This window comes from Cupressus sempervirens, chromosome 3 (genome assembly GCF_028749045.1).
Source record: "Cupressus sempervirens isolate cs-2001-9-10 chromosome 3, ASM2874904v1, whole genome shotgun sequence".
Classification (NCBI taxonomy): Eukaryota; Viridiplantae; Streptophyta; class Pinopsida; order Cupressales; family Cupressaceae; genus Cupressus; species Cupressus sempervirens.
The window spans coordinates 961,864,403-961,936,491 of NC_143120.1; the positions used below are offsets into that span (position 1 = coordinate 961,864,403).

The 72,089-nt window shown below is 36.7% G+C and overlaps 1 protein-coding gene across 2 annotated transcripts; it reads right to left on the reverse strand.

The window, feature by feature from the left end:
• Positions 1-9,879: 9,879 nt before the first annotated feature.
• LOC149569927 (YTH domain-containing protein ECT4-like) lies at positions 9,880-15,770 on the reverse strand. Of its 2 annotated transcripts, none has more exons than XM_089822611.1 (9): positions 15,258-15,770; positions 13,209-13,285; positions 12,952-13,099; positions 12,808-12,848; positions 12,125-12,676; positions 11,410-12,000; positions 11,097-11,309; positions 10,828-10,980; positions 9,880-10,751 (listed from the first exon to the last, which is right to left on the reverse strand). In XM_089822611.1, the coding sequence occupies exons 1-9, from the start codon at positions 15,307-15,309 to the stop codon at positions 10,419-10,421; spliced, it is 2,160 nt and encodes a 719-aa protein (XP_089678737.1). In that variant the 5' UTR covers positions 15,310-15,770; the 3' UTR covers positions 9,880-10,418. The 2 variants fall into 2 exon arrangements, with proteins under 2 accessions (XP_089678737.1, XP_089678736.1); XM_089822610.1 differs by having other exon boundaries at positions 12,775-12,848.
• Between the last annotated feature and the right edge of the window lie 56,319 nt (positions 15,771-72,089).

A 72,089-nucleotide genomic window follows, 5' to 3' on the forward strand; every position in this document is an offset into this window, starting at 1 on the left:
ATCTAATTTTATTGTAGTTATTGCTAAGTATGAATCTCCAAAATATACTTACTTTTTTATATGGTAAATCAAATTTATTTATTTTTTGTTTAAAATTTTACACTAATTTACCATTTTATTATCATTTAGTATAAAAGCCTTTTGGTTTAAGTCTTTCTTGAACGTTTTTTTATCATTATTGACTTCATAAATTTTTCTAAGCAGTTGAGTTATAATTCATGTGCAAATTTCAAGAAACTCATTACACCAATTACGAATTGTGAAAATTAAAGATATAAATATGTTGAGAGAAAAATATCAATAGAAAGTAATTACTAAGGAAAGTAGTCCCAAGGGGATATGATAAATATTGCAAACTGAAATAAAGACTATAATTCTTCACATAACTAGGAAGAAGACTCATCTGTCCAAATTATTTTTCCTTAACACAAAAATAAATTTTAAAAAGAAGAAAAGATTATTGCCACCTCAGATATGAATAGCTTAAGTAATGACTAGAGATGATGACAAGTTAAAATTTTCTACTGAAATAAAAGTTACAACTTCAACAAGAAAAGAAGGATGAATATTGAATTACGATGTTAAAAATAAATAAACATTTTGAACATCCATCTATAGAGAGCTTAAATAATAACTAAAGATGATGTCAATAGTCAATAAGTTCAATTTTTACATTAAGAAATAAAAGTTTAGCAAGTTACAATATTTTTATACAAAAATCCATTGTGAACACTTATATATAAAAATAAGAGAGGATGAATGGTTGCCTCCTAAAATGAAGAGGGTTGGGAATAAAGACTTATTTTACATAAATTGTTTGTTTTTCATTAATGTTGGCAACTTATATTTTTTTAGTTGAGAATAAAGGTTGTGAACAAATAAATATATAAATGCATTTATTAAACAAATTTGATGAATTATTTTGATGTCTAGTACTACTATTGATTGCTTATAAACTTTGGACAATACTCCATAAAATTGCATGCACCTCCCAACACTATTGCAAAAAGGGCTAACACATGTTTGTTGGTTGGGGTCACAAACTTGTGTTGGTAGGGTTAAAAAGGGATTATTTAAAATTATTGTTATGATAGAAAATTCCCTCCCTATAAGGGGGGAGAATAGCAAACCCAAGGAATTTCTCAATGTACCCATTTTTTTCATATTATAAAAAGGTTAATATTAAGGGATAATGTGGAGTAGAGCAGTAGAGTGTTCTTCTTAGCAAGAATTATTGCAGTAGGATAATGGGTCGGAGAATAAAGCATTATGGATTCAAGATTTCCAAAATTCAGCCAAGGCTTGGCCCAGGACCCAACTACTAGTCATATTTGGTTTGGTATTGCTACTACACATAAATTTGAGAGTCCAAATGATATGACTAAAGAGTGCCTTTGTCAAAAGATGTTACTTCATTTTGGACAATTAGCTATAATATTTCTATGGACCTTTGGTAATTTATTTTTGATTAAGGAAAACAAGTTTTGAAGGGTGCCTGAAACCCTTTACACAAAAAAAAAATTCAATGGAGCCCAAACAAAAGATACAATAGACCAAAGGTGAAACAAGCCACCAACCAAAAAAAAGGTGACTAGGGTAGCCTAACAAATAACATAGAACACTTCTGCCACCAAATAAAACTCAAAAAATCCAATTAAGACCCCCTACTCCCAAAAGAATGAGATCTAAGAAGATGATCAAAGGATTGTTGGGAATGTTTGTATTTTTTTACCTTTAACCTTTGTCCAACCTTCCTCCACCCAAGAAGCCTCCTTCTCCCAAACCAAAGCTTCGCCCTTTGACCCAACTAGATAACCAAGCAAGATCACACCCGAAACTTTGTCCACTAGAACTCGACCCGCAAAGGGAGGGGCAACCATGGTAGCCATATCTAGCAACGGATCAAAATTTGGTTCAAATAGTGCAGAGCTAATGGCACCATCAGCAATCACAAATGAGGGGGGAACTGTAAGAGCAACATCTTTAAGGATAGAGTAATGCTAAACCAAAGCCCCAGACCACCAAAAAATTATTTTCTTTGATTTTTGTACTTCCACAAGATAGCGTGCAGCAACATGTCCAGTCCCTGAGCAAACCCTACAACGAAAAGGAATTCCTTCATAGTCAAGAGTTTGAGTCCAGGAACCATTAGGGACCTCAAGTTTGATGTTCTCAGGTAGGCCCTTCGACGTATCAACCACCACTAGGATACAAGCATAAGCAGTATGTAAGATATCAAATGATTTAGAATCCACCATTTGGAAGTCACCAATGGCATCTCCCATGGCTTCAAGGACCGAATCCAGCCACAAGTGAAGGGGAAGATTTGGGAGCCTAACCCAAAGAGGCATATGAGAAAAAGATTTTGATGTAGGATCTAAACCCTCGTGCCAAGGTTTGGCCAATAGAGTCCTCCCAGTTGAAGCGACTACACAAAATAGCCCTCTTGTCATCATCAACATCAAATTTTACTATGAAAAAACCCCTAGCCATAGGGTAAATCTAGACAGATTCAAAAATCAATGGGTCTCAATGCTTAGATATCCAAGCATGAAGAGCCTATAAGGAAGGCCAGAAGCCACGAAATCTAAAAATAGTGACCCTCCTAGAGAAGTCCTCAATTGTATGAGCAATTTCTTCAGCTATAACGTACTCCAAAACCAACCAGATAGGATTGCTAACCGAGACAGGATTCATAATTGAGGAAAATTTTGGACAATCCACAGATGAAATCCCCAATCCATGGACATCAGCTTCGAAAGCTGACACATCCACAAAGGAGGCAGCTTTGCTGCCAACAACAGAAGCAAAAAACCTAAACCTCGAACAACCACCAGAAGAAGCAGGCTGAGCAGACGCAACCCCAACAGCCACAGGGTCCACCGAGGAAGCAATGCAGGAAGGAGCCATGGCTAGAGTGTAGAGTGCAAAGCGGGAACGGAGATCACAGAGTGAGAACCCTAAACGATTTGGGAGCCAATTCCAAAGTTTGTTCTATACATATGACTACCAATGAGAAACACAAATGTAATAGGCAAATGATATCAATTAGCCACAAACTTTGAGTTTGTTGATAGAATCCCCCGAGAAGAGTTAGAATAGCAGTTCTCACTCCTTTAGTGGTACTAAATAAGTGCATGTTGGAATTGGGATTTTGAGGATAAAGATTCATTGAGTTTTAAAAAGTGGTTCCAACCCTTGGGGATGTGGTACTACATCTAAACAATTATCCCACCTGCTCTCCTCTTGATTTAGGAATAGCCATATGAACTAAATGCCTTGTCCAAGCCAAAGAACAAACTCCGAAGAGCCCTAATATATGATTATTGGGACAAGATTCAACATTTTTAAAACATGAAACACATGGTTCCATTGATGTTATAAATGTAACCAACCCACTATTAAAAAGACCTTTGGTAATTTGTGGCTAATTGATATCATTTGGCTATTACGTTTGTGTTTATCATTGCTAGTCATATGTATAGAAAAACTTTGGAATTGGACACGACATAAAAGATATTTTAGAAGCACATGTTCCTACGAGAGGCTTATTAGGACGCAAGCATAAGGGTCTTTGCAACACAATCAGTAACTCTTTTCACTTTCGATTAGTTCTTTCTCTAGCTTCTTTGGGAGTTATTACTTCTGTAATAACTCAACACATGTATTATTTGCCTACCTATGCATTCATAGCACAAGATTTTACTACTCAAGCTACTCTGTAAACTTGTCATCAGTACGTTGTCAAATTCATTATGACAAGGGTGTTTTCTCATGGAGCTATATTTTTCATTAGAGATTATATTCCAAAACAAAATAAGGATATTGTATTGCAAGAATGTTGGAACATAAGGAAGCCATAATATCTCATCTGAGTTGGGTTAGTTCATTCCTAGGTCTTCATACATTAGGACTTTATGTTCATACATTTTATGCTTTTGGTACTAATAGAAAAGAAAATCTTAATTGAGCATGTATTTACTCAATGGAGACAATCTGCTCATGGTAAGACCTTAGATGGACTTGATGTGCTATTTATCTTCACTAAATGATCTAGCATTCAATATTTGCAAAAGCTCATATGGTTACCCAATAGGTTGAATGCTATTATAATAATAAAAATTCACTCTTCTTAACAATTGGTTTTTGGAGAATTTTTTGTTCATCATGCTATTACTCTAGGTTTCCATGCAACTACATTGATTTTAGTAAAAGTTTCTTTAGACATGCGCAATTCTAAGCTAATCCCTAAACAGAAAGATTTTTGTTATAGTTTTCCCTCTGATGGTCTATGCCAGGGCAATACTTGCCATATTTCGGCTTGGGATGCTTTTTATGTAGCAATTTTACGGATATTGAATATCACTAGATGGCTAACTTTCTATTGGTATTGGAAGGATATCACCTTATGGTATAGAAATGAAAGTCAATTTAATGAGTTTTTTACTTATTTAATAGGGTGGTTAAGAGATTATCTTTGGTTAAATTATTCACAACTAATTAATGGATACATCTCCTTTGGTATGAAAAGTTCATCTATTTGAGAATTGATGTCCTTATTTGGACATCTTGTTTGTGCTACTGGATTTATGTTTCTTATTCTTGGCACGAACATCAACAAGAACTTATTGGAACTCTTGCAATGGCTTGTGAACAAATACCTCTAGCTAATTTAGTATAATGGAGAGATAAGTTGGTAACTCTTTCCATCATTCAAGCATGATTAGTTAGATTAGCTCACTTTTATGTAGACGATACATTCATCTATGCAACTTTCTAAATCACCTCTACATTAGGCAAATTCAATTAATTCTTTTGCATTTCTTTATTTTCAGTGTAATCTCTATGCATGAAAAGGAGTAATCCACGTAATACCTCTCTGTCTCACATTTAATTTATATTATTTATATAAAGCAATTGAGTCATTATGGCAAGAAGTCTCATTCAAAGAGACAAAAAGAAACAAAGATTGCATAGGAAATATAATTTGCTTCTCAAATCTTTGAAAAAAAAGTTGAGAGAAGTCTCATCACTAGACTCAAAATTGGAAATCTCCCATAATAATGCACCTACACATCTTCAGCAGAGTTGTTTGAAAGACTAGAAGACCCAATTATCGAGAAATATAATCCATGAAAGGGTTCACTCGTGTTTGTTGTTTTGGGTAACAAAATTGATTGGTAGGATAAAATAAAAAGATTCTTTAAAGTTATTGTTATAGTAGAAAAGTCCCTCCCTATTTACGAGGGAGGGAGAATAACATACCCAAGGGATTGCTCAATGTACCCCATTTTTGGGTCTTTGCAGGGCAACTAGTCCTGCATATGATTTGAAATGATCCATTTATTAGAACAGAAAAAAATTATAGTGAAAAATTGCACAATTCAACACAAATAAAAAATATAAATTCTATTTTATTTTAATTATTCTAGATAAAATTGTTCAAAAATACTATATCAATTAACTCTTTCATTTTTTTATTTTCAATTATTCTCTCTTTGTAAAAAGGAAATAATCCACATAATACTTCTCCATCTCAAATTTGATCTATATTATTTTGTAAAGTAGTTGACTCATTATGACAAGAAAAGGTCTCATGTAAAGAAAGAATAAGAAACAAAGATTGGAGAGAAAATGTAATTTACATCACAAATCTTTTCAAAAGGAGATGAGCAATCTCGCCACTAGATGCAAAATTCAAAATTTATAATTAAAAAATTGCAATTTTTTTCAAAAGGAGATGACCAATCTCGCCACTAGATGCAAAATTGGAAATTTATAAAAAACAAATTCCAATCTCTCTTGTAATAGTGCACCTACACATCTTCCCCCTCTAGAAAAACCCAAAGCCAAATATAAATACTTTGAATTATCAGAGGTAACAAAATCAAGGTGGAAGGGGTCAAAAGATTTTTAAAAATTGTTATGATAGAAAAATCCCTCACCATATGGAAGGAGAATAGCATAGTGGAGGGATTTGCTTGAAGTGTTGGCTGATCTCCAAACAAAATGCACCAAAGACAAAAATATATATATATATCAAACAAGATTCTTTTTCAGATTTACAAAAACACAGCGAAATTTTGTAAAAAAAATGTTGTTTTCAATCACAAAATATATACATCAAATGTTGAAAATTTCAAGAAAATCATTGTCATTATTTATTTATTTTTTGATGAATAGTCCTTTTCCATTAAAAAATATACTAAGATTACAATTCAAAAAAAAGGGGCCAAGGGATACAAGATCACCCCGCGAATGAGTTCACACGACCGAAGCCGAACTAAAAACATGGCCATAGGAACATCATATAAAGCAACTTCAAGCTGCCAATGCAGTGCCAGCCGAGGGTGGTGGATCATCTTTATCAGGAAAACCTCAATCATCTCTGAGATTGGGGGATGCATTGGGAACAGTCCAGCGATCATCAGCAACAGCAGTAACCAGAGGATCAGTGGCAGCCTCTGCATCTTTAACCTCTGGCCGCAGAGGAGAGATTGCCAAGTCCAGGCGAGGCCACTTCCCAAAATGTGCCCAACGAGTACTAGGAGTCGTCATGGACCAACCAGAGCCACCATGGGGTGGGGAAGCTGAGCGGCATTTCCATCCACCATCACCACCACTGGGAGAGCGATGGCGAGAAGCCTAGGAGCGCAGAGTGTGCGAGTGGCGCCCTGAAGAATGGCGTCGAGGATGCCAGCCATGAGGCGTCGAGGTATCCGCTGAAGCATCAGGAGGAACTCTGGCAATAGTGCAAGGAGCATTGCCCCAATGGTTCAGCAACTCCTGCAGGTGAGCTACCTCAAGGGCAACTTTGTTAGCTTGCACCTCAATCTGCATAATTACATTATTACAAATGCATGCCTTAGTGTACATAGCAATGTTAACATCCAAAAAACTATGTGAAAAAAATAGCATTCCTATCTTTCCTTAGAGAAAACAAAATTTCCATCCTGAAGGTATGCGAAATCTAGTTGAACTTCCAAGGAATTCTGAGGGAGTCACTCAGCAAGATCATGTGCCAAGAAAAAAGTTCAAGCCTAAATGTCTTGAAAAAATCATATAAATCCAATGCTCAAAAATCATGAATCCAATTCTCAAAATTTCCATCCTGAAAGTATGCCAAATCTGGTTGAACTTCTAAGGAATTATAGGGGAGTCACCCAACAAGATCATGTGCCAATAAAAGAGTTCAACCCTGAATGTCTTGAAAAAATCATGAATCCAATGCCAATAATTTTGAGCATGCTTACAAAACCAAAAAATATGCAAAAAAAACTGGTTGTCCACAAAAAGGGCACCTGGAATCAAAAACCCAATGTGTTTGAGCCGAGGCCCCAAGGTAAGGCCTTGGCAAGCCAAGCACCAAGCAAAATAAGCAATCTTGGGTTCACTTATAGCATTCCAAATAGTCTCAAAGCATCATCATTTTTATGAATTTTAATCGATGGTGCAATTTGTCGGAAGGACAGCCACGTCCTTTCTTAATGTACCCATTTTTTTGGTATTATAAAAAAGATTATATAAAGGATTGGTAGCTCGACATCTGGCCCGCAAATGATCCTGGAAAACCCAAATTAGATCGTTTCAATTATCTTCATGTTCCTCATCAAACAAAATGATCCATACATCAAAATTGAAAATATTTATGGTAAAAAAAATTGTACGAATCGACACGAATAAAAAAATACAACTTAGATTTTTCTATTGAGTACTCTGGATAAAAACTGTTCGAAAATTACGTATCAATTTCTCCAATGATACATAATCCTCATCAATCGAAATGATCCATTCATCTGAATAAGAAATACTTATGGTGAAAAAGCGCAGGATTCATCGAGCATAAATATTTCTGAATTTGGTTGTATGTATTTATTTATTTTTTGGCATACATAAACATAGATTTATGGATTGTGAAAATCTGATAAGATTAAAAGAAGAAATCCTACAAACAATCGTAGAGGAAAAAAAAAACACATATAAGAACAAAGCCAAGCAAAATGATAACTAAAAAAGCGCTTGGTAATAATAGTTTAGTTTTTCATTCATTCAGAATTATTGTTATCTTAAACACATTTGAAGTGCACACCACCTGACCTTTTACCTTAAGCCTACATGACGTAGTCTCTCACGTCAGGATTATAGACCACTACAATTTATAAATAAATTAATCCTTTGCATAACTTCCGAAACCCTGCCTGCAGTGCACCATGTCACGTTCAGGATACAGCAATTCAATTTTGTGAATTTCATACGCACGTTTATACAGCTTCAAAATCTCAGTCGATATGTTACTATTATCTGCTTATCATATATTTGCTCTCTATTATTCTCTACAAACCTTTAGTTTCTTGTCAACCTGACTCTCCAAGTTGACATATTACTTGAAGGTTTAGGATTCCTCTGATTCCGTACCTTAGCATGAGGCTATAATTAACTTCAGCTTATCCTGTGTGCTGTCGTATATAATGGAACTTTCAAGAACGTAACTCTCTTTGTTTTTTTGGTTGTTTTATGTAGAATCGTTACCGTGGCCACACCTGTAGTTTAGAGCTCTCTTTTTCAAGTATCTTTTCTGAGCTTCATAGGGTAAAATGACTTGTGAACTCCTGAAGCAGCGCATGAACAGATTGCTCGCCCCATCTACAAGAGTACCACATTAATTTCACCTCCGAAATAACCGAATTTGACCTATACTTGCCTGCTTTCACATCATTTTCCCCTGCGCACTACATGTTCCCAGGATATGTTCAATTTTGCTGACATGTCCAACCCAGTGATGAAGAATCCTCCATTAGCACTCGGACAAATAAAAATTGTAAGATCTAATGTTGATTTATTGATATGAGATCAGTCATTCAGTGCTCACGACATTTGACTCTTGATTTCAAATTTCGGAATACCATCCCATCTCTCCGTAAATGAAATTACCTCGTCCTCCTTGTAAGGTTAATTTCTTACATAATATTTTCCGTGTAAAGCACGCAAAGTAACTAAGAATATGCATTCATACATTTTCCTATTCTAACTTATTCTTTTTCGATTAGTGTATAATCAAAATACATTACAGCTTAAAATTATTTTTAAAACGGTTGCCATCCAACACTTCTAATTTAGCATACATATATCAATTAGTACAATTCTTTCTTCACATTGCAAATGTCTTACATCTTATTCCAATCATACCCTGGGCAATAGCATGCCTCCTCCAAACAAGGACTTAATTATATACATTCAGCATACCGAAGATTCACTACCACTTCACTTGCAGCATACATATCTTCTTCATATTTCACACCTGTCATTTGATTGCTATTTTAGTCTATACTCGCTGCTATTTTGTCTCTTGTAAATCAAAATTCATCTTACCAATGTGTTCAATAGAAAATAGGAATTTTTAAGCAACATATTGGCATATAGAACAATAGTTTAAAGAAATCCGAGTAACAACATTCCAAAGTTTGCTTCAGTTGGAACAGCAAAATTTAGTAAACACAATCAAGAGCACAGTACAAAGGATAGCCCACCACAACGGACAATAACCTTTAGAAGACATAATATTTCTTATCATTTCTCAGCAACTAATAAAAAGACTTCACTCACTTTATCAGCATATTATGTCATTACTGTTTCAAAATAAAAATTTAATAAACACAATAAAGTGCAAAGTACAAAGGATGGCCCATCACAACGGGCGATAACCTTCAATAGACATCATATTACTAGGATGTGTGCATACTTGATAATCAGAACTAAACTGATTGCTCAACAGCTAAAATCACATCACAGTACGAATTGAAGAATTTTCCATGATGTTATCCAAAAGATAATCACATGGCATATAGAGGGGTACCCATGGATAGACAATGACCTCGCAAAAGCACAAATAGGATTCTTCTCTTATTGATCCATGCGTTTAGATGAACTTTTTACAAAAACTTGACAGCGCAAGCTGAGCACATGGGAAGTGCAAGCTATCCTCAAAAAACCGAACTTACCATGCCAAAATAACCCTATTAAAGAAAATTTACAAAAAAAAGTAATAATCTAAAAGATAACCTATCTGGTAAAGACAGACTGTTAGACCTAAATCTACTGCTTGGAGTCAGAAACATGGAATGAGTGATGAGGATTAATCCTAACTATTAGAACCCACAGGTTCCAGGAGATAACTGAGGCCAAGGATATAGTTCTGCCCAAACTTCAAAAGGTTCACCAGTCCACCAACGCTTGACATTGTTGGCTGAGATTCTCACAACTGTTGTATGGCAAATATCTATCAGATCTAATGCTGTACAGATTGCTATCAGTAAATCCACCAAACCCTTGCCAGATATTCAGATTCTACACCTTACACTATGTTCATGTAACAACAATCTGCATCCATATTCAGTGTGCAAGGATATAAGGCTTGCATACTAAGAACCATTTGCATGCACTAACTTATCAATGGCATCTCCATTGGGCTCCCTCTTAGCTATAGTTATGGTTGTTTTTGACCCCTTCCACGCTTCTCCTGGAGCAGAAGGAACTGCCCTTTCCTCCAAGGACAAACTACCTTCTTGATTATTCTGTAACTTCTGTTCGTCATGATGTTTGTCATTTGCAGACACAGCAACCGAAGGTAAATCAGATGACTGATGTGATCTTGATGGAGAATCTTTATCTTCGACAATTGCATCTTCTGTCTGAGCTTTCAATGCTGAATCTTCAGAGTTCAGCTGATCAACAACTTCACTTCCAGAGCGGAACTGGGAACAAAAGAAGTCAGTAAAAAAAAGAAACAAAAACTATAGTTCAATGAAAACTTAAGACTAAGGTGCTTACTTGTTTTTGTTGTTGCTGAATTTGCTGCCTTGCCCTTTTTTCTTGCATTGCCTTCTGACGATTCTCATAGAAAAGAAAGTCATCAAGAATAGATGTCTTGGAAATGTAATCTTTAAATATCTTTAGCATTTCTATACCCTTATCAAGCTTTACCTGCAGAGACAATACACACAAAAAAGCTTAAAACTAAAGCAAATAATACACAAAACAAAATAAGAAAGAAATTTGCAGTCAGAGAAATTTAATTGCCAGTAAATAATCGAGCTAACCTCCTGGGTGTCCCTACTGTTTGTCACTGGCTTATTGTCATTGTTTTCCAATGTGATGTGGCGTAACTGATTGTTAGGGACATCCTTAACAATGTGCCATTTCACAGGGAATCGACCACTCCACTTGTCTTGCTGCCAATAATCTACACTCTGATTAAAATCCACAGAACCCATCATCTCAGCAACACCACAAAATTGGCCACTAGCATTAACCTGGAAGGCATAAAATCATCAGTTTATTATCTATTGTCACATTGTAGTTGTTTTGATTAAAAAACAAGAAAAATATCAATCATCTATTGAACCAGCTTACTGAGAAGAAGAGGAAAACAGGACATGGCCCAGCCTTCTCTTGAGCATCCTTGTAAGCTAAGTCCAATTTTTTGTTCCCATTAGGAGTGCTAGCCCAAACATTATATTTTATGCTTTTGTGAATATCATCTTCACTGTAAGATTTGATTATGAAAAATTTAGCATCAAGCGGCTTGGCTACAAACTCAGGCCTGTTGTATTGATCTCTGTTGGGAACAACATTGGCATCCTCGCTGCTTACATTCACATTTGGAGTCTGCACCTTCACTGTCCATGGTGCACCCGGAACTTGTCGTTGATTTCTAAATCTTGCAGTTCGCGGTCCCCGATTCTGCTCATTTAGTATATCCAAATTTTCATTATTATTCATGGACCCATTACCTCTGCCTTTTGGTTTACCCCTGTCAGAAGCATTCCAACCTCGTCCATTTGGCCGGGATTCAAATCCATTTGTTACAAAACCAGGACTTGATCGACCAGAAGCATTGTTGTGAGAATACATCCTGTTCGTCGGATACAGTCTGTTCATGAAGCCAGGACCAGGTCCCATTCCAGAAGCTGGCCTTGGGTGTGGTACACCCTGCATATGTGGCTAGAGAAAGCACGAAATACAGAAAAAAAAAATCAAGAAGAAATAATAGCCCTAAACAGAAACAGAAAGAAAACCCACCAAGATTGATTATTACCCAAATAAAATAATTATAGAAGACCCATACCATAACATGTGGCAGAGGACGAATATTCTGCCCAAGCGGCCCAGGAGATGTTGTTTGAGGCACCATTGAAGGTACAGCATTAGCTGCCGGAGGCCTCAACTGCCCCTCAGAAGCCACTGGCCCATCAAGCCAAGGACCAACTGATCTGATTCCCTCATGGTTTACTGGCAATATACCCCTGCCATATGAACCATTAGATGGCAATATTGGCATTGGATATGTAGGTCTGGGGCCCAAGGTCACACCATTATTGCTTCCATTAATGCTATTACCATTTGTGTTATCTACAGTCATCTGATCTGCACCACCCACAGATGTTGGTACATCTGTCTGTGTTAAAGGAGGAGTTTGTGAAGGTGTGTAATGTCCACCAGGAGGAACAGGTTGCTGATAATAAGGACCAGTATACTGGAATTGCTGATGCCCATATAGCTGACCATCTGCTCCCATAGTTGGGACAGGGGTACCAGCTGGAGAATAGGGACTATAAGGTACTTGAGGATAGCCATAACCAGGATGGTAGACAAGTGAACTATTGTCACCATACATCCCCTGCAAGAAAGCATTTTAGAGGATTGCACCATGTTATAACAACAAAAAACACTGCTCCCACAACTATAAATGCATTTTGTTCGAAGGAATAGCCTTACAGGGGCAGTGATATCCACTCCATCAGCACTTACATATCTATACTCCTCCCATTCGCCAACTGGACCATCATAACCTGATGAAAACAAGCTAAATTCTCAAAACAAACAAATTTTACTGGTTTCTAGCACCATATCAAAAACCTTTTGACAAAAGCACAGAAAACAAAGGAAGGTTACCTCCATAATAATAAGCCTGCTGAGGGTACCCATTGGGAACATAGAACATGGTTGGATCCATCAGCGTGTCTTGTAAAACAGGAGTGTTAGTCCTACCCGTGGAAGGTCCAGTTCCAGCCACTTCATTAGTAGCGTTTGCATCAGGAGACTAAGGAAAACATGTTGAACATTAAAAAGAGGAAATCCATAGTACTACATGGTTCATAAAATGGCACTTTGACACCAAAAAGCCCAAAATTTTCAAAACTATATAGTACCTGTTTAGTGGCCTCTGTGACATCTGCAGGCTTTGCCTGAGGTTCCAGAGTCAAATTTTGAAGCAGTTTTGTAGCTTCTGAAATTGAACATCAAGAAAAGCAAACATATTTACACCAGAATTCAGACTACAACACCTATAGCATAACAAGAAAACCAAGGAACATAAAGAAGATTCTCCACTCTTATCTTATTCAATCACTCTTTAAAAATGTAAACCGATTAAACACAAATAAAACATCCCCAAGTAAACAAGAATAAGCATATAAAATGCTACTGAATTAAAAGCAAATTGATGAAAACACATTTAAAACAGCAAGAACAGAATGAGACACCACTAAACATCAAATCGCCATGCCAACAACTGTAGAACAAGAATGACAGATAGATAGTGCATGCCATGATGGTCTACAAGGAAGATGAGTTCATATGAGATGATCACTTCTTACAGCAACTCAGCAAATTAATTACTAACACAGACTATTCTACAATAACAAATGATTTTATGTGGTTTTTAAGTGGTGAACCGTAACAATAGTACTCTGCCCAAACCAAAACCCTACTACTCAAAATGATTCGTAAAATGAGTAGTCAATAAAAATTTGATAAACGGACAACATCAAAATGTCCAGAAACAAAATCAAGAAAACAACACAAACATTATCAGAAATCGTTACTATCAGATGTTATTTAGACTGGAGTTAGGTAGGTACAATCATGCAATGTTTGTAGGGCCATTTAGAGACTCTGGCTAGTCCCAGCGCAAATCAAAAATAATATCAGCTTCAGAATTTCCTAAAGGTTTTAAGGAAATCAATATGGACAAAGATTATCTTTGAATTCAAAGATTAAATAACTAACTCCTCAACATTAAATGGGAATTTAGGAGTTGCTAATATAAATAGAGGAACTGCCTTTCACGGTTGGTTAGTTCAAGACTGGCAAACAAAAACAGTTGGGGGCGCACCTGAACAGCCATCAACTCGGATTGTGACTTAGAAATGGGAAACAAAGTAGACTTAAAAGAGTTCCAAATCTGTTTTACAAAATTTTGTAATCTGTTTAAAGGTAGAGTGAACAATATCTAGGTATCGTGATTGAATCCATCAACAACAAAAAAACTAAAAACGACAAAACACAGCTCAAGGAAAAAAAAAGTCAAAGATCAAAAAAATTATAGGGCCATTTAGTGACTCTGGCTAGTCCCAGCGCAAATCAAAAATAATCTCAGCTGCAGAATTTCTTAAAGGTTTTAAGGAAATCAATATGGACAAAGATTATCTTTGAATTCCAAGATTAAATAACTAACTCCTCAACATTAAATGGGAATTTAGGAGTTGCTAATATTAATAGAGGAAATGCCTTTCACGGTTGATTAGTTCAAGACTGGCAAACAAAAACAGTTGGGGGCGCACCTGAACAGCCATCAACTTGGATTGTGACTTAGAAATGGGAAACAAAGTAGACTTAAAAAAGTTCCAAATCTGTTTTACAAAATTTAGTAATCTGTTTAAAGGTAGAGTGAACAATATCTAGGCATCGTGATTGAATCAATCAACAACAAAAAAAACTAAAAACGACAAAACACAGCTCGAGGAAAAAAAAGTTAAAATCAAAAAAATTATAGCTTGAGAGATTTCACTACAATGTGAAATGAGAGCCCAAAAGTTCAAATCACCAGCGGAAATAAGGCAGCGAATACATGTGAGGAAACTATCGTACTCTATAGAACCGTCGGAGAATATTGATGTTGACAACTAACAGTGAATGCGGGTAACAAACATGGCACACATCGAACATCCTATAGGCATTCACAAAGTACCTCAAGGTTTTAGCAGACAAAAACAAACGCCACACCCAACAACTGAAATTACACAAGACTAAAACATTCGTGAAAGGCAATAAGAATAAACGCCCAATCCCATAAGCCACAAATCCCCTGCAGATCTAATTAAACTCCTCAAAAACAATTATCTAATGCGTGTGAAAATTAAAAAACAACCGCAACCAATAATAAACAAAAAGGCATGAGATTAAAGGCTTGAAAATACCAGTGTCACCGGCAGAAAGGATGCGCTCAGTTTCTTGTGCAGGAGCCGCCATATTGGCCCGTTGAAAACCTCAATCTTCAACGCCGACCGCAGAAATATCAAAAAGCAAACCACGAATCCCTCACAAACCCCCGCACCGCACAGATCTGCGCCGCACACCTAAACACCAAAAAATAGAATCCCGAACCCCCGAGAAAGAATCCCAGCTAAACCCTCGAAACAAAACTGCATCTAAATATCAAACCACCGAAATCCAAACTCCTGACCTGCCGATTGCAAAATCAGCCCTCGATCTCCGACCCAGATGGGGTTTAAGCAAAAACCTTGCTTCTTCCTGACCCGAAATTAAAAAATAAAACTCTCTCGACAAGAAGCCCTCGATCTTTAATACACAGAGGGTTTTAGCAAAAACCTTTGCTCCCTTCTGAACAAACAACACAAAAATTTATTCCAAATATGTTAATGGGTTCGATTCTCCTTCTCATAACACAGCAAACGGCGGTTTTCTAAAGAGATCAACAAACCCAACGCCAGGCTATCAAATAGCAAAACACCTCATCACATCATCTTCAAAACCGGATTTGGCAAACCGGTCGGTTTTTCCATACCACTTCCCTCTCTAACCCTAATTTGCAAACGGTTTACAAAATGGTCACGGCGTCCTCGGCGATTAGGGTTTCCAAAATGAAATTGGATCTATTACATCTCTTATATAAAATCGGCCTTTCCTCACTTTTTCATTAATTTTTGTGATATTTCATCAAATAATTTTATTATTAGCATTAAATTATAATCTTTTTTTACGAGTATTGATTTTTTTGAGTGGTGGATGGATAAGCTATGTGGAAGGGCACTTTTTCCAAAAGATTCCAAATTTCTTCGGTTTACTTTGTCTCCATGTGTGTTCCTTCATTTGCTCCACACAAACCAGACTCATCTTTTAATTAAAATTATGTTTGTCTAACTTAAAAGTTCATTGGTGATCTTTTGATAAATTTATGTTTATCTAACTTCATAGTATTTTGGGGCTAAATTAGTGGTTTGTTGCTAGGCGATAATACTTCCACGCATGAAAAAATAATCTCTCCTCTAAATTGGGATTTATGTAGGTAATTCACCTAATAAACCATGCTTACTTTAGAAAGTGACTATTTATTTTGACTACCAAATAAAAATAATAATAATATAAAGTAGATGACGTTTGAGTTAAGTTTCCTATAATAGATAAAAATATACCTAGCGTTTCTCGAAACCTCTCAAACGAGTGAGAGAAAAGGATGGGTTTTGGTTGACAAATCTTAGGGTTAGGTTGGAGTCATGTGGGCACAATATTGAATATTAAAGCCCCTTTTTTTCTTTTTTTTTTGTGTTGTTCAGGGATGGGGGGTTTCAATATTGAATAATAATAATAATAAGATTTATAATGATTGGAGCTGATCCAATAGTACAATAAGAGGCAATAGTAGAAATAAAATATATTATTTTTTTATTTTAAAAATAGAAATTTTTACAAACATTAAAATAAAGTATAACTGGATAGTCTCAAAGTTCATCTTGCTACTAAAGATACTTTTAAAAAACTACTAGTGCTAAAAGCATTCATAGTCATCGTGTAATAAAATGTTTTCAATACCATACAAGACAATATGATGAAACATAACAAAATAGGAATTTAAAAAGGCAAAGGATAGAGCCTCATTTCCCCTTGTATTTTGGTGACAGTGGTTCAGACAGTAGCACCCTCAGCTAATTTTTAGCCATGAACTTGTACAATCTCTTGGAGCTACCCTCATCTAATTTGCTAGTGCCTTTCTCATTCTCTTGTTGGAGAAGTTGTAGAGTGGTAACAATAGATTGCATTGCCTTCACTAAAAAATCAGCGAGGGTGGTGAAACTCTCATCAAGTTATAAGACCATACTATTCAACTTTTCAACTCCCTTTCTAAGGCACTTTGAGTCTCTCACCAAAGGGTCGCACTCCCAGCATTTGGAAGTTATTTTCCTAGACTCACCCTACAAAGACAGGGGGTTAGAGAGACCATCTAGATTTATCTTGCCTTTATGGGGAGGAGGTAGGAGTATCCTTGGTTGTTGGAGCAAGGGGGAGGTAGCAGTCATGGGGGAGGTGTCTTTAAGGTTCTTGACTTCATCTTTAATGGTAAGGTCTACAATATCCATTTTAAAGCTAGCCAAAATGTGGGTCATGTCCTTGCTCCTAATAGCTACTTTATCCTCTGAGGTGACTTTACACTCTCTAACTCTAAAAGTTCTTCCTCTTCTACTACATAATTGATCCTAACAGTTTTCTATTTTTGCCATGAACCTGTACAGTCTCTTGGAGCTACCCTCATCTCATTCACTAGTGCCTTTCTCATTCTCTTGTTGGAGAAGTTGTAGAGTGGTAACAGTAGATTGCATCGCCTTCACTGAAAAATTAGCGAGGGTGGTGAAACTCTCATCAAGTTCTAAGACCATACTATTCAACTTTTTAACTTCCTTTCTAAGGCACTTTGAGTCTCTCACCAAAGGGTCGCACTCCTAGCATTTGAAAGTTGTTTTCCTAGTAGACTCGCCCTACAAAGATAGGGGGTTAGAGAGACCATCTAGATTTCTCTTGCCTTTATGGGGAGGAGGTAGGAGTATCCTTGGTCATCGGAGTAAGGGGGAGGTAGCAGTCATGGGGGAGATATCTTTAAGGTTCTTGACTCCATCTTTAACAGTAAGGTCTACAGTATCCATTTTAAAGCTAGCCAAAACGTGGATCATGTCCTTGCTCCTAACAACTACTTCATCCTCTAAGGTGACTTTACACTCTCTAACTCTACAAGCTCTTCCTCTTCTATTACATAATTGATCCTAACAGTTTTCTATTATTGCCATGAACTTGTATAGTCTCTTGGAGCTACCCTCGTCTCATTCACTAGTGCCTTTCTCATTCTCTTATTGGAGAAGTTGTAGAGTGGTAATAGTAGATTGCATCGCCTTCACTAAAAAATCAGTGAGGGTGGTGAAACTCTCATCAAGTTCTAAGACCATACTATTCAACTTTTCAACTTCGTTTCTAACTCACTTTGAGTCTCTCACCAAAGGGTCGCACTCCTGACATTTGAGAGTTATTTTCCTAGTAGACTCACCCTACAAAGACAGGGGGTTAGAGAGACCATTTAGATTTCTCTTGCTTTTATGGGGAGGAGGTAGGAGTATCCTTGGTCATTGGAGCTTAACAGTAAGGTCTACAATATCCATTTTAAAGCTAGCCAAAATGTGGCTCATGTCCTTGCTCCTAACAACTACTTCATCCTCTGAGGTGACTTTACACTCTCTAACTCTAAAAGCTCTTCCTCTTCTACTACATAATTGATCCTAATAGTTTTCTATTTTTGCCATGAACCTATACAATCTCTTGGAGCTACCCTCATCTAATTTGCTAGTGCCTTTATCATTCTCTTGTTGGAGAAGTTGTAGAGTGGTAACAATAGATTGCATCGCTTCACTGAAAAATCAGCGAGGGTTGTGAAACTTTCATCAAGTTTTAAGACCATACTATTCAACTTTTCAACTTCCTTTCTAAGGCACTTTGAGTCTCTCACCAAAGGGTCGCACTCCTAGCATTTGAAAGTTATTTTCCTAGTAGACTCGCCCTACAAAGACAAGGGGTTAGAGAGACCATCTAGATTTCTCTTGCCTTTATGGGAGGAGGTGGAAGTATCCTTGGTCATCGGAGCAAGGGGGAGGTAGCAATCATGGGGGAGGTGTCTTTAAGGTTCTTCACTCCATCTTTAATGGTAAGGTCTACAATATTCATTTTAAAGCTAGCCAAAATGTGGGTCATGTCCTTGCTCCTAATAGCTACTTCATCCTCTAAGGTGACTTTACACTCTCTAACTCTAAAAGCTCTTCCTCTTCTACTACATAATTGATCCTAACACTTTTCTATTTTTGCCATGAACCTGTACAGTCTCTTGGAGCTACCCTCATCTCATTCGCTAGTGCCTTTCTCATTCTCTTATTGGAGAAGTTGTAGAGTGGTAACAGTAGATTGCATCACCTTCACTAAAAAATCAACGAGGGTGGTGACACTCTCATCAAGTTCTAAGACCATACTATTCAACTTTTCAACTTCCTTTTTAAGGCACTTTGAGTCTCTCACCAAAGGGTCGCACTCCTGGCATTTGAAAGTTGTTTTCCTAGTAGACTCACCCTACAAAGACAAGGGGTTAGAGAGGCCATCTAGATTTCTCTTGCCTTTATGGGGAGGAGGTAGGAGTATCCTTGGTCGTCAGAGCTTAACGATAAGGTCTACCATATCCATTTTAAAGCTAGCCAAAATGTGGGTCATGTCCTTACTCCTAACAACTACTTCATCCTCTAAGGTGACTTTACACTCTCTAACTCTAAAAGCTCTTCCTCTTCTACTACATAATTTATCCTAACAGTTTTCTATTTTTGCCATGAATCTGTACAGTCTCTTGGAGCTACCCTCGTCTCATTCGCTAGTGCCTTTCTCATTCTCTTATTGGAGAAGTTGTAGAGTGGTAATAGTAGATTGCATTGCCTTCACTAAAAAATCAGTGAGGGTGGTGAAACTCTCATCAAGTTCTAAGACCATACTATTCAACTTTTCAACTTCCTTTCTAAGGCACTTTGAGTCTCTCACCAAAGGGTCGCACTCATAACATTTGAAAGTTGTTTTCCTAGTAGACTCACCCTACAAAGACAGGGAGTTAGAGAGACCATCTAGATTTCTCTTGCTTTTATGGGGAGGAGGTAGGAGTATCCTTGGTTGTCGAAGCTTAACGGTAAGGTCTACAATATCCATTTTAAAGCTAGCCAAAATGTGGGTCATGTCCTTGCTCCTAACAACTACTTCATCCTCTAAGGTGACTTTACACTCTCTAACTCTAACAGCTCTTCCTCTTCTACTACATAATTGATCCTAATAGTTCTCTATTTTTGCCATGAACCTGTACAATCTCTTGGAGCTACCCTCATCTAATTCGCTAGTGCCTTTCTCATTCTCTTGTTGGAGAAGTTGTAGAGTGGTAACAATAGATTGCATCACCTTCACTGAAAAATCAGTGAGGTTGGTGAAACTCTCATCAAGTTTTAAGACCATACTATTCAACTTTTCGACTTTCTTTCTAAGACACTTTGAGTCTCTCACCAAAGGGTCGCACTCCTAGCATTTGAAAGTTGTTTTCCTAGTAGACTCACCCTACAAAGATAGGGGGTTAGAGAGACCATCTAGATTTCTCTTGCCTTTATGGGGAGGAGGTAGGAGTATCCTTGGTCGTCGGAGCAAGGGGGAGGTAGCAGTCATGGGGGAGGTGTCTTTAAGGTTCTTGACTCCATCTTTAACAGTAAGGTCTACAATATCCGTTTTAAAGCTAGCCAAAATGTGGGTCATGTCCTTGCTCCTAACAACTACTTCATTCTCTGAGGTGACTTTACACTCTCTAACTCTAAAAGCTCTTCCTCTTCTACTACATAATGAAAAAATAATCTCTCCACTAAATTGGGATTTATGTAGGTAATTCACTTAATAAACCATGCTTACTTTAGAAAGTGACTATTTATTTTGACTACCAAATAAAAATATTAATAATATAAAGTAGATGACATTTGAGTTAAGTTTCCTATAATAGATAAAAATATATCTAGCATTTCTCGAAAGCTCTCAAATGAGTGATAGAATAGGATGGAGTTTGGTTGACAAATCTTAGGGTTAGTTTGGAGTCATGTGGACATATTTTTTTTGGTTGTGTGTAGGGGGGCAGGGGGTTTCAATATTGAATAATAAAATTAAGATTTTTTATGATTGGATTTTCTTTTTTCTATTAACGTAGTTAAAATTTTGAGCTGATCCAATAGTACAATAAGAGGCAACAAGAGGCAACATTAGAAATAAAATATATTATTTTTTAATTTTAAAAATAAAAAATTTTACAGACATTAAAATAAAGTATAATTGAATAGTCTCAAAGTTCATCTTACTACTAGAGATGCCTGAAAAAACTACTAGCGCTAAGAGCATTCATAGTCATCATGTAGTAAAATGTTTTCAATACCATATAGGACAATATGATGAAACATAACAAAATAGGAATTTAAAAAGGCAGAGGACATAACCTCATTTCCCCTTGTATTTCGGTGACAAATGCACCCTCAACCAATTTTCAGCCATGAACCTGTACAGTCTCTTGGAGCTACCCTCGTCTCATTCACCAGTGCCTTTCTCATTCTCTTGTTGGAGAAGTTGTAGAGTGGTAGCAGTATATTGCATCGCCTTCACTGGAAAAAAAAAGAGGGTGGTGAAACTCTCATCAAGTTCTAAGACCATACTATTCAACTTTTCAACTTCCTTTTTAAGGCACTTTGAGTCTTTCGCCAAAGGGTCACACTCTTGGCATTTGAAAGTTGTTTTCCCAATAGGCTCACCCTACAAAGATAGGGGCTTAGAGAGACCATCTAGATTTATCTTGCCTTTGTGGGGGGGATCATGAGGAGAGGAAGTAGGAGTATCCTTGGTCGTCAGAGCAAGTGGGAGGTAGTAGTCATGGGGGAAGTGTCTTTAAGGTTCTCGACTCCCATCTTTAACGGTAAGATATTATCCATTTTAAAGCTAGCCAAAATGTGGGTCATGTCCTTGCTCCTAACAGTTACTTCATCCTTTGAGTTGACTTTACACTCTCTAACTCTAAAAGCTCTTCCTCTTCTTACACGTAATTGTTCCTAACAATTTTCTATTTTTGCCTTGATTTTGTCCCCTTGATTCTCACTCTTTTTGAATTCTAAGCTTGAATCTCCCTCATCCACATTGAAATTTTTGTCAACCATTTATTTCTTCCTAGGGCTAGAAGCAATCTTGTGAGAGCATATGTGCCCACCTCCTAGCTTCACATATAAATCACCCAGATCAATGGGAGGGTTAAATTTTAGCTTCTTCTTGGAGGTAGTCTAGGTTGGGACCTTCTTATTTTTATTTTCACAGATAGGAGAGGATCATGTGACACCTAGGGGGTAGGGTTAGTCAAACCTTCAATAAGATTAGCAACAAGAGTGATATTAACCATAGGGGCTTGTAGGAGGACAATATTGTGGGGTGGGGAAAGAGCACATAGAAATTGTAAAGGTGGAGGATCAAGACTTGATGGATCATGACAAGCTTATTCCCTTATCACCTTCTTTCTCGATCCTCCATGATTGATGCTTCAAGGTCATGAAGAAGAAAAAATTAAATAGAAATCAAATAATGGTACTAAAAATTATTCAATTGAGGGAAGTGATAACAGTAACTTACCCTGAAACACCCCTCCAAAGTGAGATACTCCATAATTAGGAAACAAACTATGTTCTAGGGATTAGGGAGTTGTTCTCTATCAAAATCACCATGTTATCTAATAAGACCTTCCTTGGACTTGAAAAATATGTTAAGGTTGGTTTCATTCGACACCTTAGTGGCCCTTTTCCACTTTCTTCCCTCAATTGAAAGCCTAGTGGTTTGAGTAATGACGTCTTCATTGATTTCAAAGGTTATCCCATCAATGGTGACCTTCCTTTCATTCCATATGTTAATTACCTACATGGAGTACACTCTATCATAGCCCTCCATGACCTCCATGAAAGGCAGAAGCCCACCTTTCTTAATTTCCATATAGGCACACAAATCCTTGCACCATTTATCCTCAATCTTGTTAGGTTCAATGTTGACCATATCCTCTCCCATCTCCTAATTAGATATAGTGTAATATGAATCCTCAAGCATGACAATAGGGAAAGGGAAAACTTAGTTAAGAACTTATAGCATTCACAAGAAGGATAAAAGAAACATTCATTGCATCCACATTCTCTTTGGAACAAATTTTATAGTTATAAGAATGCATGGAAATTATAAGAAGGCTAGAAGAAATACACATTTTGTCTGCTCCATGTGGACCAAGTTTCCTAATGAAGAATACATAGTAGTCATAAAAGGTTGAAAGAAATGCTCATTTCATCCAACTCCATTTGGACCAAATTTCCCAATCAAGAGTACATATCAATCACAAGAAGGTTGGAAGAAACACCCATTTCATCCACTCCATTTGGACCAAATTTCCTAACCAAGAATACATATCAGTCACAAAAAGTTGAAATGAATGTTCATCTCATCCAATCCATGTGCACTAATGTTCTAAACAAGAAGACATATCAGTCACAAGAAGGAGAAAGAAAAGTTACTCCATCCATTCTATTTAGATCATATTTACTTTGGGGTTTTCTTAGAAAAAGGAGTCAAACAACCAAACCAAAAAATCATAGCAGACACTTAACACACTTTGATTTGGATCAAATTTATTACTTTTTTGGGTTTTAAGTTGTAACTTTCTAGAAATGGTTGTGTAACATTGTTGTAAGCATTTGTTTTGGAAGGTGTAATGCTTATGTGATTTGTATTTTATTTAGAACAAAGCATAGAAAAATAATTAAATATAAAGTGTTTGAGATGTTGATATATGTAATTGAATTTTTTTTTCCTTTAATTGATCATTGTTAATTCCATTTCTTTTAATTAGTAGTTCAAGAAAAATTACAAATAAAGAGAGAAATTGTAATATATTTGAGATATCAAACTCTAGTCATGTAATGTTCCCAAGATGGTCTTGGTCACAGGTGATCTCTATATGGAGGCAATCTCAGCCTAAAGAGGATTTTGATTTGAAGGGAATCTTTGTCTCAAGGGGATCTTGACCCTAAGGAGAACTCAATCTAAAGGGGAATCTCGATCTGAAGGGAAACTTAGTCTGAAGGAGATCTTAATCTTAAGGGAAACTTGACCCAAGGGAGAACTTTATCTGAAGGAGAACCTAGATTGAAGGGAATTTCAATTCGAAGAGAAACTCGATCTGAAGGGGATCTCAACCCGAAGGGAAACTTAGTCTGAAGGATATCCCAATCCGAAGGGAAACTTGACCCAAAGGAGAACTTGACCTGAAGTAGAGCTCAATTTGAGGAGGAACTTGATTTGAAGGGGAATTTGATCCAAAGGGAATCTGGTCCGAAGGGAATCTCAATCCGAAGGGAACCTTGATCCGAAGGTAAACTTAGTCCAAATGAGATCTCGACCAGAAGGAGAACTTGATTTGAAGAGGAATCTCGACCCAAAGGGAAACTCAATCTAAAGGAGATGGATGTTGTGTTGAGGTGGGAGTGGCATACAATGACAAGATGAAAGGGTTGATGACGTCCAACCTATTGGTTGTATGGGCTAGAGGGTTGATGATATATAAAATTACAGACCGTGTCGAATGATGATTGCCAAAGGGTGATACTATGAGCATAGAGAAATAAATGGAAATGGGCCTGAGGGATTGTGCTTCCTTCAATGACAATGCAATTAACCAAACAAAAAGATACCAGTACAAACACAGAGTGTACACACATTATCTAATTACACACACACACACACACATCAAGGAAACAGTGATAACAAAAATAACACTATGATTTTTCAGATCTAAGCCAATAATACATAATGAAGTAGGGTGAGGGATGAATCTCATCAAAACCATTTGAGCCAAATAGGGGAGGTCTTTCACTTTCAAAATGGCAATAAGAGCATAACTCCAATCAAAATTTGTAGTACAAATTAAATAATCCAAATTCACATATGTTAACAACTTCATACGTGTCACCCATAAATACCCCTTTGGAGAAAACTCCCAAGGGTTTACAAAGAATGTCGACATGACATATACCAATCAATAAATAATAAAATTGGGCCCCTTTATTAATTAAATAAGTCTTTGTGATATTATTTATTTATTAGGACCATTTAATAAATTAATATAATTTCAAATATTTTATTAAAAATTGGGGAAATTACAAATCCTCATCGCCCAAAGATTGCTTGCCCTCAAGTAATTCATCATCAAACAATTTGCCCATAGCAACTTCACAGTCCCAAACCAAGTGCAAATGATTATATCTACTGAGGCCTTCATGTCACATAATGATCATGTACATGCACTTATATGTAGGCAAGAAAAGTAAATGTCCATCAACAAATCCATAGCCTTCATATCATCATGCTCATAAATTTCTTTAGGAATCTCATAGCTCAGGTATAACTTGTAGTTTCCATAAGGATGCCCCTCACATAAAGAGATGGCAATCATGTATACCTCATTCCCAACCAAAGGTAAACTCCATATTCAACCAACTATAAAGATTGCTCTTGCAAATAATCCTTGATCAAGTCTGCATCACCTAGAAGTTGAACAACTACTGGTAGAGTCTACTTATTTGAAGGGTCATTGGTAGAACTCATAAGAATGATCATCAAGTGATGGTTCAATTATATTTGTGCAAGTGTCTTCTTCTAAAATCATTTCCTTTATCTAGGACTCAGGTACCAAATATATTTTGTCTTTGTAGTAGATTATGTCATCAACTAACTTGTATATGTCATCCTAAATGTTGCCATCCATCAATTTGCATGCAAAAGTCATCTTGGAGTATTCAACCAACAAATATGCCTTCAAATCAATTGCAGACCATATGGCATCATTGGGTGTCATAGTGTGATCGAAGACTAAACTCTTAATTCTCCCAACAAGCTAGCAAAATCACTAGCTTGGATACCACTATAATGTTCCCAAGATGATCTTGGTCATGGGTGATCTCAGTCTGAAGGCAATCTCACTCTGAAGGGGATCTCAATTCAAAGGGGAATCTTGGTCTGAAGAGGATCTCAACTCGAAGGAGAACTCGATCCAAAGGGGAATCTTGATTCAAAGGGAAACTCAATCTGAAGGAGATCTCAATCTGAAGGGAAACTCGACCTAAAGGAGAACTCGATCTTAAGGGAATCTAGACCAAAGGGAATCTTAATTTGAAGGGAAACTCGATCCAAAGGGTATCATAACCTAGAGGAGAACTTAATCTAAAGGGGAATCTCAATCTAAAGGGAAACTTGATCCGAAGGAGATATCCATCCAAAGGAAAACTTGAACCAAAGAACTCAACCCAAAGGAGAATGATCCGAGGGGGAACTTGATCCGAAGGGAAACTCGATTCGGAGGGAATCTGGTTCAAAGGGAAAATTGAACCGAAGGGAAACTCAGTTTGAAGGGGATTTTGACCCAAAGGAGATCTTGATTTCAAGGGCAATCTTAATTCGAATGGAAATTTGGTTTGAAGGAGATGGATGTCGTGTGGAGGTAGGGATGTTGTATGGTGACAAGAGGAAAGCTCTGATGGTGTGTAGACTATTGGTCGCACAGGCTAGAGGGATGATGACGTACAAAAGTGAAAACTGTGCAAAATGATGATTTCCAAAGGGTGATACTACGAGCATAGAGAAATAAATGGAAATGGGCCTGGGGGATTGTGCTTCCTTCAACAACAATGTAGTTAACCAAATACATAGATATTAGTATGAACATAGAGTGTACACACATTATCTAAATATCAGTACAAACACAATGTATACACATTATATATATATATATATATATATATATATATATATATATATATATATATATATATATATATATATATATATATATATATATATATATATATATATATATATATATATATATATATATATATATATATATATATATATATATATATATATATATATATATATATATAATCTTAAATATGTAACCTTGAATGTTGTCATCCATCAATTTGCATGCAAAAGTGTTCTTGGAGTATTTGACCAACATATGTGCCTTCCAATCGGTTGGAGACCGTATGGCATCGTTGGGTGCCTTAGTGTGATCCAAGACTAAATTCTCAATTGTCCCAATAGGTTGGCAAAATCACCAACTCAAATACCACTGTAATGTTCCCAAGATGACTTGGTCATAGGCAATCTTTGTTTGAAGGCAATCTCAATCTAAAGGGGATCTCGATCTGAAGGGAATCTCAGTCTGAAGGGGAATCTCGATTCGAAGGGAAACTCAGTCTGAAGGATATCTCAATCCTAATGGAAACTTGACTTAGAGGATAACTCGATCCGAAGCAGAACTCAATTCGAAGGGAAACTTGATTCGATAGGAATTTGGTCCAAAGGGAGTCTCAATCTAATGGGAACTCGGTCTGAAGGGGATCTCGACTTGAAGGAGAACTTGATCCAAAGGGGAATCTTGATCTGAAGGGAAACTTGATCTAAAGGAGATCTCAAACCGAAGGAGAACTCGACCTAAAGGAGAACTTGATCTGAAGGGGAATTCGATCCTAAGGGAATCTAGTCTAAAGGGAAACTTGACCCGAAGGAGAACTCGAGTTGAAGGGGAATCTTGATCTAAAGGGAAACTCGGTTCAAAGGTGATGTATGTCGTGTGGAGGTAGGGATTTTGTACACTGACAAGACTAAATGTCGACACGACAAATACTAACTGATAATTACTAAAAATTGGGCCCCTTTATTAATTAAATCAATTAACTAAATAAGTTATTGTGATATTATTTAATTTTTAGGACCATTTAATTAATTAATCTTATTTTTAAAATGTTATTAAAAATTAGGGACATTACATGTCACAACTATGCAAACTTTAGAAACTAAGGAATTTATGAATTTTAATGTGTTATACATAACTCAAATGCTATATTGATTTACAAAAAATGGAGTATAATACATGGAAAAAAATTGTTCTAAATTGGATGACATGTGTTAATATTTATGTTAAAAATATGAACCAAAATATCAGAGACATAAAATTAACACACATTGCACAACAAGGTACCTTGGGAAAACCCTCTAAAAGGAAGGAAAAATCTAGCCACTCAAAAGCGGTCCTCTTCTATTATAAAAAAAGAAAGTTGAGTACAAATTATAAATGGGATGCAGACCTCATTGAAATTAGCCCTTTAAACTTGGATTTACAAAGCACAAGAAATATTTCTTGAAATTGAGCTCATATTGAACTTACAAATCTCAATGTGAATAGTCAATATAGATAGCTTGATATATAAAGGAACAAAACACAGAGAGTTAGAAATATAAAGGCCATAAGTCATTTTATTTATTTATATTAGTAAATGACTGAGGCTTGGATAATTTTATTATATTAAAAAAAAACATTAACAAAGGCACCAAAAGGGACAACAAAGTAAGATACCCCTAGTATAGCCTTGTAAAATTATACAAATTATGCAGAAGGTACATGTTGGCTTTATCCTTGTTGAATACAATTCCAAGAAAATATTAGATCATGTAAAACTTCTCGAGGATGTAAAAAAATATCTTGAGTACAATGGCCATTTTGTTGTTGTTGTTTGTTTGAATTTGCACATAATGAACTTAAACACTTATTGGGAGTATTGTTAGCAAAATTGTGCATAAAAGCCAAATTTAAAAGGATCTCATATATAAACAATTAAGCTAACACTATTTAGTATAAGTAATTTTGTGTTTCAAGCCTCTTCTTCATAGAATTCGCAAAAAGATAATGATATTATGCTTTAATGTCTAATTCGAACAAAGACTTACATAAATTGATTTGTAAACTATAAAGCATTTAAACAATTCATTGTATCCACTTATTTATATTTACAAAGGTTTCAAACTATTTGATTTAACTTTAACTTTCCTAAATGTGTTATGACATAAATTAAAATTGCATACTTAGATTCTTCAATTAGTATAACAGAGTCTTTGTTGAGCATAAATTCCATAATTTTGTGTATTAGAGTATTTATAATAGTGTTGAATAATTATAGTTGTGATAGGATTGATTCATTTCCCTAACTAATAGAATTCATGATATCTCTACCATTATGAAGAAGGAAACAAAGTCTAATTAATCAAAAGTCATGTCCTAACCTGAGAAAGAGTGTTTTAATGCTTGCTTCAAAATATTCATAGTAAATTATTAGGATTATTATCAGCATAACAAATTGAGATTGACCATGTGTAGGAAATACCTTTATAGCTAATTAAAATAGAATAGTTAGGATGACATAAAGATTCAACTCATACACAAAGGGCAATTGATCTCTCAACTTACATATTTCAAATTAATCTAAGGGCATGTTTTGCGGGGAAATAGCCCTTTCAAATTCTATATGATCATCCAATATACTTGAGATAGGTTACAAAAATTCCAAACTTATTGACCCTTCATTTTCCCAAGCACCCACTTGTCCTTCAAAATATATTTGTCAGTCTAGTTTCCAAAGGAGGAACTTTGAAATGCAATTTAAAAAAAAAAAAATCCATGTTTCTCTTCACAATCGACAACCAATCTATAAGCCTATGAGGATTCAAAATAGAAATAATGAGATACAAAGGAATGAAATTTCCACCAGTAAAAAAGACATCATAATTGTCGGGCCCAAGAATAGCGAAATCTTCATTAATGTTTCAGATGTTTTTCTCCAAATCCCCCAAATATTCTAGCTTAATGAGTCATCTACACATGGTGCTAATGTAAAACTTGTCAACTTCCACCATATTGATCATGGCTAAAAACATTGAAAGAATCTCGCTATTGTACTAGTATCTATCAAAGTCAATAATGAATTTCTTGCCCAAATTTCTAAAAACACCTCTCAAAACCAAGAAATAGGTGGAAAGTAGAACCTCATTCAATCTTTCACCCAAAATAGGGGCATCAAAGGAAATTTAGGAGGTTGGTCCCTTAATTTAATGATTGTTTCCATAATGAGGACCACACCATGTTAGAGTACTTAGATATGTCCTAATTAACTCTAGCTTGCTTAAGCGAAACTTTAGGCATCAAATAATTAATTCTTTTATTAAATATTATGATGCAACCTAGGTTAGACCTTTTTAGGGTTTGGATCTCCTTTATAAGGATAATCTCTCATTGTAAACATTCTTTCACTTTTGATTAATAGTAATTTCTCTTTTGCTCGTCAAGAATATCTCCTCTATGGATCTAGGAATTCCAACCTCCATAGCTTTTGCTTCTCTTTTTCTGTGACGGGTGTTTGCATGCAAGTGATTCTTGGCAATTGTGGGGTTATCTTTCATCAACTTCAACGTGGTATCAGAGCTCTAGATATTCATGCCCATGTTTTATTCTTGAGAGATTTCACATCAATTTTTAGATATGTGGCTTTTAAAGGATTTTGTATTAGATTTGAGGGGGACCTATTTTCAGAGCACTTTGAGCCCAAATAGACATCACCATTGAGCTCAGAGCACTTGAAAAACCCCATTTCCATATCAAATATGTCTAGTTTGGACGTTGTTGAAATCTGAGGCAATTTTTTTGCACTGAGGTCATTTTGACCTGGGCACGCAAAATTAGGTGGCAATATTTAAAAATAACATTTCAAATCATTTTATTTTATTTTAATGAAAAAATTTGTGAGATGTTTTTTAGGCATGTGAAAAGTTTTTCAAGAAAAAGTTGAGTTTTTTTTCTTTATGTGAACGGGTCCAATTCCTGCGCACAGTGACCAAGACCCTGTCATGTCACTTGGTGCTCCTTTCAATGTTTGGCTTCTCACTGTACCTTTTTTCAATACTTTAGCCACTATGTTCCTCTTCATTCCAAGTGATGTTGCCCAAGTTGTAGGCTCTATCATGCGAATGGATATTTTGGGAGCCCATGCTCCACCATGCCTTCTGCACTCCTACCTAAGCAAACCTCTACCTTATTTTTGGGCCTACCCATGTCAATAGCGTCAAGCCCCCACCAGCATCCTCACTTGTGTCTATGCATGCATGGGCCAATCGGTGGAAATTGATTTGGGAGATGTCTGTAATGCATTGGAGAACGAGTGCCTAGTTTTATGGCGGATAATTGGAGAAGGGTTTGGTCTTCATCTTAGCAATCCATGCACTTTTCACATTGGTGGATTCTCTTATTGGTGACCACCCTAGCCCCCACGATCAACACCATGTCAACAGGGATGTGTGTAAACTCCACATGCATGGAGGGAATTTAAAAAATGAGCGCATGACTTTTACTTGCTTTGGAATTGCCCTAGCCTTTCTCCTATCCACGTATCCTGATTGTGTTGACATTGCAGTCAAGTTTTTTATTAGTGACACACTTATTCATTATCTAATGAGCTTATTATATAGTTAACAATATTGGCCAAGTATTTCAGGCTTTACCAAGTTCTATAGTTGCTACTGAGTTCAAGGAATAGTATCCAATTTGCTCTGAGCAATTTCTACCATAATGGTGATCAACAGTGTAAATCAAGCTTCTTAGTGTTTATCGAGTTCCTCAGTGCAAATTGAGTTGTGTATTACTTACCGAGTTCACAATTACAATGATGTGAATCCAATGTTGACCAAGCCACTCAGTGTTAACCAAGTGATTCAATTTATACTAAGTTCATTGTGATAGCATTGACTGAGCTATGCAGTGTGAATCAAGTGATTTAGTTTATATGCCGAGTTTCACAATAATCATCGAGTCACCTATGTAGACCAAGTTTAGACTACTTAGAAGTGATCAGTATGGATCAAGCTTCTACGTCTAGCAAGTGCATGATGATGTTGAGCATTGACAGTGGATGTTGAGTATCTGAACCTCATTGAGCTAGTCTTCAAAACCTGAGTTCCTATAGTCGGGCCTACTTTGTGTATTTTGTGTTAACTTGTATTGTAGTCAACTTTGTTAAAATTTAATTTGGATTGGTATATATGTAATATATTGTATCACATCCAAGTATAGATATAGATGATATGAGTATGATGCAAATTTGAAGAGCAGAAGTGTGAAGTACAAAGGCTACAACAGTATAAGGAGCAACAAAGATTTATCTATCATAGCAAGGTGATTATTACACTCAAAGGAATCTCATTTTACAAACCAAGTTGCAGATCAAAGATCAACAACTATTTCATCCTAACAAGTGGATTAGTTAAATCCTTTCACAAGGTAGCCTTAACAATCTTTTGTAAATCTCTTTACCGAGTGCATACTTCATTGTATGCTTGTAAATCCTTTTGCAAGGTGGACCTAGTAGTCCTTATTGCTCTTAACAGGGCGGATGATTAGAAGTGGTTATTTTAAGCCTTAACACGCCAACTTTATACTGTAGTTCTAAAGCTTGTGGGTATCATCCCCACCCCAGTTTTACTTTCTATTTGGAAGGTTTCTGGGTCACCATATTGTGTGTCAAAGTCTTATGAATGTTTCAATGCTCGGTAGGGTCTGCAACTCGACCTCGCTCGGTAATTATTGGTATTTTCTTGAATGCTTAGTGATCCCTTTGCATCTTGAATGCTAATATGAATCTTTCCTTCTAGTTGACTGGAACTAATGTGAGATGTTTTCTTCATAATCCTTGTTCTAGTTCTCCTTGTGGGAGATCAAGTAGAAATGCTCGAGTCACCCAATTCTTGAGTGGCATGTTCATCATTAGTTACACTTGCATTCTTAGAAGATTTTGGAATCAATTGTTGTCTCATATGCTTTATGATGTTATCAGCCTTGGTTTTCTTTTTATCTACAATTCTTTCAGTATTCATACAATTCTTGGCAAGATGACCAAGTTCTATACAATTATAACATCTTCTGGTCTCCCAATGTTAACCAAGGCAAAAATAACTAAAACCCTAAATTGGGTAGAGCTAGAAAAGAAAACCCTTGCTGAGTGGGATGGAAGGGGAATGAAGATCAACTATGTTACGGATATGGAATTGAAGTTCATGATACATATGATCACACACAAGATATATAGCTCGAGTCACTTAAACAGTGTATCATATGAAGTTGTGGATCTCGTGCTCAAAGTGGTCAAGAAAAACATGTCATTTGACAGAGCCGAGTTGATATTAAACTAGTTTAACAAAAATATGGAGAGCATAAGAACTTCAAAGAACAATCCTTGTAAGTTTGGTTCACTCTTAACTTGTCTATTTTTCTATGTACAAAAGTTTTTCCCATCAAAAGGTACGGTTGTATGGAGGAGAGATGTACATGTTCTTTACCAGATCAATGAGTATATAGTTGAAATGGGAGAAAACTATGTCAGTATAATGGATAACTATTTTGATGCATTTAAAGACAAGATGAATAACATATTCAAGATACCTAAGAAACTTGTTGATGACTACAAAGATGATATATGTTTCATGGTTGGTTGTGATAAAGTGTACATACAAGCAGTTAGACCAAGAATTGTATGGGTCAAGCCTCTAAGTTATGAGGTTAATATTGATGAAACCAAGGACATCATTGAAGCACTATTAAATGAGCTTGTTGACCCAAAAGTTGCATACTTTGGCACTTATGATGAAGCTAAAGCAAGAATAGAACTAGAGATAAAACTCCCTCAGGCTGTCAACAAAGGCAAGAAGAGGATTGCAAAATTGAAAACTAGCTCCACTATTTTGTTGACTGAAGGAAAAGGTGATGACATTGAGGAATATGAAGCAGAAGATGAAGAGAAGTCAAAAGAAGAAGAGCCAGTAAAGAAGAAAGGTAAGGTTATTATAACCAAACCTGCAAAACCATCTACTGTAGTGTTCACAAGGAGGGCATCTAGGAAGAAACAAGGAGGAGATATAATCTTCAAAAAGCCACCACCCTCATTCCAAGACAATTTGAAGGAAATTGATAATGAAGCTGGTATGACAAATTTCAAATCACTAGGGTATGAGACAAGAACTGTAGAAGAGTAAAAGCAAATTGAAGACATGGTTTTGTCTAAGATGGGCAAATGGAAATATTCTCCAGACCACCTTGTTCAGCCGATTCTAAGTGAATTGATGGGGAAAGTTAAGCCAATATGGGAACAGGCCAAGAAAACTACTAAAGACATATATATGTAGACCCTGAGGCAACTCATCATGAGCTTAAGTGATAAAGAAGTTAACAAGTCCATCAAGAAGAATGAAGAGAAACTTACCTTGAATTTAACACTTGTCTGATATTAATCAATGACATTGAACATGTAGTGAAGAATGCTACCAACACATGGAAGAATATCTATAATCTTCATAAGAAGAGTGATTTTTTTGTTAATGTTAGTGACAAGGATGATGATGATGATGACAAGGAAGAAGAAGGAAATAATGATGAAGAAGAAACACATTATGACAATATTGATGATAGGGAACATCGAACATGAACAGTAAGCTACCGAGGAAGATCTACCTAAGGTTTAGAATATTGAGGAGACCAACCCTAAGAAAATTGTAGCAGTGGTCATAGCCTCACTTCCTCATTCTCCAAGTGAAGCATTGAAGACATCAAGCTCTGAGAAAGCCACTACAGAATTGGTTGTATCTAACATTGCAAGTTCAAGCACTCAATCAATATTTGCACCTATTCAATTCTATACTTCATTGATAGAAGTGACAAGCACTTCATCTACTGAGCAAATGATACTTACTTCTCCATCAGTTTTGGTCACACAAGGTATTTCTTCAATAAGTGCAGTATTTACTTTGTTTGCCAGTCCTACTATTTCTACAATTGTTTCCATTCTAAGCATGCAATTAATAAGTACAAGGATAGTTGAGACCAAGCCTCAACCAAGTACAAAAGTTTTGAGCAAAGGCAAAGATAAGGAGGAAGAAATTGATATTGATGAGGAGATAGTTATCCTGAATTGGGATATATCCAATCTTAATCCTGATCAAATACACATCATTGGCGAGCCACTTCAGAAGAAAGCTAAGCAACAAAGGCTTAGAGAAGAAAGGAATAAAGACTTTCAATTGCTTGACGATGCAAATAATATTCTAGCAGAGGCACTTAGCATAGAGGTTGACACTTCTCAACCAATTTTGGCTTAGTTAGCAGAGGTAGTCCAAAAATTCAATGAAGATTTGAATGGACAAGAGAAATTGTTGCAGAGAGTAGAGAAGAAATTTGAGAATAAGGTATTGGAGCTAATTGCACAAAAGATTGCAATTCATCAAGTAGACCAATATACTATTCCGAGCTCATTGGAGACCTCTTGCAACAATGTGACTTCATTATTCAGTAAACTTTGTGATACTTCAAATTTACCAAAGAAATTAAAGATAAACTTTCTAAAATTGATGAAGATCTAAAGGCAAGTGCACATCAGTTGCAACTTGACCCGAGTTACATCTCTGCCCACTATATAAAGATCAAAATTTTAACTGATATGCAGGCATAATTGCCAAGAGAAGAAGCAAGAATAAGAGCTACACTGGTAAACATATAATGCATGATTATTTCGAACATGGATGCATTACAGAAACATATTGCACGTGCTAAAACCCTCATCCATGATAACAACTTCTCTATTTCAAAGCACATGATAGAACTTTTAGCAAGAGAATTCAAGTTGCATTGTGCACATGCAAGGTATTGCAAGAAAACTGGGACAAGACAATGGCATTGATTCTAAAGGTACATTACGATTTCTTGTCACATTTTGGCATTACTGTATAGTATATAGAATACACCTTTGTCATTTATGTCAAAAAGGGGGAGAAGATATATATAACACATGTAAAGGGGTAGATGATGTATATAAGGCATACTAGATAAAAAGAAAAAGATGTGAGAAGATATAAAAGTATATTGTATATATATGTATAGGGGAGCATTATCATGTTAAATATGTATAGATATTCAAAAGAAAATTTGAAAAAAAACTTAAAAACAAAGTATGCCACCGAGTTGATGACACAATATGATGAATAAAAGGTGCTTTGAACTTTTTGAGAATTCATTTTTGATTGATGAGTTTTTTTGTTACTAATTCTAAAGGGGGAGATTGTTGAAATTATAGTCAAGTTTGTTATTAGTGACACACACTTATTCAGTATCTACCAAGCTTATTGTATAGTTAACAGTATTAACCAAGTATTTTAGGCTTTACTGAGTTCTACAGTTGCTACCGAGTTCAAGGAACAATATTCAGTTTGCACCAAGTAGTTTCTACCATAATGGTGACCAGCAGTGTAAACTAAACTTCTTAGTGTTTATTGAGTTCCTCAAAGCAAATCGAGTTGTGCAATGCTTATCGAGTTCGTAGTTACAATGATGTGAATCTAGTTTTGATTGAGCCACTAAGTGTTAACCAAGTGATTTAGTTTATACCAAGCTCATTGTGATAGCATTGACCAAGCTATGTAGTGTGAATCAAGTGATTTAGTTTATCAATACTCACCAAGTCACCTGTGCAAACTGAGTTCAGACTACTTAGAAGTGATTAGTGTGGACCAAGCTTCTACATCTACTAAGTGCATGATGATGTCAAGCATTGATAGTGGATGCCAAGTATCAGAACCTCACCGAGCTAGTCTTCAGAACTCGAGTTCTTGTAGTTGGGTTGACTTTTTGTAAACTTGTATTGTAGCCAACTTTGTTGAAATGTAATATGGATTGGTGTACATGTAATGTATTGTATCACATCCAAATATAGATATAGATGATATGAGTATGATGTAAATTTGAAGAGAAGAAGTGTGAAGTACAAAGGCTACAACAGTATAAGGAGCAACATAGATTTATCTATCACAACAAGGTGATTATTACACTCAAAGAAATCTCATTTAACAAACCAAGTTGTAGATCAGAGATCAACCACTATTTCATCCTAACAGGTGGATCAGTTAAATCCTTTCACAAGGTAGACTTAACAGTCATTTGTAAATATCTTAACCGAGTGCATACTTCATTGTATATTTGTAAATCCTTTTACAAGGTGGACTTAACAGTCCTTATTGCTCCTAGAAAGGTAGATCATCAGAAGTGATTATTATAAGCCTTAACAAGCCAACTTTATACTGTAGTAGTAAAGCTTGTGGGTATCATCCTCACCCCAGTTTTACTTTTTATTTGGAAGGTTGTTGGGTCACCATATTGTGTATCAAAGTGTTATGAATGTTTTAACGCTTTCAATTTATTATGCATGGAATTAAATTATAATTCACATGAAGGATTAATTGGTAAATAAAGATTAAGTTTTATAAGTTACTGATTCACCCCTCCCCTCTCAGTAACTTAGTCTATCATATATATTTCCAGCAGATTGCTTGCCACTTATTTTGGCTTTCTCTAGTGGTTTCCAATCTTTCCTCTCAAACATTGGTTTCAAATGTTACTTGGCAATTTTTCCTCTTAGTTTTGGTATGGCATCTCAAGTTTTGGTGCTTGTTGTTCATTTGACTGCATGTGCATTTCAAACAAAGCATGTTTTTTGGTGTTGATGGGATTTTTAGCCTCCTCACCTTGGGAGATGCACAGGTTATAGGCAAATTTTTAACATTTGCAATTTTTTTAGGCAATGAGTTTTTTTTGGAAGGAGTTGTGCACATTTGTGTGGATATCTATCAACACCATTTTTGGCATGATATGTGCACGATGGTTTGCAAGCATTTTTTAACCGTGAGTTGGCCTATATTTGTTTGGATGACACAATTTTCTTTGGTATTTGATCAAAGTTTTACTCCTAGTCCTCTATTCATTTGCCATACCAATCATAGAAATATCTGCTGGGTCTCTATCCAAAACAATTTTCTGGTGGCTGCATCCTCCACATCATCTACTTGTAGTCTCCCTCCTCTTTGGCAATTTTCTTGCCAATTCTATTGGTGGTTTTAAGCTGTGTTGGCAGTTTTACTATTTTTGAAGGTAGATTATTTGGCATCTTTTCCAAGAACTAACTTGGGTTGTACACATTCTCCCATGCATAATCTAACTTGGTGGCTCTTTGTTTTGCGGATTTTTTTGATTGGACACACATTCAATTTTGGAATGCACCTCTTGTATCCGTCAACAAGATCATGTTTCTTTTGGGTTAACACAAAGTTGTTTTTTGCATGGTGTACCTTCATCTTCAGATTGTTTGGGACCCACGCCAGTGCTACTGCATTTCGTTTGTGCACAAATTTTGGCATTTGTGCCCATGGGTAGATTTGCATTTTTTGGTGTTTTTTTAAACACATGCAAGTTCTTTTGGCCATTGGATTATTTTGGCACTAACCCTTTTTTTCTAGCAAAGTATTTATTCCCCGCATATTGGATGATCTTTTCCTAACGTTAGAGGTCATTTTTCTAGCATTTTATTGCATCAACAACCATTTGTTCATCAAATTTATGCTCATTGCATGCTGACACCAACATTGCATCAATATTCATGTTTGCCCTTCAAGCCTTGTTTGGACCTACCTTTGGGGATTTCTCATATCTCGGGCATACAAACTTCATTTTCTACAAACAAGATATTGTTGGAAAGCTAGTTACAAGCCCATCACAGTGGTATAGGTGATTTTTAGTTTTGATGCATTTTTGATGGCTTTTTTTGCTATCAAAGTCAGGGGTTCTTTTTTTGCACTTTGGGAGAAAAATATTGAGCATTTGATCTCCAATTTGAGAATTCTTTATATCATTGGAAAGGTCTTTCAGAGCTCTTTCCAATGATGTTGGTCATTTTTCAAATTCTTCTCTAGGAACATTATATTCAGTCTTTGTTTTTTTGCATTCTGGTGGATATCTTTGTTGTTTTAGGTCTGAGGATCAATTTTATTGCTTGAGATGATTTGTCATGGTTCGTACTATCTATTGTATTAGCCTTATGCCTCTTCTGGTCTATTTAGACATCATTTGTTTATATTCTTGCAAATGCACTGAGATAAACTGTCATATTCCATCTGTATTTTTGTTTCAATTATTTTTACCTTGTTTTGCCTTCTAATTCGAGCAGTGTCATCTAAGGACACTCGTGTAGATTATTGTATTCTTGGGATTCACCATATCTTGTGCCTTATTATACATGCACAACTTTTATTAGAGTGTCATGGAGGGTTGATGCTTTTCCTTTGTTTTTCATCTTCCTTTGTCCAGTGAGTTTCCCTTCAATGATATTAGCATAATGACGTGTCTGAGATTGATCACCTCAATACACACATATGTACTTTTTTGTGCATCTTGATCATGGTTTTTTGACATACAATTCTTTTGGCCCACTTTTTGAGTTGCTTGTCACCTCACCCTTGTCTGCATTAGGGGGTTTCTTCTATTATTTCTCATGCTTCCTTGGTTCGATGGAGTGAGCTATGTATTCAGTATGTGTTCCTATGTACTAGGCGAATGCAGTGACTGGGTACCTATACATTTCGATGAGATGGATCATTTACCATATAAATGCTCTTCTTTTCATTCCTACTTTGGATGCAACCTTCCATGTTTGATTGATCAAATCTTGAAGATTTGGCTATATGTATCTTCGAGTTCAGTTGTTTGCATTTGTGTGTCTCTTGAGTTGATGCAGATTATAGTCTTCTCTACTTAGTCAGGTTCTATTTTAGTGGAGGTTCTTCATATCAACAATTGTTTTTTACAAAGCTTTGCAGCTTCCACATGCTTCAATGGTGTTCTTCATGATCATCTTTTGTTCCTATCTTCTGGGACATTCCCTAGTTTGGAGGCTTCTTTAGTCCTTCACTAGTTTCTTTCAGCATGCTTTTCATCTCTTTTTGGAGTAGAGTTTTTCCCATGTGGTTTTCTATATTTCTCCTCTTTTTAGAAATTTGGTTGTGCTTGGGTACTTTATTAGGTTTTGTTGTCGAGACCCAAATTTACTTTCAGTAGTAGTTTCTAGGTTTTTAGCTACTCCTTAAGTTTATCTTAAGGGGGGGTGTTAGAGTAACTAGATATTTCCTAGTTAACTCTAGTTTGCTTAAGCTAAACTTTAGGCATTTAATAATTAATTCTTTTATTAATAATTATGATACAAACTAGGTTAAACCTTTTTAGGGTTTTGATATCCTTTATAAGGATGATCTCTCATTGTAAACATTCATTCACTTTTGATTAATATCAATTTCTCTTTTTGCTCATCAAGAATGTCTTGTCTGTGGATCTAGGAATTCCAACCTCCATAGCTTTTGCTTCTCATTTTCCATAATAGATGTTTGCATGCAAGTGATTCTTGGGAGTTGTGGGGTTGATCTTTCATCAACTTCAACACACCAAACTAGGTAAAAAATCATTCAATAGATAAGAAAGGAAACCTATAAGGAGATGAAGAGACAACAATAATACATTGCTTCTCATTTTGGGGAGCTGCCACAAAAACCAACAAGAAGAACATCGAAGGAGAAAAATGAAAAAAAGGATTAACAATAAAGCTACTTTGTGGACCAAATCTAGAAAAACACATAAAAAGGATGAAAACTTAAATTGTACTTAGTCACACTTAGCAAATGTGTTGAAGATAGCAACCCAAATTGATAGATGGAAAAGCACATGTAAATTTTCACTCGTAAATGAATAATAAGATTTCTAAATTCAAGATAATTTTGGACTAAAAACTCAATTCTTATAACAAGAAGATTTTTATGTTAACTATATCAATTATTACATTATTAAATAAATAGACAATACCTTCTATTTTGTTTCAAAGATATATTTTAAAATTTTGATTTCAGCAATTGAAACAATCAAAAGGCTTTAAAATTATATATACTTATGTTGAAATTATACCAGTATTACAATTCTGTCGAAGTCTATAGATTTATAATAACCAAATTTGGCATATTTAGGAAAGATTAAACATAAGCTATTATAGGGTACACTACTAGAGAAAACACTCCATACTAAGAGATTACTATTACTAGATACATTAGAAACTAATGCCTTCATATCTATAGAGAAGGTTGCATTTTATACATATAATAAGAAAACCTAATAAAGGAGAATACTATTAGAGCCAACAAATGACAATAATCATATCATCAGGGTCTTCTAAGTCTAACCCAGTTGGGGGTTTCAATTCACCTTTAGCTTTAGTTTGGGATGTTAAATTCTTTGACCCACTAGACTTGAACAATTTTGGTAGAATAAATTTCATTTGGTCTAAATATTTCAAGCTTAGAGAAGGAGGTAGAAGATGCCCATAGGAGATGAAATAAATTTCAAGACACTTGGAATTTTTTCATCTGATAATCCCAAACCACCTTTTCAAAAATTTAATGTTATTTTCCATATCCAGCTAGAAAGATTCAAAGGCAAGGGGATTCCTAATTACCAAAATTAGGTGCCTTGGAGTTTTGACAGTCACCAAACTCCCAAATGAGGCATCCATGTATTCCTCGAGGTAAGAGATGGGTGGAAGGCTACTTAAGGAATTACGTAGCTGATCAGCAGAAGGCTTGGGTAAGATGGATTTATTTGTGTGAGTATTTCTATAACACCACTTTCCACATGTCTATCCAAATGACACCTTTTCGAGCCTTATACGGCTATGATACACCCAGTTTCATTGACTTATTGATGAGTGATGTTCGGGTCCCACGTGCTGGGGATTTACTGCAAGAAAGTAAAGATATCATTAGCTCTCTACATGATAACATCGCTCGAGCACAGAATCAGTATAAGCAATATGCAGATCAAAAGAGGACGGAGAGAAGCTTTGAGGTGGGCGACATGGTTTACTTAATGCTCCAACCATTCCGACAATCTACTCTCAAAAAGAGTGGGTCAGAGAAGCTTAAACCCAGGTATTATGGACCATTCAGGATCAGTAGGCGAATAGGGGAATTGGCTTATGAACTTGAGCTTCCAGCAGACAACAAAGTATATAATGTGTTTCATGTATCACGTCTCAAAAAGGCATTGGGACAGAATGTGATACCTTCTGCAGTCTTGCCGCCTCTGGATGATGAAGGGAAATTGATCATGGTACCGGAATTCATTTTAGAAAGCAGAGAAAAATAGCTTCGCCAAAGAGTAATCAGAGAATATTTGGTTAAATGGAAGGATCTACCAGTCGAAGATGCTACTTGGGAGAATGAGACCATTTTGCAGCATCCAGCTCTGAGATTGCTTGAGGGCAAGCAATATCCGGAAGGGCGGACTGTCATGTCCCTCTCTTAGCAACATAATTATAATAGGGGATTTGCCTATCATTAACTCTTGTAGGCAAATAATTATGGGAAGAGGGTCGATTTTGTCTTCCAATTAAGTAAGCGGGGCCTACTCATTCGAATATTAAATAAAGGTTGTATTCTAACTTTATAAAGTTAATTATTTAATTTTATAAAGTTAATATTTGTAGTGCAAGATGATTCCGGATAATTTCCAGACACTTCCTCGGGCAAAGGGATCTCAATGATAGGCAGCAGAAATGGGTCAGTAAGTTACAGGCATATGACTTCGATATATCTTATGTTAAGGGGGCAACCCCAAGATAGCCTCGCTAGCGAGGACCCCGAACACATGGTAGCGACAAACCGCACGGACAGACCTACGTCACCTTCCGTTAGGGGCCCACTCTGGGGACATCACAGCCCACCACGCTCCGCGGGTCTCGACCTCGAGACCTCCGGCTCTGATACCAAGTTAGTAACCGTTGCACCAAAAGCTCGGACTGTTAGTAAACGACACCTCCCCGCGTTAAGGGGGCAACCCCAGGATAGCCTCGCTAGCGAGGACCCCGGACACGTGGTAGCGACAAACCGCACGGACAGACCTACGTCACCTTCCGTTAGGGGCTCACTCTGGGGACATCACAGTTTATCCCCTTAAGCCAAGTTTTATCTAAAATAACTTGACTCAAGCTCAAAATGTCCCATTTGTTGAGTTTGGCACAGAAAAGTCAAACAATGAAGGTTCTTACAACATCATTGTTGGTTCACCAAGTTTTTGTATAATTAAAATGCCTCTTCCTAAAAACATTTCCACAACATGCCTAGCAAGGTCCTCTAGGTCATTTAATATCTGAGTCTAACATTCTAGTTTGATCTCCCCTAAAAAAGCCATGGTTCAGTTTTCAGCTTCATGAAAAAGCACTATGTTTGTTTCCATCTTATATTTGTTTATGCTTATGCTTCCCATAGAGTTGAAAGGAAAGAAGTAGGTGGGAGATTTAAATGCACAATTGGGCTCTGCTATAATCTAGGCAATGATGTCTATGGGTTTAAAGCACTAGAAATTAAGCATTTGTGTTGCCACCTCGTGATTGCGAGAAAAGGTAAATCCTTGGAAAGATTTCTGGACTGTGATATTATGTTCTATTTTTTTGGCATAATACATTCCTAAGAATTAAGAGTATCTTTAATAAAATTCACATTGCAATGTGATTGATTAATAAGGAGGTGTTGAAAGTGTAGACACCTAAATCTGATCACATAAATTCATGATCAAATTTAGTCATCATCTAAAGCATATTTTAATTAAATATTAAATATGTAATTATTTTAGCACAATTTAACTAATTTAATTAATTAATTATAGCCCAGTTAATAAATTAATAGACAACTAATAGTCTAATTTATTAATAATATCCCCCTTCCTCTATTAAATAAAATAAATGCAAAACCCATTTAATTTAATCTCCAAAACCCCTCTCTATTTAATTAATTAAATCCCTCCACCCACAAACTCATCCTCTAAACCAACAGTTACCCAAACTTAACGTGTGCACTAATAATTCCTCTTTTAATTAAATAATTCATTTATTTAATTACATCTCATGCACCAATAATTTCTCTTTTAATTAAATAATTCATTTAATTAATTAAATCTAACACACCAATAATTACTTTTTAAATTAAATTATTATTATTTTTAATTAAATCTCACGCACCAAATATTTCTCTTTTAATTAAATAATTCATTTATTTAATTAAATCCCATGCACCAAATATTCCTCTTTTAATTAAGTAATTCATTTATTTAATTAAATCTTTTGCGCCAATAATTCCCCTTTTAATTAAATAATTTATTTATTTAATTAAGCTCGTCCACCAAACTTTTTCTATAACAAATCCATCCACCTCTCGCATCACTAGTTAACTATCCATTAGGAGTTCTTATCTCCTCCTCACCCAATTGTCTATAAATTGAACCCTTTGCTTCTCACAAATCATCCACCCTCTGAGTAGAATTATTATACAAATTTGAGGGCTAGTTACTTTCAAAGTGTTGTTTGGCGATATTAAAATTTCCATACATCTATCCACGATCATCCGTTGTTGAAGCATCGAACATACAATTGAGCATACATCCATAATCATGACCATATCCACACATCGAGCAAGTTGCAAAGATACAAGGTTTGCATGTTCTATTATTTGGTTTCCTTTTTTGTCAATCTATTTTTTTTGCTTTATTATTAGTTTGTAAATGCTTAGTTTATTCTTTATATTCTTAGTACATTGATTTTATTATATGCATTTTGGCATGCCCAATGGGAACTTGCAAATGGGTCATTTCGCTATCCAAGATTCATTTTTTAAAACGAGGTAAAAAATTATTCAATAAAAAATAACGAGATTACAAAAGGCCACAAGCCTAATAGGACAAGAAACAACCAATGTAACTACTCAACTCTATCCTCTTTTAATAACTAGTCCAAGATCCCAAGGTGATCAACAAGGAGCCTATCCCTTCCTACAATATCCCAACCAATGCCATTCTCTAAAGCCCATTTTTCCAGGACATCAGCCACACCATTTCACTCCCTAGGAATATGGAAAAATGAGATGGTATTCACATATCTACGAAGAGACATAATCTCTCTAACAATAGTTAACATCATCCACCTTCTGGCTAGTTAACATATTCACAATAATCTAAGAATTTGACTCACATATAGTCTTCTTCTAGCCTAAAGAACAACCCTTCTCAATAGCAGTCTTAATAGCAAGGGCCTCCATCAAATTGTTAGAATATTGTCCCTTATAACTAGAAAAGAGAAAAATAACCTCTCCATCCTTACCTTTGCTTGTACCTCCAATACCGGTATGCCCAAGATTCCCATGTGAAGCACCATCAGCATTAATCTTTAAGACACCAATAGGGGGAGGCATCCACCTCCCATCTCTGTAAACTCTTCTCTTGGCTTGATGATATCTCTTACCACTACTTCTTCTCCCTTTTTGGTCCTCCAAGCCAAATTCCTCAGAATACCCATATCTGCCTGATCAATATTTTTCAAACATATCACATCTAGCATAAATAGTCTCTCGAAGCCTTCTTATAATATTTTGCCACAATTGAATGCTTCCTAATCTCGAGTCACAGAAATCCAACAATTCCTTTTCATCCAAAGATTTCATGTAATGAGGATAGGTCCAATAGCCCAAACCACTTGAAGGAAATAAGTTTTAGCAGGAGGCCTACCCAGGATATCCCATAATTCAGTTAGAGAGGTAGCATGGATACAACCATAGGACCAAGCTTCCCATTGCCTATGTCATATTTCCTTAGAAAAAAGGCATAAGAAGAACAAGTGTGAAACACACTCCTCACTATGCATACAAAGATAACATAGAGAAGAAGCCTCTCTTTTGAAGATTCTCCCAAGTAAGACAATTCTTTTGAGCAATCAGGCATAATTTTATTTTTTCACTTAGGCTAAGAAAGGTTATTCCAAACCTTCTTCCACCAAGACACCTCTGCAAGATCATGTCACTAACTATCCATCCAAGCATATCCTTGAGAAATAGTAAACTTTCCTTTTGGACTAGGACCCCAGGCAATAATATCCTTATCCCTATTAGAATTGCAAAGCCTACCAACAACGATGCTAGAAAACTCCACCTGACTCTCCACTGAACCACCTAGAGGTCATTCATGAGGATCTTTCTAGCAAGTCACATCCACTAGTCCATATCATTTCACAATCTTAAAGTGTTCCACCTCAGTCCATCCAACATTTATAAAAATATTGCCCAGATGTAGGAGGTGGGGATGACTAGAGAACACGGGAGCGTGTCCATCCCATGAATCTTGCTAGAATAGAGCACATGACCCCCATTACATATCCAGAACAAGCCATCCTTGATCAGCTGAGCTCCCTTTTTAAGAGCATCTCGAATATAGGAGCCTTTGCCTATTATAGTCACTCTTGGGATCTCCTAACTATCGATCCCTAGAAAGTACTTTTGAGTAAGAATCTTAGCCCAATCATGATCTTGATTGTTGCACCACCTCCAGTACAACTTAGCTACCAAATCTTGACGATAAGAGTCATGCACCTGAGACTTAGACCACCAGCAAATCTTGGCTTGCAAATTGTTTCCCAGTTAACCAAACTCCACTTAGAAGAGAGAAGATTTCCAGACTAGGGGAATTGGTGAGAAAGAGCATTAAATTCTTTCATGAAAGAGGCAAGAGGCACATGAACAAAACACATGTAAATGGGAAGAGATTGAATCATTATCCTAAGGAGGATCACCCTCCCAACATAATAAAGCCACCTATAAGTCCAATGACTAACCTTATTCTGAAACTTATCTAGAAGTTCCTACCAATAATCCTTATGCTAAGCTCCCAAGGCCAAGGGAATACACAAATACATCACTGGAAGAGAACCAATATGAAATCTGAAAATCCTGGCAATCCTTTTTTGAATAGGTTGAGGTGTTAAAGAAGTAAATAGAAGATTTATCCCCATTAATTTTTTGACCTGAAGATTTCAAATAGGTATCCAAAGTTCTTCTAATGTTCATTGACTTAGTGATTTTAGCCAGACCCATCAAACCAGTGTCATCCACAAATTGAAGATGTGAGTAAGTTGAGAGGTTATTATTCCATTTCCACCTATGGATGAGCCCCTGACTTACCTGAGCCTTAATGACTCTTTCAAGACCCATTACCAAAATAATAAACAAGTAGGGAGACAAAGGATCCCCTTGTTGAAGGCCTTGGGAAGCTGAGAACAAATCAGTAGGTTCCCCATTAATGAGAACAGAGAATAAGGAAGTAGTAATGCAACTAAGGACCCAATTCACCCATTCTGCATCAAACCCAAAAGCCAAAAGGATAGTATTTAGAAAATCCTAGCTTACGTGGTCATACACTTTAGCCATATCCATCTTGATAACATAGCCTTTTCCTTAGATGTTGCAATAGAGTGAATAGCTTCCATTACAATTACAACACCATCCAAAATCTATCCATCACCCACAAAACCACCTTGTTCCTCTAAAATCAAAGTACCCAAAAGAGGCTTAAGTCTTCTAGCTATCAGTTTAGTGATAATTTTGTAAGTGATATTGCATAAGGAAATAGGTTTGAATTGATCCAAACTCTTAGCCCCATTATTTTTGGGTATAAGAGCCAAAAAAGTAGAAATCAGAGACTTGAGCATTTGTTTTCTATGAGATTCCTAGACTACATCCAAAAGGTCAAATTTTATAATCTCCTAATACTCCTAGAAAAAATCAGCAATAAAACCATTCGGATTAGGGGCCTTACCCTTCTTCATACGAAAAACAACTTTCTCTAGTTCAGGTAATGATATGGGATGTAAGAGTGCCACGTTAATCTCTTCATAAACCAACTGTGGAATACAATCTAAAATGGCTCTAGTCTCAGTCATGGGATTAAGATCCCTCTTTGAAAATAGATTGGTGAAGTAGCTGATGGCTTCCTTAGAAATGTATTCCCATGAGAAAAGTTGGGCTCCAGTAGTCGAGAAAATAGTGTTCCCAAACATACAAGCCTTAACAGAGTTATGAAAAAAGGTTGCTTTATTGTCACCTTCTTGCAGCTAGTCAACACAAGACTTTTGCTTCCAAAAAATATCCTCCCTTAGCTCTCATTCCTCTAACACCTTAAGTGCCAAGGACTCAAAAATGCTCAAGTTAGAGGTCATCCCATCATCCTAAATTTGTCAAGTGACACTATCCAGCCTAGACTGGGCCTCCATCTTTGAAGTATGCAAGTTTCCATAACACTATATATTCTACCTTTTAAGTCTATATTTAACATGTTGGAGTCTCTTTTTAGAAGTGAACATAGTAGTCCCATGTGCAAGGATCGCCTCATACCACCAAACTATCATAAGATCTCGTAAAGATTGGCTGAAATTTAAAGGAAGGATTTTTAGTAGTCTTGAAAGTAGTGAAAATGAGTTTAATAAGCCAATGATCAAAATTTCTCTGGTCAAGAATTTTAGAGTTGGTGGACCATCTGTCATGCAACCAATAACAAGAGACTAAGAACCTATCTAGCCTTTCAAAGATAGCCTCAACCCCACTCCTCTTGTTATTCCAAGTAAATATCCCATTGATTGGCTTCGTTAGCCCTTGTTTTTATGCCCCATTATTTCAAAATAATTCTACAAGATTTTCTAAATTTTAGGTGGTCTTATCCTTTGTTTAGGGTGGGAAATTTTGTTGGTGTAAATAAGTATTTACTTATTACACTTTACTTAAATTTACTTAGGTTAATGCATTATTTTATTATTTATTTAGGTGAGACACTTAGGAGTTTGCGTACTCTCATGAGTTGTCATGTTGACAACACTGGAGTAAGCAACTCTAATTCAACACATGTTGTCTACAACACTAGAGTTTGCATAATTAATTGAGTTGTCATGTAGACAACACAGTTATTCGCACTTCCATTTTAGCACATGGTGTCTACAACATTAATTTGCATGCTACACCTTTGTAGGCTTATCCTCTCATCATCACACTTACTCTCGTGCTTAATGGAGGATAACCCATAACTATTGGGCATATGCCTAGTTGTATGACTTATCATGTTGCTAACTTCTATGCATTCTAGAAGCATTCCAGAGGCCTTTGTATATAGGAACTCCTAGAGTACTTTAATAATCAATATTGAATGAATATATCATCACTCTGATCATACTCTTTCTAGTCTACTATTGTGCTTGTGTTTGAGTTCCTTGGTCTTGGGTGAATTCTACCCTAAGGAAAATTCTTACATGGTATAAGAGCTTGAGGACATTCTCTTCACATATCCGTTTCAGACCAATTTTGCTTCAGCACCTTGACTTAGATCCAGAGAATCTACAAAAATTGAGAGCATTTAGAGCCAAAAAGGACTTTGCCATTACATCTAGAATGTCGATTCGGTGAAAATCAGGTATAAATTTGCCTATGCTGGGCTAAAGTCAATCACGAGGCAATTTTTTTTTGCAAACCAACACCCAAAGGCACCGATTTGCAAATTGGGTATGGTCTTTTACTCGATCTGCTTATTAATTGTTCAAATCTAAATTTTATTAAATCTCTGCAATTATTTTTCGAATTGGGTATTTTCAAATTATTTTTTTGCCCAGTTGAGCTAGCAGAGATTTTTTTTTTTTGCAAAACTGGGTAGTGACACCTTGACCTTGCAATTTGGGAGGAATATTCTATTTATTCATAGGCAAGCATCAAATTTTCTGTGGCATAATTCTTCATTAACCGATAGGTACAAATTTTTTTGGCTGAGTACATTTTTCCGGCAAGCACGGGTCACATCCCAAATGGGCAACCACAAATCTTCACCGGAAAAGTGCCAACTTCATTTGGATTTAGCACTTCTTATTTATTTTAAATAGTGCTTAGTCTTATATCCCCAGACATGTGGGATTAACCTTCGACCTTTCCCGATGTATATGCATTCCCATTAGCGGTGAAATATTCCACCGCGACATTTAAAGTTTCAGCTTCCGCACAAAAATTTGATTGTTGATAATTCCTCCCAACCCCTGCTACTCGCCCAGACACGTGGAGTCCACACGTCAACCTCTACCTACCCTACGACATTAGAAGACTAGTCCACCTCTGCCAATTGCCACATCATCCCGTGCACACACGTGGACTGCTATGTGTCAGTCGATAATTAGACCTCTGCCACGTAAGCCTCTGCATAGAATCCTAGTTAGCTCCACATGGAAACCATATTGTCTAGCTATTAGAGTCATACTTCCATCAGCTACACTTAGCTGCCAGCTATCAGACATGTGTACATGCAGTCACCACCTTATGTTAGCGCATACGTGGACATTTAGTCAGCATACTGCCCACGTCAGTGAAACATTTAGAATATGACTCAGTCACATAGTTGGACATTGTACAACCCAATCAGCACATATGTGGCACTTCATACGTCAAATAAGTAGTACATGCCATTTTTTTCGTACTATTCATACGGTGCTGACATCCAGATGTCATGTTGATGTCATCATAGGGCCCGAGTACACTGATGTCATCAAGTTCCTAAGCCTAAATTTGACAGTCATCTGACCATCATCTAGGGGAAAAATAGAACTATTGTGATGACCTTATGACTGTCAAATTTAACCCTATCTTTTACTTATTCAAGTCCTCTCCATATTGATTTTTGATTTTGCAGTTTGACTTTGGGAGGCCATATCTCAATCATCCGAACTGCAAATTAGGTGCAATTTTTTTAAAATTTTGGGTAGAATTTTCTAATTCTTTTAGTGGTGCAACTTTTTTCTAGTTTTGGTACACGAATTTGTCAAAAATTGCATCTTTTGGTGACTGTACCTGTCCAATCCTGTATTTTGCAACTTCAAATGCTCCATACGGGCTCATTTGGACACGAAAACAGGTTCCATTTTTTTTGAAAGTGCATTATTTTTTGTCTACTTTCCAGATTTGCAATCAGATTATAGGGTTGTGTGGACAAAAGTATCACTTTCAGCATTAGGGCCTTTTCTAGATTGTAATACTTTAATATATCTTCAGAATTGTTGTATATCCAAGATACATTGTAATGTTCTAGTTTTGAACTCCATAAAGAGGTTGTAAAGAAGCAAAATCAAAAGTCCACTAAGGCCAAAATTGGCAAGTGGCCATTGTAAATGCACTACATATAAAGTGTCAAAGCATCTTTTTTGGGGAGGTTTCTTGATTGAGTGAAAGCGAGGGGAGGGGGGGGGGGGGGGGAGGTTGTTCTTGGTGTTTTGTTCCTCTTTTTCTACATTTTTCTTTCATTTTCTACATCATGGGAAATTTTAAGTTTCCAAAATTAACTCCACATAACTATGCTACATAGTCCATTAAAATGTGGTGTCATTTAATGCATAAAAGAGTTTCTTAATATGTAGATGGTATCATTCCTAAACCAATAGGTGATCAAGTATCTGCCAGTGAAATCACTGATTGGTAAACAATGGATAGGAAAGCCCTAGGTGATATTTGTTTGGGGGTTGAAGAGAAGATCATATATTAGATTCAGAAGTCTCGTACATCCAAGGAAGCTTGGGATACCCTCCAAAACCTATATGATAAAGTGTTTGAGGAAGATGTTTTCAAAATTGAAGATGGGCTTGTCTCCTTAGATCTTAAGGTATTTGATTCCATACAGGATTTCATCATAAAGGTGAATGAATTAAGAATGAAACTTGATGATTGTGGGAGTCCTATTAAAGATGACAAGTTAATCTATCTCATTCATAATAAGTTGCCATCTGAGTACTCCACATTTGTTTCTACTTATAACACCTCAAAGACTATATCAGGGTCCACCTATCAGAAAGTTTCTTTTGACCATTATGTTGAACTATTGGATAAAGAAGAAAAGAAGTTGAAATCAATGGGGATTCTCAATTCGCCAAAGTCTAAGGCATTGGTAGCAAATAATGAGTGTTCTCAAAATTTAGCTGGTCAATCTTCAAATAAAGGAAAGGGCAAGAATAAGAAATGGAAGAATAACAAATCAAAAGATGCAAAAAAGGCAACAACACAATCAAATCAATAAGGCAAGTCTTTCTCAAATTCAAATAAGAAGGGGAACACCAATAAGAACAAGCAAAAGTGTGCCTATTGCAAGAAACTGGGTCATGAAGAACATGAGTGTTACCATAAAAAGATTGATGAATTGACCACCATCATGAAGAAACATAATGTTCCATTGCCTAATGCTTACAAGGAGAAAAGGGTCTTCTTCAAATTCAAATTGAAAAAGCAAGCGCTCATGGAAAATTCAAGTTCTTCAAAGGAATGGATTCTTGACTCAGGTGCCTGATATCATATGGGTTCTTTGAAAGGGGATTTTTATTCATTGAAGAAGTCTAAGGTACTACATATCTTTGTGGGAGATGATACAAAAATGGAAGTTGAAGGGAAAGGAAATGTGGAGATGGAAAATGGAGAGTTCAAATATGTTCTCTATGTTCCAAACCTAAGTTCTAATCTCCTCTCAATTTACCATATCACTCACCTTGGAGATGGTCATAAAGTTGAGTTCCTTCCTCACTCAACAAAGGTATGCGGTCTAAAAGATGACTCATTGGTTGCAGTGGGGAAAGTTAATCATGACAAAATGTTGTATTCTTTCTCCCAATTTGTGCCCAAGTCTCCTTCATAAGCCTTGTTGACTCAATCCAATTCACACATCAAATTATGGCATGAGTAGTTTGGTCATCTTGCCTTATGCTACCTTCAACAACTTTGCTTAAACAAAATGGTCAAAGGTCTACCTACAATCAAATTTTCCATAGGTGAACGTTCAACAAGATCAGTGGCTATGCATCTAGAGGAGAAGTTACATAAAGAGAAGTCTTCAAGAGCACTAGTTGTTCTTCAGTTGGTTCACATGGTATTAGCAAGTCCTTTTACAGTGACATCAGTTAGCTAGGGTCGCTACATACTTACTTTCATTGATGACTTTTCATGCTACACTTGGGTCTACTTTCTTCATCACAAGAATGAACTATTGGATAAGTTTCTAGCCTTCAAGACTCATGTTGAACAGAAATCAAGGAAAGCCATCAAAGTTCTAAGGATGGACAATGAAAGTAGATATGTGAACAAAAGACTTTTAAAGGCTTTTGCAAACTTGAGGGTATAGATTTTCAAAATCCACTAGCATCCAATCCATATAAGATAGATGTTGCAAAATTGAGGATCCAAACTCTTAAGTCAATGGCAAGTTGCATGATACAAGCCAAGTCTCTAGATCCATCACTTGAAGTCAAAGCAATCAATAGTGCCATTCACATACTTAACAGGTCTCCTCATCCTACCTTACATGGCAAGACTCCTTTTGAGGCATGGTGTAGTAAAAAACCAATTGTGACACACTTCAGAGTCTTCGGTTGTCCAGTATGGGCAAACATATCTTCCAGGGGATGCTAGGCACCACCACCTAGGCCTTGTACTTTCATCAAATATGAAGATAGTGTGAAGGCATACAGACTTATGGATCTTGAGACATATGAGATATTTGTGGAGAAGGATGTACACTTTGAGGAAATTTCACCCAACTTATCTTCTACTCCTCTCCACACATCATACATTGTGGAAATTGACAGTGACACTAGTGATAGTGCTTCAATAGATTCAGATACATGGGGTTCTATTGACATATGCAACGAGAGGTCACAACATCAGTATAGTCCACATGCATACATAGCCATAGTGATAGGTCTAGCACAATAGGGTACACCTTCTCTTCCAACTCCAACAACAAGGGATGACTACATAGAAGATCTTTCAACTTTGTTTTTGGAGTCATACATAGCAGATTTGGGGGATATCATTAATGATACACATCTTCTCTTTGATGGAGAAGATCCTTCTTCAGTTGTTGCGAGGACTCACTTTGACCCTCATGTCCATTCTCTACATGATCAATCTTCACAGGTTGATGTGATTGTGGATACTTATGTACAACAGTTGCAGAAGGTCTCTTTATCATTTGAGGAGACAATAGATTCTTTACGATAGGTTTTGCATTCATCCTTGACAGGGACAGTTGAACAGATCTCAGAGACATTAGTGATCATCGAGATTCTTTCCATACATAGTGGAAGCATCTCCTTTGTACCTAGGGTATTGTTTATTCCAAAGGAGAGGAACACTATTTAGCAGTCTTGGATCAACTTCTACATTGGAGCAACTATCACTGACAGACACTCTTCATTTGGGGGGGAGGGGAGACTACCTTGTCTCCCTTCTTCTTCTCTCTTGTGGGGGGGGGACCTTTTGCTTTTGTGGAATAGTGTTCTTCTCACATTTTTCTATTGTATATACTCAATGTATGTCATAATGGGGGGGGGGGGATGGGGAGGGGGGGGGGGGGGGTATTGATTATTCCATCCATCCATGCATCTAGTTTTTTCATCTCTCTTTTTGGGGGTGGGTTTTTCCCATGAGGTTTTCCCTCTTTCTTTGCTTTATGAGAGATTGCATTTCATTATGTACATGGGTACCTAACATGGCCTAGTAGCTGGTACCCATTATGCATTTCATCCTAATTCTTGTGAACTTAAGTGCATTCCCCTAAGTTGCACTTAAGGGGGGGTGTTGGTTTAAATAAGTATTTACTTACTACACTTTACTTAAGTTTACTTAGGTTAATGCATTATTTTATTATATTGCATTTTTATTATTTATTTAGGTGAGACACTTAAGAGTTTGCATACTCTCATGAGTTGTCATATTGACAACATTGGAGTAAGTGACTCTAATTCAACACATGTTGCCTGCAACATTGGAGTTTGCATAATTAATTGAGTTGTCATGTAGACAACACAGTTATTTGCACTCCCATTTTAGCACATGGTGTCTACAACATTAATTTGCATGCTACACCTTTGTAGGCTTATCCTCTCATTATCACACTTACTTTTTTGCGTAATGGAGGATAACCCATAACTAGTGGACATGTGCCTGGTTGTATGACTTCTCATGTTGTTAACTTCTATGCATTCTAGAAGCATTCCAGAGGTCTTTATATACAGGCACTCCTAGTGTACTTTCACAATCAATATTGAATGAATATATCATCATTCTAATCGTACTCTTTCTGGTCTACTATTGTGCTTGTGTTTGAGTTCCTTGGTCTTGGGTGAATTCTGCCCTAAGGAAAATTCTTACAAATTTGAAATAAATCCTAAATAAAAGCATTAAATACCTTGAAAAACCCTAGTATTAATTTGAATTTCTTTGATAGGGTTTTTTCTTGTTAATGTTTTAAATTTGTGCAGAATAGGGTTTATTCCTTAAGTCGTGTCTCTGCTCAACCCATGGTTTTATCCTGGTTAGGTCGTGTCTTGTATAATTTCCTACTTTTAACTCAAGTGGTGAGTTGTTTGGATGACCATTGATCTTCTTAAATAACTATGATTCTTGCTATGTTGTTATAAAAAGATGTAATGAGTTTAACCAAAGTGAGATAGCGACAAGCTAACACCTGTCATGTGGGACCAAAGAGACACAATAATTAGAAGTTTAAATCTCATCCATCAGATCTTGTTCGAGTCAACATTTCTCACTTTTTCACTATGTAAAGTTGTGTGAACTTTAAGCAAGGCAACATAGTGACATTGTGACACTTGTCAGTGGGATTGGGCAACTGCTACAATGCTCAAGATCAACTCCACCACAGATTAACCTCAAGATCAACGACTGTCATTATGTTGTGATAGAAAGTTGCAATGTTTTTAGCCTTAGTGAAATAATGACATCACACCATGTGGAATAGGTGGGATCACTCTAAGTATTGACTAACCAAACATAGTGATAACAACATGCAATGTTAGTTGTTGATCAAGTTAAAGATCCACGGTTGTTGCTATGTCACAATGAAAAGTTGCAAGTCTTTTAAGAAAGATGACATAGCAGCTATGTGACACATGTCTAGGGTGGGGATAATCAATTCGTAGGTGTAAAAAAGGGGTGAGGTCATTCTAGATGATAGATGTTCAATAATGATTTGTCTTTTGTCAAGGTTAGCCAGTTTCTAAAGCTTTGTCTCAATCATTGATCAGAACAGAGATCAACACACATCGCTATGCCATTATAAAAAGATGTGAGTTGTTTAACCAAGGTGACATAGTGACAAATTGACATGTGTCCTTGTGGGCTAGTGCAATTTAGTAAGTTTAATATCTTCTTACCTGTTAGATCAAGAATAAATCTACAGTGGTCGCATTGTTGTTGTTCCAAAATGCATGAGGTTTAACCAAAGTGACATAACGACCATGAGACATGTGGAACATGTGAGCCACCTAGGTTTGAATTAATATTACTTCATTACAGTCATCAGATTGAAGGTTAATCCATGGTTGTTGTTATAAAAATATGGATGATTTTTAATTATAGGGATATAATGATGTGATGACACATGTCCCAAACTTTGTAGCCATTACACCAAAGTTGTTGATAAGACAAAAAGTTTCTAGATGTCACAACACAATTGGTTTGACTACCATGTTAGGAGACAAAATGTGAGTCGAAAAATAAAATACATCAAGTCCATCAGATTATTTGTAGATCAATAGTCTCTTTTCAAATTTTTCTATGAAACATGCATACCCACTCCCTATAATGCATTTATGAAAATTGAAGGCCTCTCGTGCAAATTGATGTAGAAGATATAATGGAAAATTGGCATTCTATTTTGAAAAGGAATTGTTGAAGAGCTAGAATACAGTGCAAGTAGAAGCCAAGTTCAAAACAAAGCCAAATTTCCAATCATTGCAACAAGGAGCCAAAGAAAATTGATCCTAGTAAGTAATTTTTCCTTCCCCTTAAAGAATTTTAATATTTGTCTTTGTTTTTTCACAATGCCTCTGAAAAAGGGTTTTCCAGGTAAAGAGATTATCAACACGAAAATATCCATGATGAATTTTTAGAGCAATTGAATGAGTCAACTAATGATGCAACATAGATGAGGAAATTGATTCTTGTTACTCCAAGATTGAAAGTGGTCGAGGGTTTATATGACAGAGGTAATTGGACTCATGATGAGATAACCTCTAAAGACTGGATTGCAGCTTTTTAGAAAGTAGTTCTCAAAGAGAAGATTATTTGCCCCACATAGTAACATTTAGAATTTTGACCTTGAAAAATTAGTTGTTCCAGGAATATTCATGAACTCAAACCTTCTAACTTTAATAGCCATAATGTATGATCCAATTACTAGGTTAGTGAGGGGGATAAACAGAGAATGTTTATTGAAAATAACACTCAAGGAGATTCAAGAAATATTTGGGATGGACTCTATCTCACAATATTATGAGACTATTGATTTTCAAGAGTTAGAAAAATTATACCATGCCCAAAAGATGCAAATTAGGCAAGGAGCCTTGAGAGGACATCTAACAACTATTGGAAACACAACATTGGTCATAGCCTCGACCCCATAATTATTCAAGAAGGAAATTTTCAATTCTCGTGCCCTATATATCTATATGTCTTTGTATAGGGTTTTTGCTAAAGATGAATAAGATTTTATGCCTATCAAATTTATGTATATGATGGCACAAATTTCTTGTTTTGGAGTTAGTATCATTTTTTAATTTGCCTCTTTTCTAGCCCAAGAAATTCATGTTGGATTGATTGAAATTGCAAAATGGAAGATAGAGACAACCTTTGGATGGTACTCAATGCTAATGCATACATTCCTTTTTAAAGGAGCTACATATATTGAAAAAGAAATGCAATTGACAAGAGAGCATGAAGGAGAACCTCTACCTATTCAGCTTTGGAGTGTAGACATGTCTTGGGATGTGAATGAGGCTAGTTTTGTTAGGTTTGATAGGTATTTTGCATCAAGACTGAGTATACTTTTGTCTAAGGATAACCCAAGGATTCCCAAATTGCTCTTAGATTTTATCAAACCCATGGATTCCCCAACTAAATTGAAAGTTTCCCATAATTGGGTAGATATCATCCCATTTCCAGTTTCTACTATGTTTAGAGTGTATGGATTTCAAGGAACTCCACATGTGTTACCATACCAAGTACCTCTAAAGGTTGGTTTAGCTAAGATATTATGAAAGATAGGTGGTTTAGAGGAATTGGAATTAACAAGTAGATCAAGAGGCTCTATTTTTTGCACATGCACTATTGCTCACCAATTTGTGATCACAAAAGTAGGTTAGATTTTCTTGCATAAATTTTTAAACCCTTGTAAGATGGCCACTTCCAATGCAAGGTTTGCTAATAATGAGGGATTTTTTAAGATGTTCAGGAAGAGGGCAAAAGCAAAAGCTCATGATCATGTTTTCTAATACCTTGAAGATTTCATAAGGAACGATTTTTCCTTACAAGAGCAGGGAGTGAAAAAGAAAAATGCAGAGTCTATTCTATAGTTTTTGAATTTGTGAATTGTTTTGAGAAATATTACAACCCATTATCAGATGCTAAAACAATGGCTGATAAGGTAAACAAGTTAATGCATTTTTTTGCAAAGATAATGGATACCCTCAATGAGAATAAGTCTATCCTCATCAGGACTTACCTTGATTAATCAAGAGAGGTTATGAAAATGCTATCTTTCACTCCTATTATGGGCCTCGGGCAGTATATTGTTTAGAAAAGATCTGGTTATAGAGTAATTAAGATGGGAGAGCATAGTGATAATAAGGGGAAAGAAAAAATATAAGCATATGTGTTTGTTTCCCCAATACACAAGAGACCTCAAGTTGAGGCAAATCCATTAGAATAAGCACCCAAGAAGCAAAAAGCTGGAGAAGGTTCCAGGATTGAGGGTCCAATTTATACACCATCTCAATCAACCTTTCACCTAGGAGATGAGCAGCTCATAATTGAGCAAATGGAACAACTTAAAAATCAGGGTGGTATCTTTATTAGTTTAGCTGAATTAGATGAAGAAAAAGTGAATGAACCTCCTATACCCAACTTGGAGCTAACTATAGTTGATTTTAACGAGAAAGATTTAGATCCTATTATAGAACAAGCTAGTCATAAGTTCCCACTAGATGACAATTTTATCAAATCAAGAGCTTTTTATCACTTTGCACAAAGAGCAAATATTGCAAACTTTGAGGAGAGATGTCATAAAATAAAAATAGAGCAACTCAATAAAGAAGAATCTGGCATAGAAGATGAGATAAAGGGTGAAATGATGTAGGAGTTTAATAGAATAACTCTAGAGGAAGGAAGAAGAATGATCAGAGAAGCTGAAGTGTAACTTCTTCCCAATTGGGATATTGTCGATGCTATGGTTTTTGATGCAGTAAGAAAAGGAATGGATACTAAAGAACATAAACAAAGATCATTAGGGGGTGTCAAATATAGTGAAGACCATGCTTCCCTAGTAATTTGGTCATTACAAAAAGAGAATAGGTCCTGCTCCTCAGAGCCTAATGATTCAGATGTAATAGGAAATTTGATTGTAAAGAGAGTAGAAGATACTCCAAATGATGAGGTTGCTGGGATGAATATTGGAACTGCAAATCTTATACTAACTACTACAAGGAAAGAAAATAAATTTATGCAGGAACTACATGTGAAGCATGAACAAGTTCTAGTAGCCTATAATGAAGAAGTCAAGAAGAGGCTAAGAATTGAAAATGAACTTGCTTAATATAAAGGGAAACAAGTTAGAATATTAGAACTAGGGGAGTCATCCCAGAGAATGATTGCATCTTCACTCTCTACTCCACCACCAACTAGTCCTATAGTTGAAATTCCTAAGACTCCTTTGCATCAAGAAGATACCACTAAGGAGGATATGGAAGAAGAGAAAGCTAGACTCAAGGTAGTTTAGATAGAAGTATGGAAGAGGTATGAGCATAAAATAAGGGAGGCATTGTTGTTATTTGTTTATGATATTGATACCAGGAGATTACATCTCATGGTGACCCAATTTCTCTCTATTATTAAAGCTCCTAGTAATGATGATAAAAAGTTAAGAGAAATCCTAAATAAATGGGTAGCAAGAGAGGAGACAATGATTGAGATATGTTTTGATATAGTTGATAAAGAAAGTGGTGACTATTATGCTGAGAAAACATATGATCAAGTGATTGCTTATTAGAATTTGATACAAAAAGGAAGTTACTACAAAGATAGATTGGGTCATGCGTATCCAGATATCAGAACAAAAGGTTCACATTCTTCCCTTCATTGTTTATAAAGGGTCATGAGACAAAGACATTAATAGACTGGGATGATGACATTTTGGCCATGTTGAATGATAAAATAAGCAAGATAATAAGTAACAATGACAATGCTTTATTTATAGATGTTGTATCAGACTTGACAAAGGCCAAAAGATTTTATAAGCTTTTTATCTCCGAGGCAAAACATCTTAAGAGTGAATGGAGAGATATTGCTAGCAAAGAGAAGGAAATCATCAGTTACGACTAGCCTAATGATTCAATGTATGGTGAATGGGTGACCAAGGATGTATCAACAAAAAATCTTCACAAATGGCAACAGATGATAAACTATAAGACAAATCAATAGCTACTAAAGAACTGAAGTTAGTTGACAAAGTTGTTCAAATGACTGAGGAGAAAGCAGGAGAAGTGAGTTCACAAGTGTCTCAGGAAGCTGAAACCAAGATACTAGAGATAATGAGACAAGCCCTCAACCAACATAAGAAGTTAAAGATATAATACTAGAAGTGGTCGAGGAAAAAGACAACCAGTTGCTTGATGCAGATACTAAAGAATTAGATCAAAGCATAATAGAAGAAGAAAAGGTGGCCCCAAAACTTGAAAAAGAACAAAAAAAATGAAGACCAATTATCAGATGTTGTGGAGGAACAAAAAATAGATAAAACATAATAGGGCCCACCACAAAGTAGTTAGAAGAAAACTATTTTGTTATCAAGCAAGAATGCCATGAGTGTTTTCAGTTTCCTCATGCAGTGAAGAAAATGACATTTTTGTCTTGTATGTAAATTGTTTGTTTTGGACAACTGTCCTTTTCCCTCTAGACCCAAAGCTTGTTGCAACTCATGCTATATAAGTGAGTTCCTAAAGCTAGAGGAGGGGTTCAAGATTCATTTTGATGAACTTAGTTTTGTTCATGTTTTGAGTTAGTCCATCATACTGTGTAATTTTGTTCCAGAGTTTAAATAGAAAGTTAATAGGGGCTTGTCTAATAGAGTCATTTTCTGATAGGGATAGTCATTGAATTTTATACAATTTCAAAGAAGTTATTAAAAAATGTAGAAAGATAGTTGTTCATCCTAGATCTTGTCTCTTCTTTTATCTCCATTTTGTTCTCTAAGATTTAATGGCAAAGTTTATTAAATTTTAGTTGTAATTCATTTTGAATTATATTTTAATTTTCTTTTGCTAATAATCTAATGGGTTATGTAAATGCTTAATGTAAATTGGAAGAACTTTATGGTTTTCATTGAAGATTTTGATAAGTATGAGATCTGCAAATGAATATCAATAATTTTTTCACAAAGTGTTAAGATAGATCTAGAAGTAGATGTCAAATTCATGTGAGTTAATGGTCCAATAGATAAGGCACTAGTCATCCTTGAAGTTGATCTAGTTTGGAATATCTTATATAGTGCAAATAAATAAATAAATCAATCACTTTAATATTTTGTTGTTGAAGTTTTGAAACGTCAGCCTGTGCTTGATTCATAGAGTTTAGGGTTTGATGGAATAACCATTTATCATCTCTTTTGTAGTCTTAGAATTAGAAGAATCAAGGCTAAATCATATGCTATTTTGGAGTTCATGTTGAGAGTTTAAATTTGAAGTGAATAAAGAATGAATACCTAGGTATACCTATATGAATCTTGTAGAATTCAAAGTGGAGAAGACATCATAGTCTTGTTAGTTGGTCCTTTTATTTTGCTTCTTAGAATGCCCATTATGGTCTCTAACTAATTCCTAGGTATTTTGATCCAATAAGAGGTTGTTAAAATTCTATCAAATCAAAAGCCAACAAGCTTAACATCAATAAGATTCAAGGTGTCAATGTTATTCCTAAGCATGTAAGAAGAAGGATCCAATCGAGCAATTCCACCTTATTTTCCTTGCAAGTTGGTAATAGCATTAAAATCACTAGTAACAATCAAAGGAAGAAAATGATCTAAGGAGTGAACATAAGTGACATGATTCCAGAGAAGTGACTTACGCATACAGTTATCGAAGCATAAATATATGTAAACATGCATCACTTCCTAGTCACAAGGCAAGAAGCTATCAAAGAAATAAAAGACTTACTCACAATCCAACACAAGGGAAAAATCTTCCTTAAATTCTAGAGGCAAGTTATCCCACCCGAGTTTCCTTGAGCACCCACTCCTTATCAACCACCTTGAGGCCACATCCTTGGAGCACAACTAGCTAAACCATCAACCAGTAAGCTTGGTTTACTAAATGAAAACAATATTAGGAGACTAAGAATCAATTAATTTGTGAACAACCTTTTGTGTAGGAATCTTGTTCAACCCCCTAATATTCCATGATAGGACAATCATTTAAGGGGTTGGGAGAAATAGGAATCAATGGACTTTACCAACCCTGACTTGACTAATATCTCCCCCATCATCTTGACCTTGTCCTGGTTAGTATTCCTTCAACTAATAAAAGGCTTCTACTACAAACCCAAGGCTAGTGGAGCTTTAGTACTCTTTGAATTATCTACCTTCTCCTTAAGATTAGAATCAAAACTACTTATATCTCCCAAGGGTTGTGCCTCCCCAAGACCACAATCATATTGTCCCAAAGGGGGTATAGTCATAGTCATATGTCCCCCTTGTTGTCCTTCCTGTGATTGATCCTAGTTCCTTGCCTCCTCATCTTGAGTCTCATGTGTAGTACCATCTCTTGAGGGGAGTTCAATCGGAATACATTCCTCTTGAACCAACTCATCAAGAATATTAATCTGTTAGAAGTAATATCATTATGTCTATCCATCCAAGTCCTCTTCTTGCCTTTGCTCCTATTTCGAGATATCAAAGGTGTAAAACCCTTGTTGTCTAGTAGGGCCCTCATACAGAAATACCTTAGCCTTATCATTCCCAAGAAAAAAAATAGAAGGGCCCAAGGGTCCCGTGGATAAAGACCTATTCTTGGGACACCTACATTGTAAATGTCCATACTCATGGCAATCTTGCATTTGAATGGTAAGGTCCCACAATCCAACTATTAAATCCATGAAATATAGCTCAATTTTTTTCCATATAATCTAGCAAAGGATTATTTAGATCAACCTATATCACTATTACATTTGTGAACTAAGAACATTAAAGCTAATATAATATTCACACATCTAAAGGAAATAATAATACTTATGATGAGACAAAGGAAACACCGTTGAGGAAGGCAAACCAAGAATGGTGAGCTCCTCAAGTGTAACCTTGATGTTTCTATGTATCTGAGTGATGATGGATGTATGCTCAAACATGCTTCAAGCCTTCAAGGGGCAGGAGCCTTCAAAGGGATAAAACAAGGTGTATGGGGTGAGTATAGATTCCTTCATGGTAAGGGTGAGTCCTTTTGATGATTTGTTCTTCAGAGGGGCATTATAAGTTTGCATGAGAGTTTATATCAACTGTGAAGGGAGAGGGCTTCATTTATAGGCCAAGGATGTGAGGATGGAAGGCCAAGATGGAAATATGGAGAAAGGATGAGGGAGGGCTAGGATGCAAGGAAAGGGGAGCACATGGATTGTGCTTCCTCAAAGCCATAACCTTGTGACAAGTGTGACAAGGGGATTGTATAGGGGAAGAGGGTCAAGATGGGTGGCCAAAGGGAGTTATGAGGGAGGAGTGTGGAAGAGAGATGTAAGAGGAATTTAAGGCTCATTAATACATGTAAGAGCCATTAATGCTCTTGGATAGGAATGTAAGAGGATGTGGGAAAATTTTGACTTTGGTTTTGGGTTAGAAAGTCTTAACCCATGCTTAAAGTTGTGCACATTTTTAGGAGGGGGATTAGGCATGGCTTAGGAGGGGATTATGAGGTAAGTGGTTTCACATTAATGGGGTAGGTTAATTAATTGTCTAAGTGGGATTAGTATGGGTGAATGGGTTAGAATTGGGTAATGATAGGGTTATAGAATGGTTAGGGGTTTGGGAATGTTTTATTAAATGATTTATTTAATAAATGCAGGCATGGGATTAAATTAAATAGATTTATGCATTTATTTAATTTAATAGAGGAATAAGGATTTAATTGATAATTTTTCTATAGGTTCTCATTTGATTTTATCAATTGGACTATAGTTAATTAAATGAATTAATTAACTAGGGGATGACAATAATTTAATTAACTAGGGGATGACAATAATTTAATTAAATATAAAATATTTAATTAAATAATGTCCTAGAAGATGACTAAATAAGATTACTTAGTGATGTAATCAGATTTAGGTGTGTACGTAGATTTTGCCCTCTTTGACACAGTGTCGAGACAATACTATTTCAAAGAAGTTCGAACATAAATGACATGAAGAAGATTTGTTTAAAGCAGAAAAGCAGAGACTGGACTATGTGATTGTTAGAGTAAATAATTAATTATTAATTATTTATTCTATTACTTAAGCTTACTTAGGTTAATGCATTTATTTAATATTTTGTATTTAATGCATGTAGTGGTTAGTTGTTGACAACACGGGAGTTTGTTCCCTTCTAGCATGTTCCACCTTTTTGTGGATATGTGCTGAGTTGTCATCCTTATCTTCTACCACCTTTCAGCTTGTTCTACAAGCTTCCATGAGCTCTTTATAAGCGGGCTCCCTCATTGTATCACATAAGGGCATTATGCATATTGTAAATACATTTTTCATTGTGTTTGCATAATTGTCTCTCATGTCCGTTTAGGGTTTTGCCCTTGCTCCATGCTCTTCCTCTTCTTGGCTTCTCTTTGACAGGTTCTCGCATGCAGGTGATCTTGGGCATCTTCAGAGTTGACTTTCCTCAACTTCAACATGGTATCAGAGCCTTCCTGCTGCTGCTTCATTGAAGAAATTTTGAAGCCATGATTTGGAGTCACAAACCCTAGTTTGTTTGTGTAATTTTTCTTCAAATTGAAGGATCAGCATTTTTTCAGAGCACTTTGGGCCCAAACGGACATCACCATTGGATTCGGAAGGCCATTTGCAGTCAGGATTCATATAAAGCTTTTCGATTTTGGACACAGGGCATTTTTGGGGATTTTTTGAAGCCTCTAGGAGCTGTCGTACAGACTGTACGGACGAATTTTGCAGGAAAAAATTAAAAAAATTAAATGGGGCACATCCGCCACACCACCGCGGTGCCACCACCCGTGCATAGCTCGCCGCGGCCGTAGCCGGCAGCACCGCTCGAGCCGCTCGGCTCCTCGACCTCCCGGCGGCGCATCAAATTTCTGCTACCTCTGCTCGATAGTTCTGCTGACAGCTCCGCCTGTTCTCCGCTCCGCCCGTCTCCAGCGCTGCTCCGCCCGACAGTTCAGTTTTGCGCCGCTCTCCGGTTACCTCCGTCGTTAGTTCAGTTTAATGCCGCCCGCCGCCAGTGGTGTCTCCTCCTCCCGACGGCACCTCTCCTCTGCGTCGCTCTGCTGGCATTTTCCAACCGGCTCACCACCTCCGCTCGTGTTAGTGCTCTGTCAGCAGTCTCCGTCAGCACCAGGGAGTCATCATTTGACGCCCTATCAGCAGTGCCTGAGTGTGACACGTGGCAGGCATGCCACGTGGCCCCTACCACATCATCAGTCGTACATGCCATGTGGCACTTTTTTGCCGCGCTAAGCCGCAAGCTGTCAAATTTAATCGCGCGACTTGCTGACGTCAGCGTTGTCTCATTGACCTTCATTGCACATCTCCTTCAAGTTCTCTTTTGGACCTACTTGTGGTTTTTTGGCCATAACTTTTGCATACGGAGGTATTTTTATGATCCGAAAGAAGCGCCAGAAAGCTAGTTCTGAGACAGAGATTTTGGTGTAGGTATTTTTAGGTTTTGATGCTTTTTCATTGCCCATTTTTTCTATTGAAGTCTGAAGTCCTATTTTTGACTCCGACATGCATATCTTTTGCGTCCCATGTCAATTTTTTTAAAACTTTATATTTTTGGAAAGTTGGTTCTATCACATTTTCAAAAATGTATCTATCATAGTTTTGGAATTTTTACTCTATGGTTGATATTTTGAATGTTTTAGGCCCGAGGATCGTTTTCCTGGCATGGTTTGCTTTATTTTTGGCTGTACTTTCCTTTATCATAGCTCTTTTTCAGTTCTGATCATTACAGCTATCATTTTGAAGCACTTTTTTGTTTTGCACTGAGATAAAGTGTCACTTTTGCATTACGGGAGTCATGAACGTTGTTTTGAGTCAGTTGTACTTGCACTATTTTCATAAAGCACCATGGGGGGGATTATTGTTTGTTGTTTTAGGCATTCTCCCTTTGTCAAGTGAGTGTCCCTTCCACGACATTAGCCCCATGCAGAGTCAGTTTGACCGTGTCTTTATCGGTGTCTGTACCTCTTTTCCTCTCTCCTCGTTCTTGATTCGTTTGCAGGAGACTTTGGCTCACCTTCTTAGTTGCCTGTCATCACACCCCATCTGCATTAAGGGGGGGTTATGCTGTTGTTCTAATGCATTCGTGGTTCGATGGTTTGATAGTGTGAACTATGTATTCAGTGGTTGATCCTATATACAAGGCGATTGCAGTGGCTGGCTACCTATGCATTTCGGTGAGATGGATCATCTACCATATAGACATGCTCGGTTCGTGCCTTCTTCTTCCATGGAGGTTCTTTTAATCAGCAGTTTGGTAGATTTGTGGCTTCTTAATGCTTCAGTGATGCTGCTTCTTCATGATCACTCCTTGTTCCTGTTTTAGGGGACAATTTCCCTAGTTGGAGATTTCTTCAGTTCTTCACTAGGTTCTTACCTCTTTTTGGGGGAGGGTTTTTCCCATGTGGTTTTCTCTCTTTCCCCGCTTACAGAGGTTGCATCTTTTCTTGCATTGTACTTGGGTACCTAACATGGCCTCGTTGCCGGGACCCATTATGCATTCATCTTAGTTTTGTGAGCTTAAGGCATTTCCCTAAATTGCACTTAAGGGGGGGTGTTAGAGTAAATAATTAATTATTAATTATTTATTCTATTACTTAAGCTTACTTAGGTTAATGCATTTATTTAATATTTTGTATTTAATGCATGTAGTGGTTAGTTGTTGACAACATGGGAGTTTGTTCCCTTCTAGCATGTTCCACCTTTTTGTGGATATGTGCTGAGTTGTCATCCTTATCTTCTACCACCTTCCAACTTGTTCTACAAGCTTCCATGAGCTCTTTATAAGCGGGCTCCCTCATTGTATCACATAAGGGCATTATGCATATTGTAAATATATTTTTCATTGTGTTTGCATAATTGTCTCTCATGTCCGTTTAGGGTTTTGCCCTTGCTCCATGCTCTTCCTCTTCTTGGCTTCTCTTTGACAGGTTCTCGCATGCAGGTGATCTTGGGCATCTTCAGAGTTGACTTTCTTCAACTTCTATAGTGATGCCCCCTCAAGAAGGTGATGAGGAGAAGACAAGGCTTGATGACTTCTTGAAAAGGGACAATTAGTCGAGGTAAGCAAGAAGACACAAATGGACTAAAAGAGTGTTAAAATGACAATAAAATTTCCAAAATAACATGTTTGAAGGAATAAAGGGGGCTAGAGGGGTCAAAGAGGGAAATAGGCACCATAGGGGGCCTATAAGAGGGTCTAGGAGGGCTAGAAATGAGTAATTGCTCTCATATTTACATTGAGATATTGCTAGTTTGGAGCTCTGAGTTGGAGGATATGATGGCTGTGCAGGGGAGACTAGAGCATCAGGTGAACATGGTATGATGAGTATGGGCACAACAAACACTAAATCGATTGATAGACACTAAAACTTTACTTTGTGATTTTTTGATTTAATGTTTATAACATTCTCAGAATTTCAAAAGAGTGATCTCATAGGCACAAGTCCAACGGGATTGCGATTCTGCTAAATAGCCAAGGGTAAAGGGTCAAAACAAGGGTTGAGAAATTATTTTTGTGGGAAAGCAAATTTGGCTCACATATTTTGTAGGAACGTGAATTGGGTTTGTAGGTTGTGAGAGATAACAAGTTTGTGTGAGGGAAAGCATTCCCATTACTAGGAATGTAGTCTCATTGAACTTGGGTAGGTTAGAGACATCAATGCAGGAACGAGTGTTAAGGTTGATAGGGTGAAAAATATGGGACATGTTCTCACTGAAATATTCAGCTATGGGAACGTTGGGACAAAGACGGGTTGTGGGAACATAAACCTACTTGCGGGAATGCAGGAAAACATTTTCTTTTTTAGTGTTTGAAGGGTTTTAAGGGAGGGTGATGAAACATAGGTAGAAAGGTTTAAAGGAAAGGAGAACTAACATGAGTGTTGTGTGTTGGATGCAGTGGTCACTGGATGCATTGGTGTTGCAGTTCTTCATGCTGGGGAGCAGTTCACACCAACAAACTAGGTGAGGATCAATGTCATTGGACTGGGATACTTGGCCAAACTGCCTTATACATGCACCTATATGGCAATAGTGATAATATTGTGCAAGCACTAAAATAGTGAGACATGGATATTTCATATGCCGACAGGTGACATGACCGTTACCCAGGAGGATGTATACAGGATCTTCCAGTGATGGCTACTAGGGAGGTCATAGGAGAGAGGCCTCTATGGTGACAGGTGGAGCTCGAAGTCCAGTTCTAGATCTGGAGGGGCTAGTTTTCTTTGGATGAGCACTTGGATCAAGTAGCAGTTAAGTGACATATATATATATATATATATATATATATATATGTGTGTGTGTGTGTGTGTGTGTGTGTGTGTGTGTGTGTGTGTGTGTGTGTGTGTGTGTGTGTGTGTGTGTGTGTGTGTGTGTGTGTGTGTGTGTGTGTGTGTGTGTGTGTGTGTGGGCTAGTGTTAGGGTATATTGCCCTAGACATGGCTAGTACAGGTGTGACATCGATACTGATATTGACGATCATTTAGATTGTGGATGAGGGAGTCCTAGTTACATGGGGCTCATTAATGTTGGTGGAGTTGTGCAAGGATCTTCATCAGATAGTATAACAGGGTGGAGGGCATCATCAGGGGAGGAGCATGAGATTTCATACCCTTCTTCAAGTTTGGGCTTGGGAGCATATTGTGGCATTCAGGTCAATTGGTTGGAGAGATAGATAACCAGAGAAGCCTATAGTATATAGCTAGGGGGATCCATTCACATACCATCATATAGAGAAGATTGATTATGAGTGGGTCCAGATTGACGAGATCTAAGTGGTGACATGGAGGCCATACACGGGTCTCGACCTATGGGTAGAGGAGAGGTAGTAGATGCCTTCTACCATATCACCATGCTTTAATTTCAGGTAGTGGGATTACATAGTCGAGTAGTATCAGCTAGACAAGGCATTGTGATAGCTTTGATGGTCATAGGTCATGCTAGGGGATCTTGTCTGGTATCTAAGAGTTATCAATGTCTAACACTATTTAGGTCACCTCTACAAAGAGAAGGGTTATTTTAGGCATGACAGGATTTGGCACCTCAGGATTGGCATTGGTTTGGTGGGGTGGCAGATGTGGAGTCCACTAAGAACTACATAGATCAGTTCCAACTTGAGGCCTGTGGGGAGGGCATATGTGACTAGGGTGGTGATGGTGCTAGGGGAGATCGCTTGAGTGATGAGGAGAGGTAGATACGAGGCAAGGGGCCTAAGATAGTGGGAAAAGGTTGTGGTGCAGGGGTAGGCACCACATAGGAGGAGGCAAAGGGAGGGGGAGGAGGAGGAGGGAGGACAGGAGGAGGGTAGGCGACAAGATGAAATGAGGCCATAGGGTGAGGGGAGACCACAACAAGAGGGAGGATAGAAGGGCCCAAGGGCCGGTTAGTGGAGCAGGAGGAGTAGGAGGATCATCGTCAGGAGGGGGAGATGATAGAGGGTTGGCGAGGAGATATGCATCACTGCAATAGGTACATGACACTATGAGCCAGTTGTTGCTAGATACACATCAAGAGAGAAGCTAGCTCAGGACAAAGCGAGATCAGTTTCGGCAAGAGCGTGATGCTATACAGGGACAACTAGATTGGGTAGAGATTAAGTTGAGGGGATTGTGGCTAGAGTCAGGCTAGTTGGAGGGGAGACTAAAGGTGATGGAGGTGAAGAGGGGGACACCCTAAGAGAGGTTGGACATTGTCCAAGAGGAGAGAGACATGTTGGTGGTGGAGGTGGTGATACTGAGGGCTCAAATGGCAGTGGGGGGAGGATTGGAGGAGCTGAGGCGACTGAGGGGGGAGGTGGAGGATCTATGGAAGAGAGTAGGTTTCTATAGGGGGAAACACCATGCAGTTGTGCTAGTAGATTAGATTGAGCATTACAGACAATCGACACGACTGGGCACAACTAGAACACATACAAGTATGCAGGGAGGTGGGGACAGTGGATGGAGCACTGGGGGCTCACAGAGGATAGGTGAGTCTCAGTGGACAGGGTAGAGCCATAGGTTAGGGTAGAGCCAAAGATGGGAGAGAAGGGTAACTAGGAGGAGATATGAGGCATAGAGTTTAGGTACTGGAGGGGGGAGGATGAGGCCAACAACAACAACAACGAGTATAGATAGAGATCCTTATGAGTCTCATGACAAGGAGGTGATAGATGAGCATACAGATGAGTAGTGATATGCTATCATTTTGATGATGTACATGATATTTTATGTATTGAGATAGATTTTGTGGGCACAAACTTGGATGTATTTGTAGGGATATATGTACTATATGGATACCAGTTTTGGACTATGATGGACATTTTGTATTCTTTCAAGGATGGGTGATGCATTTTTTTATTCTTTGGGGGATATGGCATATATTTATGTGGAGCAAACTTTGGGGTGGGATATGTGTGTAATGAGCACTATGCCTATTGGTTGTTACTGTAATGTATGTTTTTATGAGATGTATGTGGATATTGGTACTATGTGGTGTAACGCTACACCATGTGACCCAAAAGAAGTTAACCTAAAGTTTTACTAAGTTTGTCAATTTATTTTTTTAAAGTTAAAGATAATAACTTAACAACAATAGTTATAACATAGTAGAAGCAATGACATTCACATAAACACATACCATAAAATAGATTACAATTATTAAGGGTCCCATGATGTTGAATCACATTTAAGTTTAATTAATAATAAATCTAATATATTATAAATCCACATCACATAATAATATACCAGTATGAATCCATTTAAATAATATACAATTACATATGATCCCATTTGGTAATAAACATAATGCACAATCATCTACTATACAGGTCACAAGGTATGAAAGGTTGAAATAATATACATCATGAAATAAATTACATCATATCTTAAGATGTTATGAAATCAAATACAATACAATAGTACAACCATCCATCATAGAAATACAAGAACAAATAGAAAGGAACATCTGCATAAACACATCCATCAATGACATGCGACGGTCGGTCAATGGTATAAGAAAAAGCACTACCACCTGACCTCGTAGAACCTAAATGGACCACTCCCACCATGCTAAGGAGATAGTATCAAGTCCCAAACATGATAACAAACTCAAAAGTCAAAAACCAACATCTAGGTTCAAGGAATCACCTGAAAGAAAACTATCTCAAAGGGTACCAAGACACAAGTATCAACCAATCCTAGAGGCAACACAAACACATAAGAAATCTACTATGCAAGTGGGAAAGTGTCATCACATGAACCAACTCTAGGGTTACCCAGCTAGTCTTTTAATCCTCCATCCCTTTAGTGACTCTATGTGGTACTAGTATCCTTTCGTACTGACAAGGCATACTAACGAGTCATCTCTAAGGTTACCCAGCTAGTCTTTTAATCCTTTGGCCCCTTAGTGACTTTCTGTGGTACCAATATCTTGTTAATTAATTTTAAACCCATTTAATGAATTGTTATCACTTATTAAATAACCTACAATGGGTTACCCTAGTAGCCACTGTGGGCCCCAACTTCCATTGCAAGCCACTTCCCAACATGACATATAGATAACCTATCCTAAGCTTAGTAAAATCAAAAGATCACAAAAGACCACATACCATACATCAGTTCTTAAACAAGCAACTGACAAGTACTAAAAAATCATTGATCATAATCATAGATTCTACCAATGTGATCATCCTAACAGGACTGATCCCAAACTCAAGTACACATAAACCAATCCATGTCATAACATGACATCACCAAGAACAAATCATACAAACACCTTAGTCCTATAAAAGTGACTGGAAAGCAATCCAAATACAACAGATCGAAGACTCAAAGGTTATATCAGATAGGTCACACCATTCACCTCAGTTTCACACAAGAACACTGGAACACAATAACAATCAATGCATCAAAACATTTCATAGAGCATACCAGACACATTACCATGGTTGAGTATAAAAGATTGAGATCAAAACATTGTCC

What these genes read in the sequence shown, in the direction of transcription:
- LOC149569927 (XM_089822610.1), bottom strand. Translation starts at nt 15,309, where the DNA reads ATGGCGGCTCCTGCACAAGAAACTGAGCGCATCCTTTCTGCCGGTGAC. An exon ending in GAGTGGATATCACTGCCCCT is followed by an intron (nt 12,677 to 12,774) that starts GTAAGGCTATTC and finishes GCTTTCTTGCAG; the next exon opens with GGGATGTATGGTGACAATAG. An exon ending in CTGTTTTCCTCTTCTTCTCA is followed by an intron (nt 11,310 to 11,409) that starts GTAAGCTGGTTC and finishes TATGCCTTCCAG; the next exon opens with GTTAATGCTAGTGGCCAATT.